Here is a 72,089-nt window from a genome sequence, read left to right on the forward strand (position 1 = left end):
ATATGCTCCACCCGAGAAGGGGACTACTGGTAGCCAGGTACTGGTTATGGCTTTAAGTGAAACCCATTCACACAAAACTTGCAATTCAAGGTATAGTTTATTGTCCAAGTTGTGGGTTGGTGTAGCTTGGAGTTCTAGGCGGAAGTTCAACTTAACAGTCTCTGCTGAAACACTAGTATATTAAACAGTAGTGAACAGTGGCAAAACTATAGATGGACATTTGAGACCTGGTGGGGGATTGTTGGATTTATGGGCTAAGCCCGATTAAGAAATTCAATTAAATCCTAGAAAATTCTTAAAATCCCATGTATGGGTATGGCTAGGGAATGGTGGAACATTAGTGCCATATTGCTAGTCCTAGTGGAGTGGAACTAGTTTAAATATGGAGGCCACACTCAATCACCAAGTCATGGATGAGAGGAGAGAGTGTGGAGAACCACACGCGCGTGCTCACTCGCCTCACCGGGGCGGGGCGGGGCGAAGGGCGCGGGCGCACGACATGCGCGTGAATGGTCCGCCGAAATCCGGCCCCTCGCCTTGCGGGGGCGCGGCTTCCTTTTGCCGTTTTATTTTTTGGTTGCTTGACTGTTAAGTTTAGAATCCTAACCGGTCGCTATAATATAAAGGCACCTGGAAGTCGGCGTTAAACCCATCCCAGCACGAGTTAGGTTTTCGCCTCTGCTCATAATTGCGCCGCCATCATAGTTCTCTTCATCCCGACCGCCGACGTGCATCTGCGCTCGAGAGAGCAGGTCTCCGGAACCCTTCGCCTTCGAAATCCTGCACCGGGAGAGGGCGAATAAGGATTTTGGGAAGCGTCCTCACGCGACTGCTCGCGATCTTGTCGTCGAATCCTGCTGCTTCGACTTCATCAGCCCCGCTGCTTCGACGTCGTCGACCCTGTTGCTTCCGGCCCACGTCATCTAACAGTATGTCTAATCAGTACGCATCATCTGATTTGACTTTATACTTCAGTTTTTCTGATTTGGTCATGATTTATATTCGGAATTTAATCTGGAAAATGTCTAATATTTCAACAGGGGATACAATATTCATCTATCGGTTTGTTGCACTTGCTGTTGTAGTGCACTTGCTATTACAGTGTTGTCCGTTGCTAACTTAACATGTATGCCTAATGTTTGTCCAATGCTAATCTGAATAATTGTTGATTACTCCTATACTTGAGTGATAATTGTAGACATATGTGCATATGCACAGCACACAACAACATAAGTTTGTTATTACATCTTATTTTTCAGATATTTTTCGAGTACCGTTCATTTTTGTTATATTTTCATTTGTTTTTATCGTTTTCGTATAACCGTACATCTCAATCCCGTTATCGATATCGGCTATCCTGCTAATGTTCTCGTTTCGGTAAAAAAATATGGTATCGAAAACGGTTCAGAGTATTTTCGACCGTTCCCGTTCGTTTTCATCCCTTGGGCTCCCCCTTCGTCCATACATACATGTTTCACACATTCCTTTGTGTCAGTTTCTCGTGGATGGAATCTTGACAATTATGTACTCCTATTATACATGATACGACTATGACTACAAAAGTTATGTTTCCTTCAAATACAGGTCTAGAACTCAACTGAAATCCTAATGCACCTTTTTCGATTTTCCAGGACAATACTGCAAACTGAGATGGAGCGATTGCAGCCCAAGTAGCTGCACTTATAGATGTCCAAACGGGCGGCACGGCCCGGCCCGTTTGAGCCTGGCACGGTTAAGCCCGACCACTTAACCGTGTCGTGTCGTGCCGCCGGACGGGCCCGTACCTCTTCCCGAGCACGGCACGGTGGAGTCCCGACCGTGTCGGGCCGGCCCGAATAGCACGGCCCATTTAGTAGCCTATGCCGGCCCGAGCCTGCAAAACACAAAACTGTATTTAGCAAAAAAACCTAAAACCGACAGCACAAAAAACCCTAAAACTTACAACACAAAAACCCTAAAACAAAGAACTATCCACATAATCAAATTTGCTCCACTCGGTAAGAAAATTTAGCAGAGAAGAATCGACTCACCTACAGGCGAGGTGCTCGCCCGGGCCGCCGGAACCGCACCAGCACGTCGCGCAGCGCCACATCGAGGGCGTACACCATCCGCGGGATCATCTCCACCACGCGCTACCGCACCCGTCGCTCGCTGAGCCCCTCCAGAACGTAGGAGGTGGGAGGAGGTGCTGGGTGCGCCGCACCGCCGCAGGGAGGAGGGAGCCAGGAGCGAGAGGGAGGAAGAGTGGGATAGTGGGTTAGGGTTTGTGTTAGGAGGGTTTGCGTTAGGAGCGGACGCGGCAGCCGTCGGTTTGGGGTGTTGGGCCATCGGGGGACTTGTGGACTGGCTGCGGGGGTGGGTGGGGAAATGGGGATTTAGATTTTAGGGTATTAGATCAAACGGGTCGGTTAAAAGGCCCGGCAGATACCGGGCCATGCTCGGGCCAGCCCAACGGGCTCAATTGTATGTCGGGCCCGACACGCTATCCGAGCCGGGTTGAGCCTGGGCCCGCTTCAATCCGTGCCATGCCGTGCTCGTGTCATGCTAAAATAACGTGCTTCGTGTCGGGCTAACGGGCCACGTGCTTTCTGGACATCTATAGCTGCACGGCAAGTCTGCAACTATATCAACGACGCTCTAGAGGTTAGGCCAATGACGTCGAGAAGCGAAGGAAATAAACAGCTGGGTTCTGTCCGTGGGATTGGGAAATCCGGCAATGCAAGCGGACAGACGGCTCACGTGCATGGTGTTCCCGGCTTGATACGAATCCATCATTCGCTACAACAATTCCATTACATGGTGTGCGCGAACATACGAACATGAAATTGTGCCATGTTGAGCAAAGAAAGAAGCAAATGGAATTAGATTCGTCGAATATTAGATCGAGATCAACGCAAGGGTGATAGTCTAGTCGTAATAAACGCAACGTATAGCATTAAGGATCAACGGATACAAGCTTAAGGCTGTCTTCGTAGATAGTGTAAAATAGAGAACGTGACACTGTAGAAGATACTATTTATACAGTGAAGTTTAAAATAGAGAATGTGATAGAGGGTGAGATAGCGGAGCTGTTGGAGACAACCTAAGAAGGTGGAGTCAATGCAGGGGTATCATGTAGTTTTGACTCTTAGGACGACACTAACCAATCACTTATCATGTTCCATGAGCGGTGAGAGAATTTCCAATAAGGTGATTCAAAATAGCACCCTAAAAATTAAAATACTACATCGTTCAAAGTGTTTAGAGCACTAAAAACAAGTTGCGTTCCAATAATTAAGCTCTAAATCATGTATTTTTTAAATGAATTATAATATTAATAAAGAAAATATTGAGAATAATGTAGAAAATGAAAATAAGGCATTAATGTGGATTGTAGTATATTTAGGTCATTTCATAGAGTGTCCTATATTTTTCTGTTGAAGTTGTTTTTTATGAGTGTTGCCATATATTTTAAGATAGTGTACTATTATAAAGCACAATTGGAATTGCTACGAGAAAGCCTTATTAGGATCAAGAAAAGCTATCAGCATATATAGCTCTTATTTTATCAATTGTGCATTGGGCAAAGAGGAAGCCGGGCCATCGTTTTTAGTGTCCACTCTGCCAGTGGAATTGGGGCAACATGAGAACCTTCGTTTTGTGGACTGCCAGCCTCAGAACCTCCATCTCATCGTGGACCTAGCTATCCATGGGTGTGTTTGGTTCGAGGTCAAATTGGGATAAGTTGGGGGCAACACCATCCCTTCAATTTTTTGGGATCACGCCGCCACCAAAAAATTACTCCGTTGTTTAATTCCCCCACTTGACTCTCATCCAAACATTACAAAAACTATGGTCGTTCCCTTCCATCCCTCCTTATACATCCAATCAGACACCACATAACGGAGTCTTTAGAAAGCTACTTTCTACATCCACCAGAACACAGAAGATGCGAGACTTCATTTGCTCCAACAACCACATGTACTACATCTCTATGTCCTACTAAGGACCTATTTGTTTCAGCTTATAGATTATATAATCTGGATTATAATCTAAATTATATAATCCAAATTATAATCTAGGTAAATTATAATCTACATGTAGTTGTTTGGTAGTCTAGATTATACAAATGTAGATTATTCATAAAGACAACAATACCCTTGTTTGTTTATTTGAGGTGAGGAAAGAAGGATAGCATATATTGTAATTTTTATTTACATAACCATGGGTAGTGGGTCTTTTACAAAAAATAATCTTAAATAAGCTACCCTTGAGGAGATTGTGTGATTATCATAATCTGGGCTTTAAATTATATAATCTGAACATATAATCTAGGTGTTTGTTTATCTGCTGAATTATTTACGCTAGATTATATAATCTAAAGAGATTATAATCCGAAATAAACATGACCTAATACTCGTGCCATTTCATGTCGTCGTTGCAGAGTTTTGACGTCAACACAAACAAGCTACACGGCGAGCTGCATGCCCGCAACCATCTCGTTGCTTAGGGTACGTAAACGCAGATGATGTTTCCGGCAACATGTTTATTTAGACAATTGTTGGAACATGCCTCTAATTCCTTTTATATATTTGGAATATGCCTTTAAATATTCCTTTTGTACGTCTATAAATATAGGCTCTCCAAGTAACTTGTACTCTGCGGTTGATAGTGGATCTGTTTCCTCGTGGTTGTTTGCTCCTCCATATTGGAGGAGATTTTCTACGTAAATCTTTGTGTCTATTTTATTTCCCTAACAAGTGGTATCAGAGCTAGGGTTAGACACATTGTTTTTATCCACATTGTGGCCGCCACTGCCGCTGGGTTTTGCCCTCGCTTTCGTTGACTTCGGAATTTTTTATCTCGTATTATGTCAACTAAATTTGATATTCCGAAGTTTGATGGCAAATTAGTTTTGCTATTTGGTAGATTCAGATGAAGGTTGTTCTTACCTAGTTGGTTATTCAAAAGGCGTTGCAGACACGACCTGCTGACATGACTGATGATAAGTGGCAAGATATTGATGAGAGAGCTTTGTCTGCCATACAACTCAGTTTATCTTTTGATGTTCTGCGTGAAGTAATGCATGAAAAATCCGCAGCAACATTGTGGAAGAAATTGGAGGAGCTATATATGACCAAGAGTATTGCAAACAAGCTACGTCTCAAGGAGCGACTTTACATTATTCGCATGTCAGAAGGTACATCTATGCAGTCGCATCTTAATGAATTTAATTCAATTATTGTGGACCTTGAGAGTCTTGATGTGAAGATAGATGATGAAGGTAAGACAATTTTGTTGGTAGTCTCATTGCCCCCTTCTTTTAATCATTTTAAGGAAATCATGCTTTATGGTAATCATACTTCACTGTCCTTTGAGAATGTTAAGTCAAATTTGTTGTCTAAGGAAAAATTTGATGTTGATTTTCATTCTGAATCCAAAGGTGAATATTTAATTGTTCGGGATCTGAAGATTATAAATCCAACCTTTATTGTCGTTATTGCAGAAAAATACTCATCATATTTCTCAGTGCCCCAAAGTGAGAAATAAAGAGGAGAGAAAGAAAAAGGAATTGGATAAGTCTTCTGCTGAAGCCAGTTTTGTTGAAACTTTGTATAGTGGAGAAGCTCTGTGTTGCCTCTGTTGAAAAGTGCTCTTCTTGGGTTCTCGATTCCACTTGCACTTTTCATATTTGTTCGCATAGAGATTGGTTTTATGTTTAGTCTCATGCTGGTGAGGTTGTTATTGGAGATGAATCCACATGTGAGATTATTGGAATCGGCTCTATTTATATCCAAGTTTATGATGGCAGTATTAAGAAACTTATTGATGTCAATTTTGCTGCTATTGATGGTGTTTTTAAGGTTTCTTGTGGCAATCGTATTATCTTGAAGGGCAACCGTTTGAATAATCTCTATTACTTGCAATGTTATACAGTTGATGCTGAAGTTGTTTCTATTGCGTTCTAGAAGAGAGGTTATTTTGGTGATACAAAGCCATGCTCCAGTTCCAAGTCTAATGATTCCTTAAACTTGGTTGATATTCAAATTTAGCATCCCAGTGGCGTTGATAACAGTTTTATGGATTTAGAGTTAAGGGGAGATTTGTTGGAATATGCCTCTAATTACTTTTATATATTTGGAATATGCCTTGGAATATTCTTTCTTGTACGCCTATAAATATAGGCTCTTCCTATAACTTGTACTCTGTGGCTGATAGTGGATCTGTTTCCTCGTGGTTGTTTACTCCTCCGTATTGGAGAAGATTTTTCCACGTAAATCTTTGTGTCTATTTTATTTCCTAATGACAATTAATACAATGTGGCAATTGGCAAGCTTGCTCCAGTAGCCCACCTTGATTTCAGCAAGAGCAACATTTTGTCACGGTAGATTTAGATACCAATCAAACCTGGCAATCTGGACATAAGCAGAAATATGTTATCTTCCTTAGGACATATCTGGTGCACATGGAAGTTTAGTGCACATGGTGCACATATTAAATCATCACTATCCATATTAGATATAACGTCTCTGGTTAATCATTACAATTTATAAATAACACATTTCACCACTACACCTCACTACATCAGAGGATGTTCTTAGCAAAATATATCAAACAATTAGAGACGTTAGATATAAGATGAGTGGTGATGATTTAATTTGTGCACCATGTGCACTAAACTTTCATATGCACGAGATATGTTCTTATTAAATCTTATATTTGGAAGGTGGTGAATCCACAAACACTGAATTTGTCAGCATGCGATCATTTGACGGATGTTATCTTATACCAGTTGGCTTCTCTAACGTGTTGAGCCAAAATTCAATCGATTCCTCTTATAATTAGTTAGCTCACTGCTGAGATACCTTCAGCAAAAAAAAAGCTTTCAACAACACATCGGTTGCACCTTACGTACCCGTCAAGTCCTCCTTTGGTTTGTAGGTGAAACAAAAGAAAAGTGTAGGATTTCAGTTTCTAAGGATATGATTTTTGTAGCACCCTTTGGTTCATAGAATGGGCTGCAGGAAACTTGGAGGAAATTTTCTTTCCCTTCAATTCCATAGGAAGAGTATGGGAAAACATAATCCACTCAAACCTCATTGTATTTTCCCTATGCACAAGGAATGAGGACAAGAAATGGTTGAGGGCTCCAACTAGTGGCTAATCAATGGTAGGGATGAAAACGGTTTCAGAATTTTTCGGTATTCCGAAAACCGATATCGAAATTTTTCGACCGGATTCATCGGTAACGGTATTTTTCGAAAATAGAATCGGTTTTCGGAATTTTCTATCGGAATCGGTATCGGAATCGGCGTGATGTTTTACCGACCGTTTACTTCGGTTACCGGTTTTTTGTCGGAAATTACCGGATTTGTGTCTCAGAATTTTCCGGAATTGTGTTTCGGAATTTTTCGGAATTGTGTCTCAGAATTTTTCAGCATGTGATTTTTCGCATCGCCTGTACGTCTCTAGATAAGTATTACTTATTTTTGTATTTTTTGGACGCCTTAAGATTTTTTTGGGATAGATGGTGTTGGAAGGCAGTTGAGATTAATGATTTGGTCTTTTCCACACACTAGGTTTTAGGGTTTTCCTGTGAGGTTGTGAAAAACTCTTTATGTGAGAAAAAAATATTTCATAAATAAGCATTTCATGTCAGCTAGATCGAATGGATATTGTGAACTTTGAGTCTGTGAACCTGTGATCTTTATGAACTTGTTATACTGTGAACTTGTTATATTGTGAACTTGTGATCTTTGTAAACTTTTTATATTATAAATTTGTGATCCTTGTGAACTTGTTATATTGTGAACTTGTTATATCATGAATTGTGAACTTGTGGTCTTTGTGGTCTTTTGTCAACTTTGTTGTATTATGAAGTTTGATATGTTTACCGATCGTATTTTAGATTTCGACCGTTACCGGTTATTTTCCGCACCAAACTTTCGTTTCCGATGTTTCCGAAATACCGATATCGTTTCCGTTTCCGGAGTTACCGTTTTCGATTTTGTTTCCGATAAAAAATATGAAAACGGTAATGGTTTTAGTGTTTACCGACCGTTTTCATCCCTAATCAATGGGTTGTTCTTTAATTTCCTAGATTGAATAAAAGCTAAAAACAATTAGCTTTTAAGATTCCTTTAAATTTTCCGAGTTCTATTGTGCATGTCAATTCCTTTCCTATCCCTACGTTTTTTCTATTCCAATATTTTATCCTTCCTGCTCCAAAGGGGCCTAAGTGATGTTACCACCGAATAGGACCAAATGATGATAACTTCAATTTTTTAAAAGGAAAAACAGGGACAATGATACAAACTTTTAAAAAGAAGGGTATATATGTGGTTAGATGCGAAACTAGAGACACCCAACAAGGAAATACTTGAACATTATGAGTTTTGAGAAAAGAAATACACCACAAATAAAGGCCAGCATGTGTAAAACCGGGCTATTTGGCCTGTAGGATTGGGTCCACGATCATCCCATGTGCATCTTGATGTGCATTTGAGCTTGTTTGTTTCAGATTAAAATTGGTTATTTACACTTCTACAACTATAATTTATAGAGATAAAATATTATAGAAATAGTAAAAGTCAGTATGGATTAAAACCAAATGAATAGACTAGCTCTTTTCGTTCATGTTTGGTTGCATACCACGGCGGCACGCCCGGCCGGATTTGGAGAAATTGGCATCCTGCAAGAGTTTAGTCGAACGGCATAAAAGTGTTCAGGTCTTGCTCGGTTGCAAAGGCAACTGCACAAGGGATCGAGAGAAGGTTAAGTCACAATACCTTATTCTCTATTTCAAACTTTACTTTAAAAATAGTATCTATCTACAGTTCCGTATTCATATTTTAGATCATCCACCGAACAGTCTTAAATTCCTTTCGGCGGCGACATGATGGCAAGCAGACAACGCTACAATGGGTTTGTCAAACGCCTGCTCGGCGTTGCATCGATACCCAGCAACCGCTGCACACTCGGTCGTCGCCGTCGGGTGTGGCACGACGTGTGTACGTGTACCTCGACGACGATGTCGACACGGAGGCGGTGGTCGCGCTCAGATGGTAGCCATGCATTCAAGCATGCCGGTGACTGCTCATGAGTTGGAGGAAGCTAATGGCCCAGGAGGATAGCATGCATTTATTAATTACTAGACATAATCAAAAAACAAATTCGGGGATGTAGCTCAGATGGTAGAGCGCTCGCTTAGCATGCGAGAGGCACGGGGATCGATACCCCGCATCTCCATAATTTATTTTCGATTTTTCTTTCCCTCCTTTTTTTTTCCTTTCCAAAAACGGAGCTCAAACTTCTGTATTTTTGTGATAAGAACAAATCTAATAGATAAAATCATAAACCTGAGAAAAACTAATCTGTATTCCGTACCCGCTCCATGTCTGATGTTTTTTGTCGGTTGATTAGAGTAATTATACGTATACATAAATTAAGAAATAAAAAAATCCCAAATGAGAAAGCGGTGAGAGACCATAAAAACTACGTATTAAAATGTTTCAAAATCCTAATTGAGAAAGCGGTAAGAGACAAAAAAAAAACTATTAAAAGTTTAGTTAGTTATAGGGTGTTTGGTTTGCTGAATGAGCTCTATCATCTTCTCAAGTCTCACTTTTTTGTTTGGTTTGTGGAATAGAATGGGTTGATACATCACCACCTCAATCCTCATAGTTAGTTAGTTAGTACTAATTTGAGAACCAGTTAGCACTAATATGAGGAATGTGGTCATTCCATCAAATTTGAAGAATGGGCCTATGATACACCACTTCATTTTGGATGGAGTGATTTCTCAAGCCAAACACCCCCTTAGAGTTTCTAATGCATCCGCTGCTTTTGGAGTCTGTGGGATGTAGTAAACATAGTATCAACCGCTTTACCGAGTGTAGATGCCATCAATGATGTGGTAACCTTATTTGTACTCATGAATATTCGCTATATATGAAGTTAACATTTGATGATTCCCACTTGAACATGTCAGTGAACAACAATGACTAGTTGAACACATTGACGTGCCAAATTCACAAGCCATACGAGGCAACCATCAACATGATAAAATTGACATCATACCATTCAAAGTTACTAATCATAAGGACATTATAGGACCAACAACACAATTTAAAAAAATCGGCAATCCCCTCTTTTAGGTATAATCCACATGTCCATAAGTATATAATAGATAGTAAATAGTTGACAAGTATGGTTTTTAGTTCATAAGATAGTTGACATTATTTTTTTAATGTCTCCCATGGACCCATCTATGTAAACGAGGACCTACGGTAGTTGCTACATTGTTCATCTTTGGTTAACTTTTGTTTCTACTAATTGTGTTCTTGTCAACATGGTTGGATTCACGACTTCGCTATTTTATATTGTTTTTTACAATTTTGCTAAATTCTGTTTGATATACCAGATAGTAAGGGAAACCCTAGAACCTAATGCTTTTGGCCTTTTGTAGATTTGCTTTGGGCTTGGCAGCTTGGGCACGTATCGGTAATGGGCCCGTAGCAGGTCATTTATTTACCTAAGTTTAGTCAACTAAATCAAAGAACTAATCTCACATACAAAAAGTTATATATAACCTCATATACAAAAAGTTATATATATATATACACACACATATACTATGTATCACCAAGGGTGAAACTTCACTCGGACCGTACCAATCATGTCAAACCTTACCGACCAAGCCCAACCACATCGATTCTGCGACAACTGACATACCATCACACAGATCGCTAGTGCATGGATCCAATTGTCTACCACCGAATGGGCCCACTAAATCTCATTTACACTTTCTACCTGCCTCCTCGCATCTTCGTTGTCGCTGGTTGTTTCGCTCATTCAAAATTTCGTTCCACCGCGTGTGAATTGTGATCGCTTTCAGTTGTTTCTAGGGTTTCCAAAAACCATCGGTCACAAATCGGTGTTCACGGGCGAACTGGTCCCCTTTTCGATAGGGTTCTGAGTTGTTCAAGCTAACAGATAGCGCTACGGTTAGCACATAATTCAATCGAGGAGAGCAGAAGAAGTGGATTTAGGGTTTTCGATCGACTTTTCATCCTAGATATGTTTTTTCGATCATCCTTTTTTTTGCCAAATCACGTGCTTGGATGTTTTCCGAACAAAATGGCTTTCAAATCGACCGGATTTTTTCGGAGAATTTGTTCGTTGCAGCAAAATCGATGAGTTTGTTCGGCATATTTTTTTTTTTACAGATTTCAGTTAGTGATTAACATCAGTAACAACAGCAAACCTGAGTAAGAATAAGTAAAAAATGTTCAATAATAACCATACCAATCAGTAATAATGTTCAGTAGTCAATAAGCAATGTGAACTTGAGTAACAACAATAAATAATATTCAGTAATAATATTCGGTAACAACCGTATCAATGAGTAGTAATGTGCAGTAGTCAATAAGCAAATTGTCATCATTAATTAATTTTTGTTTCTTTTTATATATAATTTTTTTATTTTTGCATTAGTTCTTAGTCCTTTTTGTTTGTATATAGTGGTAGCAATGAATTCAGTATATTTTTGTAATATAACACGTCCCTATGTATAAAGCGCATACGCTCAGTAATATATCCACTCAGTTATAAATGTGATCTTGCAATGTTAATCATTAATCAGTAATATTTCTTTGAGTTATTGGCACCAGCAATATATGCATTTTAGCAATAGGGTAATAATAATGGACAGTTAGTAAAACTTTCCTTTTTGACTATTTTCAAATTTGATAACAAGTATCTGACTATATGTAGGAGAATAGCTCTATGCAATTATTGCATATGATGAGTAATATATATTTTTCAGTTATAATGGCGATGAGTTCGTTATTATTATTTGGTAAGTATCCTTTTGATTTTATTATTATATAGGAATGACTAATGTTTAGTAATAATGTTCAGTAATTAGTATTGCAACTAGTAATAATGTTCAGTAGTCAATAAGCAACCGTCAATAATACATTCCTTTTTTTGTTTTTTTCACATTCGATAATTAATAGTTGACTATATGGAGGAGAATAGACATATGTAATTATTTATTCTGATCAGTAATATCTATTTTTTTCAGATATAATGGTGATCAATTAGTTATAAAAAATTGCTTAGTAGCTTTTGATTTATTATTATATAGAATGGCCAATAATTATTAGTAGTTAGTAATATATATATTTTCTCTACAATTTCTTTTATGTTATATGTTTGCAGATAAATGTCAACATCCAGTGAGCACATAAGTTCGGACATAGGGGTGAACGTTGGTAGAACAGACGCAGGGGATGTCTGAAAAGTCTAGAAGTCATATTCACAATATAGGATATTGATGCTTCTGAAAAGGTTATGTAATGGCTCTGAAAATGCTAGATGTCATATTCAGGGGCTCCTTCGATCACTGCTCCCTATGTAATGGGCCATTGGAAACTTGTATCCATTTGGCATTGCTTTGCCCTTTCGCCAAATCGGTTTGGAGACTCACCTTGGCTTGGGGGCATTTTGATGAAAATCTAGTCATTCCGTAAGAGAAGCCTACCAAGCTGGCGCAGTGGTGGGAGGTATCCCAAGCCAAGATTCTGAAAAGTGAAAGAAGGCGATTCAACAGAGTAGAGTGCAAGTTTCCTCTAGCAAAGGAGGACATCGAGCAACAAAGAAGGGCATTAACTTGGGAAGCATAGAGTCGTAGAGTCTCTTTTGTTCTTTTGCACCTTTGTGCTGTCCAGAACACTGTTAGGAGGGTGTTCCTTCATTTTTAGCATGTATATAACTTCTTCTCCATCTTAATTGAAAGGCATAGCTCCTACTAGTTTTTCAAAAAAAATCTTACAAAAATTGGGGCCACTATGATGTATTGTTCTTGTATCTTGTGGTAACCATCGTGTTGTTTGGTCCCTTCTGCAGGCTGAGCTATCTACACTCGAGAAAGATAGTGCATCGGGACGTTAAAACCGAAAACATGCTTCTCAATCCACATCAAAACCTTAAAATCACCGATTTTGGTGTCGCTCGTGTTGAGGGCTTTGAATCCGAAGGACATTACAGGTGCAAAAGGGACGTTTGGCTACATGGCCCCTGTTGACACCTTTTTCGGGCATCAATCACTCAACACGAACCGTGGCGGTGCTCTCTGCACAAGGGCAGACGGTCCGCGGCCAGGGGCCGGACGGTCCGTGACCTGGCGCAGGGCTAGGATTTCCTATCTATCGGCCGCACGGTCCACGCCCTGGGGCTGGACGGTCCGCGCGTGTGCAGGGGCGGCAAAAGGTCGCCGGCGGCGCCTGGATCTCGCTCTCGGGAGGGACCCCATCGGGGATGAGAGATCCTAGGAGTTGTCTAGGCTCGGGCAGACTGACCTAGACTCCTCTAATCAACATAGAGTCGAAGAGAAGCGGAGAATTTGGGGATTGAGAGGCTAAACTAGAACTAGACTAGAAATACTCCTAATTGTACAGGAAATAAATGCGAGATAAAAGTGTTATTGATTCGATTGATAAATTACAAATCGGTCGTATGCCTCTGCTTTTATAGAGGAAGGGGAGCTGCACCCGTTACAAACAAACTCCCCGAGCTAATTCCGTCAACAAACACAGCAAAAAACTCGGAACCCTAATTCGTTCTGCGCGCGTGGACCGTTCGGCCCACAGGTGCGGACCGTTCGGACCGCGGACCATCCGGCCACAGGGCCAGACCGTCCGGTCGGCTCAATTTGGTGCCCAACATATGCCCCCTGCCTTTTGGTGGAGCTGAGCAAACCAAAAGCAACTAACTCGATGTGATTACATCAGTTTTCTTAAGCATCTTGCCACATACTAGGATGGTACTGCTTGAGGAAACGCCCATTCAAAGCCTTGGGCAAATCTTTGCCTTGTAATGTTTGCAATAAATAGGTGTTACCAGATATTACCTGTTTTACTTTGTATGGACCCTCCCAGCTTGGCGACCATTTCCCAAACTTTCGGTCTTTGTTTCTTATAGGCAGGATGGACTTCCACACCAGGTCCCCTACCTGAAACGACTTAGCTTTGACCTTCTTATTGTAGGCCTTGGCTACCATGATTTTGTCCTTTCATATTTCTCCTAAGGTTGACACCCTCTTATTGGTTACTTCATCAATATTGTCCATCATTGAATTATAATAATAACCGACAGTTAGATCATTTTGCCTGGCGAACCTGACAGCATTTAAACTTATTTCCACAGGCAACACTACTTCCTGCCCATAGACAAGCTCAAAAGGAGATACTTTAGTAGCACTGTGTTTAGATATTCTGTGAGCCCACAAAGCTTCGGACAAAATCCTATGCCAATGCTTAGGATTATCAGATATCTTCTTTTTTATCAAGTTAATCAATGTTCTATTACTAGACTCGGTCTGTCCATTGGCCTGAGCATAATATGGAGATGAATTGAGCAACTTAATTCTATATAATTCAGCAAACTCACGTACCTCCTTTGACATAAAAGAAGTCCCTTGATCTGTGGTCAAGGTCTGGGGAATACCGAACCTATGAATAATATGTTCAGTTATCAACTCAATTACCTCCCTGTGTGTCATGTTCTTCAGAGCAACGACTTCAGTCCACTTGGTAAAGTAGTCGGTGGCGACTAACACGAACCGATGCCCTTTTGATAATGAAGGATGAATCTCTCCTATAAAGTCAAATCCCCATCCTATGAAAGGCCAAGACTTGATGATAGGGTGTAATTCGGCTGCAGGGACCAACTGTAAGTCGCCGAATTTTTGACATACTTGGCATCCTTTGCAGTACTTGAAACAATTAGCTATCATGTTAGGCCAATAGAAGTCAGACCTTCGCAACAACCACTTTATCTTTGGAGCTGATTGATGGGTACCACAAATCCCTTCATATACTTCGGCCATGGCTAATATAGCATCATATGGGCCCAACCACTTAAGCAGGACGTCATTGACTGTTCGGCGGTAGAGTTCATCACTCATTAAAACATACTTGAAAGTTGTACGTCGAATGTTCTTATCCATCCTAATATTGGGATTTCATAAATAATTAGTTATGGGCGTCCTCCAATCACTTGCATCGGCTTCATTATCAGCCGAATCAATTAGGAGAACTTTCCTGGCAACCCCAGACAGTCCGGAGTCTTTATTCGGACAGTCCGCGACCTAGGGAATTGGCCCTGCACCGGTTATCAGATTTTCAGTGTTGTGAAATCTCCCTCGCTTTATCCGATAATCTGATGCATCTTGTGCCAAATTGTTAGCTCTATGATTCTCAACTCTAGAGATATGCTAAATATTGAATTCGTCAAAAGAATGAATTATGCCCCAACACTTTTCGATATAACTATTTAGAGTACCATCAAAACATTAATATTCCTCTAATACATGTTGGACAACCAGCTGAGAATCACCAAATGCCTTCACATGCTTTACTCCCAAACAATTTAAAAGCTCCAAGCCGAACAAAAGGGCCTGTCGGGGACCATAATTAGGGGTACCCTCAAGACGCCTAATTCTCAGCTGGTAACCCCCATCAGCATAAAGCTGCAAAGGCCTGATGGGTACGATTAAGTCAGGGATCAGTCCACACGAGTGACTCGATCATGCTTCACCCGAGCCTAGCCTCGGCCAAGGGCAGCCGACCTCGAGAGACTTCCGTCTCGCCCGAGGCCCCCCTTTTTATGGCGGACACATCACCGGCTCGCCCGAGGCCTTGGCTTCGCTCAGAAGCAACCTTGACTAAATCGCCACACCGACTGACCAAATTGCAGGGGCATTTAACGCAAAGGTGGCCTGACACCTTTATCCTGACACGCGCCCCCCCGGCAGAGCCGAAGTGACCGCCGTCACTCCACCGCTCCACTGACCAGTCTGACAGAAGGACAGCGCCGCCTGCGCCACTCCGACTGCGGTGCCACTCGACAGAGTGAGCCTGACAGGCAGTCAGGCCTTGCCAAAGGCGCCACGACGAAACTCCGCTCCGCCCGACCCCAGGGCTCGGACTCGGGCTAAGACCCGGAAGACGACGAAACTCCGCTCCGCCCGACCCCAGGGCTCGGACTCGGGCTAAGACCCGGAAGACGGCGAACTCCGCTCCGCCCGACCCCAGGGCTCGGACTCGGGCTAAGACCCGGAAGACGGCGAACTCCGCTCCGCCCGACCCCAGGGCTCGGACTCGGGCTAAGACCCGGAAGACGGCGAAACTCCGCCTCGCCCGACCCCAGGGCTCGGACTCCGCCCCGGCCTCGGCCGAACGACTTCCGCCTCGCCCGACCCCCTGGCTCGGGCTCGGCCTCGGCAACAGAAGACAGACTCGGCTTCGGAGGAGCCCCCACGTCACCCTGCCTAGGGCACAGACCCGCCACGTCGACAGGAAGCGCCATCATCATCCTACCCCGAATCGACTCGGGTCACGGAGAACAAGACCGGCATCCCATCCGGCCAGCTCCGCCGGACGGGCAATGATGACGCTCCACAAGCTCTGTGACGACGGCAGCCCCCAGCTCTCTTACGGAAGCAGGACGACGTCAGCAGGGACTCGACCGCTCCAACAGTTGTCCCTCCACCAGGCTCCGTCGCACCTCCGACAGCCACGACATCACGCCAGCAAGGTGCCAAGATCTCTCCGGCTGCCACATTGGCATGTACCTAGGGCGCTAGCTCTCTCTCCGCTAGACACGTAGCACTCTGCTACACCCCCCATTGTACACCTGGATCCTCTCCTTACGACTATAAAAGGGAGGGCCAGGGCCTTCTTAGAGAAGGTTGGCCGCGCGGGACCGAGGACGGGACAGGCGCTCTCTTGGGGCCGCTCGCTTCCCTCACCCGCGTGGACGCTTGTAACCCCCCTACTGCAAGCGCACCTGACCTGGGCGCGAGACGAACACGAAGGCCGCGAGACTTCCACCTCTCTCACGCTCGACTCCGGCCACCTCGCCTCTCCCCCCTTCGCGCTCGCCCACGCGCTCGACCCATCTGGGCTGGGGCACGCAGCACACTCACTCGTCGACTTAGGGACCCCCCTGTCTCGAAACGCCGACAGTTGGCGCGCCAGGTAGGGGCCTGCTGCGTGCTGACGAACAGCTCCCCGTCAAGCTCCAGATGGGCAGTCTCCAGCAACCTCTCCGGCCCGGGACGATGCTTCGTTTCGGGACTCTTGAGTTCATGTCCTTCGACGGCAGCTACGACATGATACTTCTTCCACCGCCGCGCGAAAACGACAATGGCGGCCGACAACCCGCCCGCCGGCGGCGGAATCGACGACATCTTCCCCGCGTGGTGGAGGAGCAACATTCGAGCTCGCTCCGTTCTCTCCCCCGCCAACGGAGGAGGAGGCGGGGCCATCAAGGCCAGGCGGGAGGTCGCGCTTCGTTGGCCGTCGAGCGAATCGACGCCCCCGACGCCCCGACGGAAGGCACGCCGGACGTCGACCTCGCGTTCAAGACGGAGGCAAGCGCCGTCCCCCCGCGACACGCTGACCCCGAACAAGAAGACGACGCCAGCGCGCTCGCGGAAAGCCTGCAGGACGTCGCCCTCGTACCTGAGGTGACGGTGCAACCAGTCCCTGATGTGACTACGTCGCTCCTCGTCGACCAAAAGGTACCGACTAACTCCCATCTTGCGTCATTTCGACTCGGCCTCTACCCGCCAAACGACCTCGTTTTGGCGGGCGCTCTCATTGAGGCGAGTGCAACCCCACTGGGGTTTCGTATGCGGTCGCCTTGGGACCGACTGACGGACGTCTCGATCTATGGGCCCTCTGGGTCTGAGGAAGATGACGATCCCAGCATCTGTTGGGATTTCTCCGGACTTGGCAACCCCAGTGCCATGCGGGACTTCATGACCGCATGCGACTACTGCCTCTCCGACTGTTCCGACGGAAGCCGCAGCCTTGGCGACGAGAGCTGCGGCCCAAGCCGCGAATGTTTCCACATCGAGCTAGGGGATCCCTCCGAAGGCAACCATCTCGGCATGCCGGAGGATGGTGATCTTCCTAGGCCGGTGCCTCGCGCCGACATCCCACGGGAGCTAGCTGTGGTCCCCGCTCCGGCGGGGGGTTACGACCCACAACTCGAGCAAGTCCGCGAGGCGCAGGCCAGGCTCAACGAGGGAACAGGAGCGCTTGAGCCGATCCGTCGGGACGTCGGGCAGGTATGGGCGGACCAACCCTTGGCCGGAGAAATACGTCACCTGCCCCAAGGTCTCCAGCACCGCGTCGCCAACGATGCCAGGGTCAGGCCGCCGCCCGCATCCAGCGGGGTTGGTCAGAACCTGGCAGCCGCAGCGATGCTCCTCCGCGCGATGCCGGAGCCATCAACCACCGAGGGTCGGCGAATCCAGGGAGAGCTCAAGAATCTCCTGGAAGGCGCTGCGGCCCGACGGGCCGAGAGCACTGCCTCCCGAAGGCAAGGATATCCCTCGGAACCTCATGTCGCGACTTCCCGATTCATGCGGGAAGCCTCGGTCTACACCGGACGCACGCGCAACACCGCGCCTGCGGCCCCGGGCCACCTCGGCAACGAGCACCATCGGCGCGACCGTCGGGCCCACCTCGACGAAAGGGTGCGCCGAGGCTACCACCCCAGGCGTGGGGGGCGCTACGACAGCGGGGAGGATCGGAGTCCCTCGCCTGAACCACCCGGTCCGCAGGCCTTCAGTCGGGCCATCCGACGGGCGCCATTCCCGACCCGGTTCCGACCCCCAACTACTATCACGAAGTACTCGGGGGAAACGAAACCGGAACTGTGGCTCGCGGACTACCGCCTTGCCTGCCAACTGGGTGGGACGGACGACGACAACCTCATCATCCGTAACCTCCCCCTGTTCCTCTCCGACACTGCTCGCGCCTGGTTGGAGCACCTGCCTCCGGGGCAGATCTCCAACTGGGACGACTTAGTCCAAGCCTTCGCTGGCAATTTCCAGGGCACATACGTGCGCCCCGGGAATTCCTGGGACCTTCGAAGTTGCCGGCAACAGCCGGGAGAGTCGCTCCGGGACTACATCCGGCGATTCTCGAAGCAGCGCACCGAGCTGCCCAACATCACCGACTCGGATGTCATCGGCGCATTCCTCGCCGGCACCACTTGCCGCGACCTGGTGAGCAAGCTGGGTCGCAAGACCCCCACCAGGGCGAGCGAGCTGATGGACATCGCCACCAAGTTCGCCTCTGGCCAGGAGGCGGTTGAGGCTATCTTCCGAAAGGACAAGCAGCCCCAGGGCCGCCCATCGGAAGAGGCTCCCGAGGCGTCTGCTCCGCGCGGCGCCAAGAAAAGAGGCAAGAAGAAGTCGCAACCGAAACGCGACGCCGCTGACGCGGACCTTGTCGCCGCCGCCGAGTACAAGAACCCTCGGAAGCCCCCCGGAGGTGCAAACCTCTTCGACAAGATGCTCAAGGAGCCGTGCCCCTATCATCAGGGGCCCGTCAAGCACACCCTCGAGGAGTGCGTTATGCTTCGGCGTCACTTCCACAGGGCCGGGCCACCCGCCGAGGGTGGCAGGGCCCGCGACGACGACAAGAATGAAGATCACCCAGCAGGAGAGTTCCCCGAGGTCCGCGACTGCTTCATGATCTATGGAGGGCATGCGGCGAATGCCTCGGCTCGGCACCGCAAGCAAGAGCGCCGGGAGGTCTGCTCGGTGAAGGTGGCGGCGCCAGTCTACCTAGACTGGTCCGACAAGCCCATCACCTTCGACCAGGCCGACCACCCCGACCATGTGCCGAGCCCGAGGAAATACCCGCTCGTCGTCGACCCCGTTGTCGGCAATGTCAGGCTCACCAAGGTCCTGATGGATGGGGGCAGCTGCCTCAACATCATCTACGCCGAGACCCTCAAGCTCCTGCGCGTCGATCTGTCCTCCATCCGAGCAGGCGCTGCGCCCTTCCACGGGATCATCCCTGGGAAGCGCGTCCAGCCCCTCGGGCGACTCGACCTCCCCGTCTGCTTCGGGACGCCCTCCAACTTCCGAAGGGAGACCCTGACGTTCGAGGTGGTCGGGTTCCGAGGAACCTACCACGCCGTACTAGGGAGGCCATGCTACGCGAAGTTCATGGCCATCCCCAACTACACCTACCTGAAGCTCAAGATGCCGGGCCCCAACGGGGTCATCACCGTCGGCCCCACGTACAAACACGCGTTCGAATGCGACGTGGAGTGCGTGGAGTACGCCGAGGCCCTCGCCGAGTCTGAGGCCCTCATCGCCGACTTGGAGAACCTCTCCAAGGAGGTGCCAGACGTGAAGCGCCATGCCGGCAACTTCGAGCCAGCGGAGACGGTTAAGGCCGTCCCTCTCGACCCCAGTGGCGACACCACCAAGCAAGTCCGGATCGGTTCTGGGCTCGACCCCAAATAGGAAGCAGTGCTCGTCGACTTTCTCCGCGCAAACGCCGACGTCTTTGCGTGGAGTCCCTCGGGCATGCCCGCCATACCGAGGGATGTCGCCGAGCACTCGCTGGATATTCGGGCCGGAGCCCGACCCGTCGGGCAGCCTCTGCGCCGATTCGACGAGGAGAAGCGCAGAGTGATTGGCGAAGAGGTCCACAAGCTAATGGCAGCAGGGTTCATCAAAGAGGTATTCCATCCCGAATGGCTTGCCAACCCTGTGCTTGTGAGGAAGAAAGGGGGGAAATGGCGGATGTGTGTAGACTACACTGGTCTCAACAAAGCATGTCCGAAGGTTCCCTACCCTCTGCCTCGCATCGACCAAATCGTGGATTCCACCGCTGAGTGCGAAACCCTGTCCTTCCTCGATGCCTACTCAGGGTATCACCAGATCCGGATGAAAGAGTCCGACCAGCTCGCGACTTCTTTCATCACACCGTTCGGCATGTACTGTTACGTCACCATGCCGTTCGGTTTGAGGAATGCGGGCGCGACGTACCAGCGGTGCATGAACCATGTGTTCGGCGAACACATCGGTCGCACAGTCGAGGCCTACGTCGATGACATCGTAGTCAAGACAAGGAAGGCTTCCGACCTCCTCTCCGACCTTGAAGTGACATTCCGATGTCTCAAGGCGAAAGGTGTCAAGCTCAATCCTGAGAAGTGTGTCTTCGGGGTGCCCCGAGGCATGCTCCTAGGGTTCATCGTCTCCGAGCGAGGCATTGAAGCCAACCCGGAGAAGATCGCGGCCATCACCAGCATGGGACCCATCAAGGACTTAAAAGGTGTACAGAGGGTCATGGGATGCCTCGCGGCCCTGAGCCGCTTCATCTCACGCCTCGGCGAAAGAGGTCTGCCTCTGTACCGCCTCTTAAGGAAGGCCGAGTGTTTCGCTTGGACCCTAGAGGCCGAGGAAGCCCTCGGCAACCTGAAGGCACTCCTTACAAAGGCGCCTGTCTTGGTGCCCCCGGCGGATGGAGAAGCCCTCTTGGTCTACGTCGCCGCGACCACTCAGGTGGTTAGCGCCGCGATTGTGGTCGAGAGGCAAGAGGAAGGGCATGCATTGCCCGTTCAGAGGCCGGTCTACTTCTTCAGCGAAGTGCTGTCCGAGACCAAGATTCGCTACCCACAAGTTCAAAAGCTGCTGTATGCTGTGATCCTGACAAGGCGGAAGCTGCGACACTACTTCGAGTCTCATCCGGTAACTGTGGTGTCATCCTTCCCCCTGGGGGAGATCATCCAGTGCCGAGAGGCCTCGGGCAGGATCGCGAAGTGGGCGGTGGAAATCATGGGTGAAACGATCTCGTTCGCCCCTCGGAAGGCCATCAAGTCCCAGGTGTTGGCGGACTTCGTGGCCGAATGGGTCGACACCCAGTTGCCGACGGCTCCGATCCAACCGGAGCTCTGGACCATGTTTTTCGACGGGTCACTGACGAAGACAGGAGCCGGCGCGGGCCTGCTCTTCATCTCGCCCCTCGGAAAGCACTTGCGCTACGTGTTGCGCCTCCATTTCCCGGCGTCCAACAATGTGGCCGAGTACGAAGCTCTGGTCAATGGGTTGCGGATCGCCATCGAGCTAGGGGTCAGACGCCTCGACGCCCGCGGTGATTCGCAGCTCGTCATCGACCAAGTCATGAAGAACTCCCACTGCCGCGACCCGAAGATGGAGGCCTACTGCGACGAGGTTCGGCGCCTGGAAGACAAGTTCTTCGGGCTCGAGCTCAACCACATCGCTCGGCGCTACAACGAAACCGCAGACGAGCTGGCTAAAATAGCCTCGGGGCGAACGACGGTCCCCCCGGACGTCTTCTCCCGGGATCTGCATCAACCCTCTGTCAAGCTCGACGACGCGCCCGAGCCCGAGGTACCCTCGGCTCCGCCCGAGGCACCCTCGGCACAGCCCGAGGTACCCTCGGCCCCCGAGGGCGAGGCACTGGTCGTCGAGGAAGAGCAGAGCGGGGCCACGCCAGATCGAGATTGGCAGGCCCCGTACCTGCAATATCTCCGTCGAGGAGAGCTACCCCTCGACCAAGTCGAGGCTCGGCGGGTAGCGCGACGCGCCAAGTCATTCGTCTTGCTGGGCGATGAAGAGGAGCTCTACCATCGCAGCCCCTCGGGCATCCTCCAGCGATGCATCTCCATCGCCGAAGGTCGGGAATTGCTGCAAGAAATACACTCGGGGGCTTGCGGCCACCACGCAGCGCCCCGAGCCCTCGTCGGAAATGCTTTCCGGCAAGGCTTCTACTGGCCAACGGCGGTGGCCGACGCCACTAGAATTGTCCGCACCTGCGAAGGGTGCCAATTCTATGCGAAGCGGACCCACCTGCCCGCTCAGGCTCTGCAGACAATACCCATCACCTGGCCCTTCGCTGTATGGGGTCTGGACCTCGTCGGTCCCTTGCAGAAGGCGCCCGGGGGCTACACGCACCTGCTGGTCGCCATCGACAAATTCTCCAAGTGGATCGAGGTCCGACCTCTGAACAGCATCAGGTCCGAGCAGGCGGTGGCGTTCTTCACCAACATCATCCATCGCTTCGGGGTCCCGAACTCCATCATCACCGACAACGGCACCCAGTTCACCGGCAAAAAATTCTTGGATTTTTGCGAGGATCACCATATCCGGGTGGACTGGGCCGCGTGGCTCATCCCATGTCGAATGGGCAAGTAGAGCGTGCCAACAGCATGATTCTACAGGGGCTCAAGCCTCGGATCTACAACGACCTCAACAAGTTCGGCAAGCGATGGATGAAGGAACTCCCCTCGGTGGTCTGGAGCCTAAGGACGACGCCGAGTCGTGCCACGGGTTTCACGCCGTTTTTCCTGGTCTACGGGGCCGAAGCTATCTTGCCCACTGACCTGGAATACGGCTCCCCGAGGACGAGGGCCTACACCGATCAAAGCAACCAAGCTAGCCGAGAGGAATCGCTGGACCAGTTGGAGGAGGCTCGGGACAGGGCCTTACTACACTCGGCGCGGTACCAGCAGTCCCTGCGACGCTACCACGCCCGAGGGGTCCGGTCCCGAGAACTCCAGATGGGCGATCTGGTGCTTCGGCTGCGGCAAGACGCCCGAGGGAGGCACAAGCTCACGCCCCCCTGGGAAGGGCCATTCGTCATCGCCAAAGTTCTGAAGCCCGGAACATACAAGCTGGCCAACAATCAAGGCGAGGTCTACATCAACGCTTGGAACATCAAACAGCTACGTCGCTTCTACCCTTAAGATGTTTTCAAGTTGTTCATATACCTCGCACCTACGCAAAGTTTAGTCGTCAAGGAAGGGTCGGCCTAGCCTCGGCAAAGCCCGACCCTCCCTCGGGGGCTAAAAGGGGGGAGACCCCCTCTGCGTCGAATTTTTCCTCGAAAAAGGATCTCTTTTTAGCAGGATTTCTTTCGTGCTTCTTGACTACTTCGGAAAGCGGATCCTGGAAACGACGGAGTACACGTAAGCAGCCAAGGCTGACCGAGCCGAGGGACTCCTACGCCTCCGGGATACGGATACCTCACTCATCACCTTCTGCGATAAGTAACTCGCGCTCGGATAAAGCGACTCCGTGGACCGAACAAGTCTTCACGTTCGGAAGCTCTCCTGCTGAAGCAGTCCTTCAAGCTTTCTCGACTAAGTCGGGGATAGGGCCTCATGAACGGGTGAAAGTACGCGTAAACGGCAATGCCGACCGAGCCGAGGGATTCCCACGCCTCTGGGATACGGATACCTCACTCGTCCCTTCCGCGAGAAGCAGTCCTTCAAGCTTTCTCGACTAAGTCGGGGACAGGGCCTCATGAACGGGTGAAAGTACGCGTAAACGGCAAGGCCGACCGAGCCGAGGGATTCCCACGCCTCTGGGATACGGATACCTCACTCGTCCCTTCCGCGAGAAGCAACTCTCGCTCGCACAAACATCCCTGTTACCGACAGGGTCCAGATGCTCGAAACAAGAGGAAAAAAGACGCAGCTTCGCAAGCGCGGCGAGGGTGTGTTTTTCTGGCCTCGGCGGCCGCAGAAGGAACACGCTACAAGACGATCTGATCCTGCAGGCTCGGGTCTTCACGCCGAAGGGAGCTATAGCACCCTCGGCATCGACGACGTCTTCAGCAAAGTCCGACCCAGCCTCGGACGGCAACGCGGTCCAGGGACTCCTCCAGGAATCCGGCCCGAGCAGGCGGCTCGGCCGGTTACCCCTGGGGCCTCGGTCAACCGGCTTCCAAGGGCGCCAGCCCGACCCGAGGCCTCGGCTGATCGACTTTGGCGTCGGCTCCACTGACAGACAACACGACTAGGCTCCGGCCAACCGGGTTCCCATTCTCGAGCCAACTCCGCCTCTGTTCATACTGATATCGCTACCCCTGGCCTCGGCCCATCGAAGGGCGGCCGAAGGGTCTCTTTAACTAAGCTAGAGGAGCCCCAGACAACAAGGCCGATCGGGCCGAGGGATTCCTACGCCTCCGAGATACGGATACCTCACTCGTCACCTTGACACGGGGCGACTCATGCTTGGTAAAGCGGTTCAGATAATCAACAGGCGAGACTTAGTGCTCGAAAATGAGGAAAAAACATGGCTCCGTGCCGAAGTTACATACATGTTCAGGCCCCGACAGCCACAATGAACAAAGAACACCGGCATTCGGAGTGCCATTACGAACGGAACTCCGGTTCCCCCTCCGCAAGTACGAACGACCCCACTCCGAGGGGGAAGGCCTGCGGAGCAACGGAAGGCCGACGAACGGCGCGCCGTCACCTGCTCCAGCAGCGGCGACGACGACGACTTCTGCTCCGGGGGGTCGAACAACGGCAGCACTGACCTCAGGGCGGATGCTGCTGCCAGGAGGCCCCCGTCCATGCCAAAACTTATGAGGCAAGGACGGGCAGAAGGCCGAGAAGTTGGAGGTCAGCCCGTGGCCGGCCCCGGCTATCGCGCCGGCGGAAGAACCTCTTCCAGCTGCCGTGGCGGACGCCGGCGCCGCGAGCGGCCCCGAAGCCACTCGCATCTGAAGACCGGGCACGCTGCAGCCGCCAGCGCCACGGGCAATACCCGCTCCTCCCCCCATCACTGAGTGGAAGGAGCAGGCCACCGCCTGCGCGGGGGCCGACCCCAACTCGGCACTCTCCCCTCCCCAGCCTTGGTGATGAAAATCCTTGAGGCTGAGGGAGGGGCAGAGGCCGCAGCCCGGCTCGCTTTCCCCCACCATCAAGCCGGAGGTTGCCATCTCAGGTGACCGACGGTGGAGGGGTGCGGCCGGGCTGCGTGATGAAAATCCTTGAAGCCGAACGATGGCTGAGAGGTACCAACTCCCATGGAGTTGCGTTCCTCCAACGAGGAGGCGGAAAGGCGGCGGATACCCCCCATCCGGGGGCCTGGAAGATGGAAAGACACGACGCATAAGGGAGGAAGAAGGCATGGTTGCCTTCCGAAAGGAGTCACCCTCCTTTTAAAGGCAACTCTCCCTACGTGCGCCCCCAGACGCCGCGGGCTGAGTCTTATCCAACACGCTCCAAGGCCCTCCCCTGCAACTCGGGGGCTGGGTCCCGCATGTCATGCAAACCGGCTCGGGGCAGAAGAAGCCAAACCGCCGCGCGTGGCGCGCACGACCGTCCAGCGGTTACAGGCGACCCCCCACCTTTGCCCAGACCAACGGGCGGAAGGGGCGGGCAGCCATACAGGCAGCATGCAACCGCACCAGGTGGACGCGCTTCTCCGACTTCTGACACACCAGCCTGGAAGCCCAGGCCCACGCGTCAAGCAACCGGCACGCCAGTTGCTGCATGCAAGCAACCGCACCGCCACTTGTGCCACCATCGCGCCTCTTCGGTTGTGGAGCCTATGCCGCGACTTGAGGCGACCCAGCACACGACCCAACGGCGCCAGCCTGGCGCGTCGGTCAAAGCGACCGAAAGTGGGCCGGCAGTAATGGCGGTGGCAGGCGGGCGGGCGCAGCAGTCACGTCATCAGCCAGGCTCACGTCCCATCCTGGGACAGCAAGAGAGCCTCCTCTCACGGCGTGAAGACGGTGCACCCGTGACCCGTTCCTTGAACGGATCACGCGCGCGCAACGGCCGCCCCGCCAACCACTCGCCCCGTCGCATTAACTCCGCGGCGGGACAGGCGGCGCCTCTGACGAGAGGAGCGCGCGACGCTTCGCTTTCGCCGTAATAGCCACGTCAGAAAAGGTACGCCACATCGTTCGATTTCGTATCCTTTTCCTTTTTCCTCTTTCTCTATCTCTTGCAACAGGGACCGGGAAAGGGGGATACCCCGAAAAGGATCCTTCTCCGCGAAGGAACCGGGCTCCGAGCCCCCCTACTGATCAGGGGTTCGAAGGCTGGCCCTCCGAAGGGTTCAACAGTCGCCTCAGATCGCGTGGGCCCGACACCCACTACTGGTCAGGGGTTCGAAGGCCAGCCCCCCGAAGGGTTCCATGGCCGCCTCAGGCTACTCGGGCTCCGCGCCCATTACTGATCAGGGGTTCGAAGGCTGGCCCCCGAAGGGTTCACAGTCGCCTCAGACACCGAGCGAGGGATGACCAGGGGTACGTTCGATACATAACCGAGGCTCGGGCTGCGCTCCCGAGGTACCCTAGGACATTTCCGAGACCAGCGGGAACGATCTTGTAACGGAATCCCATCGGAGGGAGGCATCGAGCCCTCGGACCCCGTCGCCAGGGGACCGGGTCCGGCAAATCACCCGCAGGTACTTTTGGGCGTGCCTCTGGGCCCCTAGCCGACCCCCAACGAACGGGGCACGGACGTCCACTCGGATTACCCGCTTGCAGCTCACCGGAGACACCATGTTCGGTGCCCATCGAGGGTAACATGGCGCACTCCCCCCCTCCTCCTTGCGGAAAGGCGACGTAGGGGCGTATGTAAAAAGTCGAGTCTGTCCCTGATCGTCCTCTCGCCCTGTGCAGAGGCTCGGGGGCTGCTCTCGCAAAAATCGGCTCCGGCCAAACCGTTGACAGCGTCAACATACCAGCCCGAGAGCTTGGGCCCCGACCGTGCACCCGGGCTACGGCCAGTTCGCATGAGGGAACGACCAGACCAGCCGAAGCGTTACGCGAGGTATTAAGACCTCGAAGGAGTGTAACCACTCCTCCGAGGCCTCGGGGGCTACACCCGGTGGGTGCGCTCGCGCGCACCCACCGGAACGAAATGCAACCGAGAAAGGCTGGTCCCCTTGCAAAAAAGTGCGACGAAAGCCTCCAAGCGAGTGCTAACACTCCCTTCGAGGCTCGGGGGCTACTGTCGGGGACCATAATTAGGGGTACCCTCAAGACGCCTAATTCTCAGCTGGTAACCCCCATCAGCATAAAGCTGCAAAGGCCTGATGGGTACGATTAAGTCAGGGATCAGTCCACACGAGTGACTCGATCACGCTTCACCCGAGCCTAGCCTCGGCCAAGGGCAGCCGACCTCGAGAGACTTCCGTCTCGCCCGAGGCCCCCCTTTTTATGGCGGACACATCACCGGCTCGCCCGAGGCCTTGGCTTCGCTCAGAAGCAACCTTGACTAAATCGCCACACCGACTGACCAAATTGCAGGGGCATTTAACGCAAAGGTGGCCTGACACCTTTATCCTGACACGCGCCCCCCCAGCAGAGCCGAAGTGACCGCCGTCACTCCACCGCTCCACTGACCAGTCTGACAGAAGGACAGCGCCGCCTGCGCCACTCCGACTGCGGTGCCACTCGACAGAGTGAGCCTGACAGGCAGTCAGGCCTTGCCAAAGGCGCCACGGCGAACTCCGCTCCGCCCGACCCCAGGGCTCGGACTCGGGCTAAGACCCGGAAGACGACGAAACTCCGCTCCGCCCGACCCCAGGGCTCGGACTCGGGCTAAGACCCGGAAGACGATGAAACTCCGCTCCGCCCGACCCCAGGGCTCGGACTCGGGCTAAGACCCGGAAGACGGCGAACTCCGCTCCGCCCGACCCCAGGGCTCGGACTCGGGCTAAGACCCGGAAGACGGCGAACTCCGCTCCGCCCGACCCCAGGGCTCGGACTCGGGCTAAGACCCGGAAGACGGCGAAACTCCGCCTCGCCCGACCCCAGGGCTCGGACTCCGCCCCGGCCTCGGCCGAACGACTTCCGCCTCGCCCGACCCCCTGGCTCGGGCTCGGCCTCGGCAACAGAAGACAGACTCGGCTTCGGAGGAGCCCCCACGTCACCCTGCCTAGGGCACAGACCCGCCACGTCGACAGGAAGCGCCATCATCATCCTACCCCGAATCGACTCGGGTCACGGAGAACAAGACCGGCATCCCATCCGGCCAGCTCCGCCGGACGGGCAATGATGACGCTCCACAAGCTCTGTGACGACGGCAGCCCCCAGCTCTCTTACGGAAGCAGGACGACGTCAGCAGGGACTCGACCGCTCCAACAGCTGTCCCTCCGCCAGGCTCCGTCGCACCTCCGACAGCCACGACATCACGCCAGCAAGGTGCCAAGATCTCTCCGGCTGCCACATTGGCATGTACCTAGGGCGCTAGCTCTCTCTCCGCTAGACACGTAGCACTCTGCTACACCCCCATTGTACACCTGGATCCTCTCCTTACGACTATAAAAGGGAGGGCCAGGGCCTTCTTAGAGAAGGTTGGCCGCGCGGGACCGAGGACGGGACAGGCGCTCTCTTGGGGCCGCTCGCTTCCCTCACCCGCGTGGACGCTTGTAACCCCCCTACTGCAAGCGCACCTGACCTGGGCGCGAGACGAACACGAAGGCCGCGGGACTTCCACCTCTCTCACGCTCGACTCCGGCCACCTCGCCTCTCCCCCCTTCGCGCTCGCCCACGCGCTCGAACCATCTGGGCTGGGGCACGCAGCACACTCACTCGTCGGCTTAGGGACCCCCTGTCTCGAAACGCCAACAGGGCCTCATATTCGGCTTGATTGTTAGTGCAATAAGTTTTCAATCGGCTAGAGAAGTCGAAGGGGACATTACTTGGTGAAACAAGCACGATGCCAATTCCTTGCCCTTCATTGCAAACCGATCCGTCAAAATATAAAGTCCACGGAGTAACAGTGAGGTATGATATGTCTAGTTTATGAGCATCATTAATCTGATGTTCCACAATAAAATCCGCTACGACCTGGCCTCTCATAGATTTCAATGGTTCATAGGCCAAGTTATATTCTATGAGTGCATAAGCCCACTTACCAATACCACTCATAATTGGGTTATGCAACATGTATTTGATCACATCGGCTTGACCAGAAACAGTGCAACGACTAGACAGTAAATAACATCTACACTTGGTGCATGCATAAAACAAGCATAAGCATAATTTCTCAATGAAAGTGTACCTCGTTTCAGCATCCACCAACCTCCGACTTAGATAGGTCACCACATGCTCCTTTCCTCCGGTCTCTTGTGTCAAAACAGCCCCAATAACCTTGTCTTCGGCTGCAATGTATAATCTGAATGGTACTCCTACTTGAGGTGCTTTTAATACGGGAGACGAAGACAAATATTTTCTAATGAGATTAAATGCTTCCTGCTGTTCTGCCCCCCAAGTGAATTCGACATCATTCTTAAGTCAAAAAATAGGGGTGAAGGCATCAATCTTCTCGACCAGGTTAGAAATAAACCTCCGCAAATAATTTACCTTGCCCAGAAACTTCTGCATTTCGACCTTATAGGTCGGAGGTCCCACGTTCCGAATAGATTTGATTCGGCCAGGGTCTATCTCTATACCATGTTCATGTATGATGAATCCTAAAAACTTACCAGCCAACACTCCAAAAGCACATTTACGTGGGTTCATTTTCAAACCATACCGACGCATTTTATCAAAGGCTTTGCGCAAATCAGCTACATGAGAACTAAACTCAGCCGATTTGACTACAATATCATCAATGTAGACTTCCACAGTGTTTCCCAACAGCTCATGAAAAAACAAATTCATAGCCCTCTGATAAGTAGCACCAGCATTTTTCAGACCAAATGTCATGACAACCCATTCAAATAAACCAATGAAGCCTGGACATATAAAGGCTGTTTTAGACGCATCTTCTTCGGCCATGAAAATCTAATTATATTCGGCATTGCCATCAAGAAAGCTAATAATTCTATTCACTGATGCATTATTGATTAATGTGTCGGCTCTGGGCATGGGATATTTATATTTAGGAGTTGCTCTATTTAAATAGCGAAAATCAATGCATAATCTAAGCTTACCTGACTCCTTCTTCTCCATCAGCACAATATTGGAGACCCACTCTGCGTATCTATAAGGTCTAATAAAAATAGCTTCTAGCAGCCGGTGGATTTTGTCCTTGATTCGTGGGAGAAGGTCTGGACGAATTGTTCTAGCTTTCTGCTTGAAAGGTCTGAAACAAGACTTAATGGGCAGCCGATGCTCTACGATCTCTCGGCTTAATCCCGACATCTCAGTGTAATTCCAAGCAAAGCAATCTGAATATTCCTTCAATAGACCGATCATTTCATTTCTAGGATCGGTCTCTAGGGTTTTGTTCACAAAAGTTGGCCTTGGAGTTTTACCATCTCCTATGTCGATCTCCTCTAAATGATCGGCCGATGTAAACCCCTATCCTAATTTATCGAGATCTCTAAATTCCTCTATCATGTCCCCCACAGAGGAACCAGATGATCTTTGTGTGATGGCGGACTCTCCGGTCTCGGGGGCCGGATCATCCATGATACTGTCCTTACGCTGTGGTAGATGTTCGGTCTTAAAGACCGAACTGTTTTGTGAAAGACCGGACCATCTAGCCTTAGAAGCCAAACTATCCATGACCAGGGACTCATGTATTCTATGTGTACTCATCATTTAAACTTTATTTAGGATTTAGCCGATTCTCTATCGGCTCTAGCATTACAGGAATGAAACCCTTCTTAGCTATACTTATGAACTGATAATCAGAAAAATCTACTCTTGTGAGACACGTAGCAGTCTCATAAGTCCAAAGTATAGGGGCATCGACCATAGCGATACAGGTCGATACATCAGCATGTACTTGTTCTACATCGTCGCCTACCCATTGTAGTAACATTTGATGTAATGTAGAAGGTACACATTGGTTAGCATGAATCCAATCCCTGCCTAGGATTAGACTATAATTTTCTTCTACGTTAGCGACGAAGAATGCAGCAGCAAGGGTCTTAGTCCTGATGGTTAATTCAACGGACGTGACTCCCCTAGCTTTGATCGAACTATCAGTTCCAACACCGCTGAGGGTCATGTGATCTTGACAAGTTTGTCATCTTGTTTACCTAATTTTCTGTACAATGAATAAGGCATTAGATTTACAGCCGCCCCTCCATCTACCAACATTTTAGCAATCGGTATCCCATCAATGTGACCGCGCACGAAGAGAGGCTTCAAATGATTTACCGATTCCTTTGGTTTAGTGAAGTTGGCTTCTTTAGGACCAAAATCAAACTAGGCAACAACAGGTTCATCGTCGCCGATAATAGTACAATCGGCGGAAAATGTAATAACATTTACATCTATACCTGGGCGCTATGGAGAAGCTTCATAGTCGACCAGGTCTTCTCCCAGTAGATCGTCCTCCTCCATTAATGTCGGCACATCGTCGGAGGCGTCCTGGTGTGGTGCGGACGGTCCGGACTCAGGGGTCGGACAGTCCGCGCCTTGTGTAGATAGTCCGGTCCTTTTAGTCGGGCTGTCTGCCATACTCGCACGGTGCTGCACAAGTGTTGTTTTATTTTCTATTTTTGTGGTCGTTTGCTTTTCCTCAACGGCCTTTGGTCTCCATTTCTTTTGCGGTGGCGGGTACTATGGATGTGTGTCATTGAATATCTTTTTTGTCTCCTTCTCCTGGCTCTCCTTCGCTCTTAGGCGCTGTAATTTTCGTTTTTGGGATCGTGTCAATCCTGACGGGCACCATCGAGGCATGGAGTATTTTGGATCGGCTGGTTGGATGGCAGCCGTATCCTCTTTTTTGGTTGTGTTGGCCGATTCACCAAAAATCATCGGCCCTTCATTATTTTCCTGTATGATGACATCTGCAGTACCTATTTTGATGATGTCCTTTTTGTTGTTCTTTCGGTCACTGCAGGTATATGCCCTCCTGCCGGATTGGTCAGCCTTTGAGGCCGAGTAGTCCGACAATCTTGTTGGGCCTGTGGCTGGTGACCAGATTGAGCGGCGCTCAATCGGTCTTGTACTGGAGGTGCCAACCTATTGAATACAGATGTTTGGGGTTCCCCCCAAGCGGGGTACTGTGGCATCCCAAATAGATATGGTGGCATGCCCCACATTTGATTTGGGACATATGGTGGAGGTATGTTTGTGTATGGATATGGCATAGGTGGATATGGGGGTGGAGGTGTCCATGTAGGTATGTTAGGTCTCAATTGGACAGTATGACCTTCCATTTCTTCCGATTGGTGAGGTGGTCCAATCGGTCTTACCTGATGTTGCTCACGAATGGGCGAGCGAGGTCGCTTTGCTGGGCGGTCACTGGGGTCGGCCTTCTTTTTCACATATTTGGACAATAATTGATCGAAAGTCAGGCCGGATTTGACCAGCCGACCAGCTGCTTTAAACATATTAGTTTTCCACGTACCTATCTCTGGTCGTCGTGGTTTGAAGGTACGCGGTCGTTGCGGGTCTTGAGTATAACTGGACCGTTCGCTGGAATTCTTCGGACCGTCCGGCGTGGTCCCGGACCATCTGCGTCTGTGGGTCGCCCCATCCAAGATGCGCAGCACGGGCTCCTGCTCCTGCCCCTGCCCCTTGGTAAGCGGTTGCCCCACAGTGCCGGAGGTTGTGATGGTCACCTTAAGAGTCTCCCCTCCATCAGGAGTCTTCTCTGCCACCACTTTCCTGCAAGAAATCTTATGATTCCCATCGGCCTCTCTTACGTTGATGATTATTTCTTTGTCTTTGCCTTTATCGGCTGTGCTTGGCCGAATCAGGACCCTCTTGCCCTCGAAGTCGATCATGTTCATCGGAAGGGCTCCTGTCTACCTGCATTTCCTGAAATTTCAATCGTCCTTCATTAATGGCCGATTGAATCTGTCGACGAAATACATTACAATCATTAGTGGCATGAGAAAATGAGTTATGCCACTTGCAGTATGCACGACGTTTTAGTTCGTTGGCGGATGGAACAGTATGATTTTTTTAATGTTGCCATTTTTGAGTAATTCATCAAATATTTTATCACATTTGCCAACATTAAATGTAAACTTAACTTCCTCTTGCCGTTTCTTCTGAACCGGTTGTAAGGAGGAACAAGCCGAAGATTTGGTCTGTTTTGGCCAAACCATTTCAGTCGTGTATACCTCTGTTGATTCGTCATCTGAGCTGCTTTGGTTGCACTCTACTATATGCACATTGTGACGAATTATTTTAGTAGTTTCTTTGCTTCGGCTCTCACAAGCTAAAGCTCTTTGATGTAATTGTGCTAGCGTAAAGAACTGGATAACTTCTAATCTTTCTTTTAAATAATATCGTAGTCCATTGAAGGTTAATCATGCTAGCTATTTTTCCGCTAATTGTATTTGGAAGTGTAGGTTTCTTGTATCCCGGAACCTCCAGATGTATTCATTAACCGATTCGTCCTTCCCTTGTCGCAGGGCCACTAGGTCTACCAAATCTAATTCATAATCACCGGAAAAGAAATGATCGTGGAATTTTTATTCTAACTCACCCCATGACAAAATAGAATTAGAAGGTAAAGTGGCGTACCATGCGAACACGGTTCCTGTTAAAGACAATGAAAATAAACGCACGCGGAATGCTTATGTGTCGGCCAATTCTCCTAATTGTGCTAGAAACTGGCCTATGTGTTCACGCGTGCTTTTTCCTTGATCACCCAAAAATTTTGCAAATTTGGGTATCCTGGTTCCCTGTGGGTATGGGTGGTGATCAAATCGGCTGTCATAAGGTTTCCGATATGATTGCCCCCCCAGGGACCATGCTTACTCCGAGCTTATCTCGGAACACCCCGGCTATTTCTTCCCTCACTATATCGATGGCAGCCGGTGCGAGACCACCGGCTCTCTGGTCAAACATAGGTGGAGTTGGCTGGATATTAGCATGTTGTCTTCTCTCCCATTGGTTTGAGCTATGTGGTTAATTGCTATTTGCCCTATATGGCTCATAGGATTGATCGTTCCTTTCCGGCCTTCTAGGCGGGCCAGAAAGCTTTCCTGGGCTTGGGATTCTGTATTAATGGGCTGATGCATTGCATAGTATGATGGAAAGTGTTGCTGGGACGGGTGAGGATTTAGGTAACACTCCTCCTCAAAAAACTCTGCGTCGGACCGTCCGGTTGTATACGCGGACCGTCCGACGGTATGCGCAGACTATCCGGATATGTGCCCGGATCGTCCGTGATTATATGCGAACCGTCTGTCGCTGTATGCGGACGGTCCGATTGGGTAGTTTAGATTCTGCGCAGTACGTTGTGGCTTAGGCGCATGTCTGGGTAACTCATTAAAAATGGGTCCGTCCGTTGCTGGCCTGGACGGTCCGCGCTCACGTGCGGACGGTCCTGACATGTGCAGATCGGCTGATTTACTGCCGATTTGTAGTTGCTCAGGGTATGTGTCCATCGGCATCCCATAAAGGGGCTGTGACTGGCCGTGACAACCTATAGCCGATGTATTACACGTGTTTCCCCCTAATCCAACCTCGTGCGAAGGAAAATTTGCAATAGTAGATTTATCAAATGCACGTACTAGTCTCCTATAATCATTTTGCATACCCCCTATGATATTTTGCATTTTTTCTCGCTGTTCATCTACATAATTCTTAAGAGATTATAGCTCGTTTGTGTTACTTACATTGGGGATATCTGGTGTGGGTCGGAGCGAAGCCGGATCCGTCGCCCGTTGCCGGACGAATTTATTGTTTCTGTCCACCTTGAAGTTGGCCAGAAACTTCACCTCTGCCTCTTGAATCAGCTGCTCCTTGTGCTCCTCGAACTGGAGCTGTTCGTCAGCCGACAAGGTTTCCCAAGTCGGCTCTATAATGTTGCTGGGGAGACTTCGGAGCTGTCCCTTGAACCGGCCATTAAGAGCCGATTTGATGGATCTATATATGTTTTCCCCAGGGGAGTCGCCAAAATATGTTGACACCTTTTTCGGGCGTCAATCACTCAACACAAACTGTGGCGGTGCTCTCTGCACAGGGGCGGACGGTCTGTGACCAGGGGCCGGACGGTCCGCGACCTGGCGCAGGGCTAGGGTTTCCTGCCTGTCGGCCGGACGGTCCGCGCATGTGCGGGGGCGGCGAAAGGTCGCCGGCGGCGCCTGGATCTCGCTCCCGAGAGGGACCCCGTCGGGGAGGAGAGATCCTAGGAGTTGTCTAGGCTCGGGCAGACCCACCTAGACTCCTCTAATCGACGTAGAGTCGAAGAGAAGCGGAGAATTTGGGGATTGAGAGGCTAAACTAGAACTAGACTAGAACTACTCCTAATTGTACAGGAAATAAATACGAGATAAAAATGTTATTGATTCGATTGATAAATTACAAATCGGTTGTATGCCTCTACTTTTATAGAGGAGGGGGCTGGACCCATTACAAACAAACTCCCCGAGCTAATTCCGTGAATTCCGTCAACAAACACAGCAAAAAACTCGGAACCCTAACCCGTTCTGCGTGCGCGGACCGTCCGGACCACGGATCGTCCGGCCACAGGGCCGGACCATCCGGTCGGCTCAATTTGGTCCCTAACAGCCCCAAAGGTATACTAGGATACTGTTCTAGATTTGTTAAAAAACGATTACTATTGTTTTGAGCAACGGTTTGGTCCTTTCCTGTTGGTGACTGCAGGTTATTGAAGGCAAGCGGTTCAATATAAATTGTGGTGTCTATAGATTTGGCATATGCTTGTGGGAAATCTGCTGCTGTGACATGCCATATCCAGACCTCAGTTTTGCAGACGTCTCATCCGCCGTTGTTTATCAGGTTTGCTTTCAGAATCTGGACTCACTGCTCGTAATCATTTAAAAAAAACTCGACCTGCATGGTAAGACAGCCTCCGAGTATTGTATTAAGAACAATACCTTCTCACACAGGTCGAGAAAACCCCTGCCCACCCATATACAGCGGCATCGAAGTCTATGTGTGAACAACTGCGACCGGGGCTGAGCCTTAGACCTGTGCTTTGGCGTGGGATAGACAAGAGGATTTTTTAATTACAGCCTAAAATTCGCTCCCACGAAGAGTCGAACCAGGACCTAAAGAATGCTATTCAGACCACCTAACTAACTTGGCTAGAGATCTTTTCGTGGTAATCATTTACATTTACATACTGAACATGTATTGGGAAGAACAGATCAACAATGCTTTGTGTGCATGGAGTTTATTGGATCCCGTGTATCCCCATTACCTAGCTTCGTAAAAATGGTACCCTAATCCTTGCCACTGCGATTCTAGTATTAAAACAAGAGAGATTTTTATATTTAACACATAATTCGTAAGACTTTCAAGATTTGACACCCATATCACAATGACATGTGGGGCCACTATGAGTCATTAACATGTGGGCCAGGGTGTCAAATCTTGAAATCTTGAAATGTGCGAATTGGGTGTGAAATCTTGAAATTTCTCATTAAAACAACTGCAACATTGGTGTTTTGTTATCCTCGCGTGTTTTAGCTCCTGAAGCCTGTCTTTTAACTATTGATTCTCGTGGGCAGGTGCAGGGTGGATGGATTCATTTGACCCCGTTGTGCAAAACGAATCGGCCTCGAGTACACCATTTCTCTTCCTCAGTTCCTCTGCGCTCGCTCGCTTTTCGGTCTCCTCGGCTTAGCTAGGTCTCTAGCGGAGCTCTGCTCATGCCGCCACCGACGCCTTTCCCTTTTGCCCGCATGTCATGGAGAAGGCTTCGATTGCCGCAGATAGAGCTGTCGCTGTTGCTAGACGTGCTGAACTGGTCATTGTGCCTAGACTAGCTTTAGTAATATGCCTAGAACATGCCATTGAGGCACCGGACAACGACCAAGAACGAGGTTATTGTTGCGTGTCTCCAAGCCACAGCAGGGACTGATCCAGAATTTTTCTATGACCCAGGCCAAATCTACTAAATTTCTTTCTCTTCATTTTATCTTAACTATTTTATACCATATAAATAGAGACTTATATAGAGTTACATATATCAAGCCCCAGGCCACGGACCAGATGGCCCGGGGTGTAGTCCGCCCCTAGCAGCACAACACACCACCTCGACTTCAGCTATGTCACCGTCTAAGGGCTATCATCTACATGGAGTACACATTGGTTTCTACTTTAGTCGCAACACTCACACTACATCTAAGGGCTATCATCTACATGGAGTACACATTGGTTTCTACTTTAGTCGCAACACTCACACCTAGATTTCAAGCTAGTCGGCTCCTTCGGCTTCTTCTCCAGTTCCATCGTTTGCGGTGCTCCTATTGCGACTACGGGGATGTGGGGTGATTTTTGCATGGTCTGAACAGAAGCTTGTGTCTTCCTGAGTTTTGTCATCGCCTAGAAATTTTGTGGCTGGTGTATAGAACTGAGATAACCGTTTGCGTGCACTTTTTTCTCGGCTACTGGGTAGATAATGACTTCGTGTGCCTCTCTTTTCTCGGCTGAGACAAACAGCAAATTCAAAGATGACACTGCAATAAATAAGACCACTTAACAGCCATAGTTTCTGCATCATAATCAGTACAACATATGACGTTACGGCGTATCAGACATAATCTCTACTAACTATTAAGGGTCATGTGTAGACCGCCCCCGCCCCCGAAAACCACGCGCCTGCTCCATGGCAGCCCGACCCCGGCCGCCGCAAACCCCGCTGCGCCGCAAACCGCCCGCTCGACCCCGGCCGCTGCAAACCCCGCCCGACTCCGGCCGCCGCAAACCACGCGCCTGCTCCACGGCAGCCCGACCCCGACCGCCGCAAACCCCGCTGCGCCGCAAACCGCCCGCTCGACCCCGGCCGCTGCAAACCCCGCCCGACTCCGGCCGCCGCAAACCCTGCCGCACCGCAAACCGCCGCGCCCGCAAACCCACCGCACAAAGTCTGCGCCCGATGCCCTGCAAACCCCGCAAACCAAGCCGCGAGTTCCCGTGCCCAAGGAGGGTCTTGCGATGGTGAACAGCACGGCCGTGGGCTCCGGTCTCGCCTCCACTGTGCTCTTCGAGGCTAACATCCTTGCCATCCTCGCTGAGGTCCTGTCCGCTGTGTTCTGCGAGGTCATGAACGGCAAGCCGGAGTACATCGACCACCTGACCCACAAGCTCAAGCACCACCCGGGACATATCGAGGCTGCTGCCATCATGGAGCACATCTTGGAGGGCAACTCCTTCATGAAGCTTGCCAAGAAGCTCGGCGAGCTCGACCCCTTGATGAAGCCCAAGCAGGACCAAAGTGAGCGCTCTACTCTGCCCCCTCCTTCCCCTATCTCAATCTGAAGTTTTCTTTGCCTAGATGCTTGAGGATACAGAGGCGGGTCAATGTGTAGTGGTTGGTGAATTTCGAGTAGAATGATGATTATTTGGGAGCTGGACAGATTTCAAGAAAAATAAAATATTACCTTGTCCAGCCTACATGTTTATTGGAAATTAAACAAAAGAAACCATTACGTTCTGCCTTGATAGAATGATAGTTGATACGAGAAATTATCACGAGCACTGGGTGCAATCTTAAGCCATCAGAATACAATAATAGCTTTTGATAATTGTGATGCTGTTTCCTGACACCAGGCAAGACCAACTTACAGGTGACCATATATGGCGTGGACGGCAAAGAAAAATAGACAATCCGATAACAGCTAACACAGTCAAAACCTCACTATCAATACAAGAGTTTGGTCATTCTTATTTCTTGTTGCAGCAAATAGGTCTCAAGGGAAAAGCAAAATCACCGAAACAACCATATAACTCTTTTAAGCATGCACCAGCTCCTGAAGGTGTGCTAATCAGGGCTCAGTGGTGGTCCTTCGTCTCAAACAAGCCATCAGGGCCTGCATTACACAATTGTATGATGCATCAGAAATGGAAAAGCAAAATTCATAATCGATAGCCTGAAGTCTGAAATCACAATGAAGTTGTTCGGCAGCAAGAAAAGGTTGCTGCAGACTCCATAGTGTTTCACTAAGAGAAAAAAGTCCATCTGCTACAGCAGCAGCCGCCGCAAGCTCTGAGCGAACGGCTTCAATAATGTTTATCGTTTGCACCTAAATTAGATGATACAAAAGAACATTGTAGCTAACATGACTGATATTGTATCAAAGTACTGTATTTACAGTTTACTTTAGCTAAAGGTGTTTTCATCAATTGAAGAGATGTTCTGCGTTGAAATTGTACTATTTTTCCACTAACAGTAACTAGCTTGGTATCTGTTTTGCAGTCGTTGATGAGTGCAGCAATTCCAAACGTCATTGGTTGGATTGCGATCTCCTTTGCAAAAGTATGATTCTTTTTAAAATTTTAGACGTCATTGGTTGGATTGTGATCTCATTTGCAAAATTATGGTTCTTTTTTAAATTTCAGCATACTACTTCCATCTTGAACTAGAATTTTGCATGGTCTGAAATTGCATATGGAGAACTTGGATTTTAATGCTTGAGCTAGAAATTTGCTTGGGCTGAAATTGCATATGGGTAACTTTGGTTTTAATGCATACATATGAGACAGCTGGTGTGCAAATGCTACCAATTAATGAATGGAAAAAGTTAATTGGTCAGATGCCATTTGTCTCCTTTGCTAACTGCCCAATGGTTAAGCTGATCTATCTAGGTTAATTTGCTCATATTATCAACAGAGTTGATGAAGGTTCCAAAGATATGATTTTCTTTTTTTGCGCTTTGCAGGGAACAAAAATGGTCTACAAGCATTTGGCCACACTATACTTTGTTTTTGTCTTTGATAGCTCTGAGAATGAGCTTGCCATGCTCGACCTCGTACAAGGTAACCCAATGGCTTATTGATGAAAGAGGAAAGCTTTCTCACTTTTCTAAGAGAACGCATTATATTCATGCCATTCACCTGTTCGGCCTGTCTTACTACATAAATATTAGCTATTTATTGTGCTTATTTCAGTATTCAATCACCCTTGTATTTAACATTTTTATTCTGTATTTGATGCATTATTTTTTCTGTTATGAAGTACCTACGAATTTTGATGTAACTACACTAGCACGTTCTCAACTTTCTTCTCTGTCCATCAATTCTTATAGCTACTAAAAATTTTCACTTTGGACTTCACTATAACTGAAGACTTATTTTGTCTTCCTTTTGTCTAAAAGGACTTATCAGCTCTGGTTCTAGGAGATTGATTCCTCTATACTAACTTTGTCTCGTACACAGTGTTTGTTGAAACATTGGACAGATGCTTCAAGAATGTATGCGAGCTTGACATCATATTTAACTTCAACAAGGTACCATATGTCCATATGATCCTACCTTTTTTATCCTTTTATAATAGAATAGTGTGCCTATCGAGGATGCAGGGTTTCTATCCTGCTGAAAATTCCATTTATGATTCTTCAATTGCATGTTGCATGTTTTAGGCAGCAAAAAAGGTGGGACACAGAAGCTGCATCACCATTTTTGACAGCAGTTGGGTTATCTATTTCAAATTACGCCTTTTTATGCACATGCCATATGCAATACTGTGCAAATCTGAAAGTTTGAGTATAACAAATGCCTGAATCCAAGAATCCCTGTTATGCAGAATAGCTATACCATTATCTATCCATCTAATTAATTATTGTGGTTGTAATAGGCAATATAGATAGGCTTCAAATGGATAATTTTCTTAGGAGCTGGGTGGAGTTTGGATGGCAGCTGCATTAAATGATGGAGGGCACTGGGCACCCCTGGGAGAGAGGCTTTGGCTAAGCAGGGAGATAGAGTTAAGAACTTGAGATACATAGGACTTCTATTTTTAAATTACATTGTCTGCTTTGGCTCTACACTGCGCACATCGTTATGTGGAAGATAATCCTCACTCTTCAGAAATCTAAGTTGACATAGACAGAAACAATCTAAACAATAAAGATGGAATCATGTATATATTACACAGTACTTCAAATAGGGAATCTGCACTATCCTTCCTGCTGCCTACCCATTGTGGCTGTTGTCCGCGTTAGTTTGCCACCACCTCCCAGTGGTGTAGAAATTTGTTAGTATGCTGGAGCATATTTTCATGTTGTGGCAATAGAATTTTGTTGTATGCAGGTAGTTGTAGCTCTACGCCAAACTTTGGCCCCTTAGCACTGAACCTGTGGATGCATATGGTGCTGGTTTTCCCTTGTTCTTTGAATTCTCAACTTAAGTGTTGGCAATGAAATGCTCAATCTTAAGACAAAATGCCCTGATGAACCATGGCACGTCGTTGGCACCAGCGTCCAACTCATCCTAGGCAACCCTATGCGAAGATGTCGCCATAGTTGTGTTCGGGCTCATTTCCTTCTCAGCAAGTTTTCGTTTTTGCCTCCTCTGTTGTTTTGTTCCAATGTCACCCTTGACCTTGAGATCTGATCCTGTGTGTATGCAGAGATGGAGGAGTCTGGATTCGCCATCACCAGCATCAATGGAAGGATCAACATGGCTGTTTGGGGGCCACTAAACAGGACCATCGTCACTGCTAGGGTGGATGCTACCATTCGCATATGGGACTCAGAGGTTAGGATAACATGGTATTATGTCCCTACAAATAGTATTGATGGCCGCTATAATTTGGTTATCTAGCCCTAAAAATGCCCCATCAGTTTCTTGTTGTAATGTGGGCTATGGGCATCTGATGGTGATACAATTTGCCTTTACTGTATAATATGCAATGTTTTTGCACTATTAAAAATTTTAATTGTTTCTCCATAACAATGGAGAGGAGGCCCAGGAGGATGAGGAGCGAGAACGGGTGTGCCAGAAGCAAGGCCACCAGCGCGAAGGCAACCATGGTGGCGTAGTTGACGCAGAAGTAAGGGTAACACGTCTTCTTCAATCACTGATGCCCTCCTCTCTTCGCATCGGACTTTTGCAGTTTCACATGCAGTGAGTAGTTCCACCTTTATTCATTACATCCTTGTCTACAAACCTAGAGTATCGTTTATAGATGTATTCGTTCCCGAGTCTCATTCTCTTATTTTTTTGGCTTACCAAGTGCTGAACAGCAACCGACCAGCTCCTCTTAAAAATTATTGATTCCCTTTCTTCGACGCCGACCATGATCGAAGTTGTTCCCCGTTGATTTCTCAACAATGTTGTTTAGTGAACTGCTTGTTTGGTGAACAATGTTGTAAGGACAAATGTTGTTGTCACTGACTAACTATTTGTTTGGTGAACAACTTGTTGTCAGCCATACAAATAGGTTGCTGTCAACAATTCTTCAGTGCAAAACCAGCCAACTAACTGTTTTGCATGAACTGACCATTTTTCAATTTTGACAGCAACATGTGTTCAGTAATAGGCAACATCATTTTAACATAGATTCACAGATTGCTGTTTTTTTAGTTTTGACAGCAAAATATCAACTTACCAACAGGTAGCTTGCACAGATTTACTTGTACACAGATTTAAAACAGCAACATACCAACAGGTTCATACATCCAGTTCAACATAATAATGTTGTCAGTTTGATTGGTCGTTCTCTGCTATGAATTGGTTGCTGTCAGGATTTGAAGTTTGAACTACATTTTCATCCAACTGACACAATTATTGGGTGCTACTTTGAACTCCATTGTCACCAAAAAAAGATAGCAGACCACTCAGGTTTCGGTCTCATCAGAAGCAGTAGCACTCGGTAGTATTCTTCCTAGCCGATCGATTGAGCAAACTAGGTTCCCTATAATCAAGCATCGCAGTCCACTTGTTGCATGTTGTTGAATAGTCTTATTTTTCTTCCTTGGTTGCTCTTCATTCTGTATAAATTACTAATTATGGATGGATGAGTATTGACTGCATGGTCTCTATTTTCTCGATGACTAAATCTATTGCCTTTGCTTTTCTAAACAAAAATAAGAACAATTAATCTAGCAGTCTGCTTATATATTTTTCTAAGTTGCTTGAAAAAAGTCGAGATTCTATACAATTGCTCCCTTTTTAATATTCCGTATCAGAATTCCATGTCTATGTTTCTTACCTTTGGTGCTACTATTATAGCCATGATGATTTTAGCATGTTTTCATTCTATTAAATTATGTGTTCACAGTTGGATTTTGGGAAAAAGCTTCCATCATTCTTCTTCATTCAAAAGAGGATGGCTTTTTCAGATGATGGAAAGATGAAGGTATGAGTTGGTGTGCCCATTATTTCACTTTTGTTCATATTATGGTCATAATATTTCTGACGTTTCTATCCTTGTTTCTCCTCCCTTTGTTTTTTTAAATAAATCTTGCATGTGTTCTGCTTTGTACTATGGGGTTGTCAGCCAAACCTTTTAGGGACAAGGGGTAACAGGCGTATTGCCATGACCAACAATGGTGCAGAGAAGAAAAACAAGAGGAGCAGCAACGGGCGATGCGCTAAGGTGGGGGCAATTGAACAATCTGAATGAAGCAGGTGAGCTTCTGAAGGAGATCATGCCACACAACGGCTAGCTCAGTGTTTCACATGTCTGGAGGCGCGGCTTGCAGGTCATCATTCGGAGTTGGTCATGGCCTCATGGCAGAGCGCCCCTCGTTTGTGGAGTTCCTCGAGGCATATTTATAATAATGTTATATATTTATATCGTTAATATAATATTAGTGTTACGGCGATATTTTGTCACATGGATTTTACATATTATATTAATATTTGTCATTTTGTATATATGTTTCATCAATACAAAACATAGAGGAAAATGTGAAAACAAGAACTAATTTTGATTCTTTTTCAGGCTCATTTTTATTGACCAGAAGTATCCAGCCTTTTTGAACACAAATTGCATGAGCTCTTACTTTCAATTAGAGTATAAAGCAGGTATTGCGGGCAATTGAGCTTTCTAAAGAGATAAAATAGCATGGGAAAACCCTTAATTCATAGTAAATATTTTTTTATTTACTTTCATCTCATATTGTCTGCCTTTTCTACTCCTTGTGAAAATGGAGTTTGAACTTAAAATTTTGCAGAAGGCTGAATGAATTTCGTACCACCTGTACACAACTTTTCTGAAACTTATGTTAAGGTAAGATGAATTGAGCAATGAGCACTGATTACCTGAGCAAAGTAGCAAATAGTTACTGTATTTGTAGCCAATATCTGATAATTTCCTATTATTTAAGCTGCCCAAGAATTGCCATAACGCTTTTGTGAAGTGTCTAGCATGGTCTAACTTGGTACTAACCTAGCAAGATCAACCACCCAAGTTCTCATCCCCTGTTACTCCCAATGATCAATGAATAACTAACTACCCCTCCACCTCCAGTCAAACAACTTATGAATTAACGATGACAAGCATCAAGCAAACAGTACCTTTCTTGATGGAATGGCCAAAGTAAAGTTGCTGAGCACTTGGATGTCTGGGCGGGATGGGTATTTGAAGCTTACATGCCTGAAATCTATGTTGCCGTCAACTTTTTCTATAATCACGCCTGAAAGTTATTTGTTGCCACTTTCAGTTTTTCATATGAAATGAACCTTGTGCTGGTGGGGCAAAGAAGAGACTCTACTGCAGAAACTGCATCTGGTGTCCTTTGTTTGTTTGGATGTATAAAGAATTATGAGGTTAAATGTGCGATAATGTGTTTTTAAAAATACCAGAGATGTATCAAAATATTTCTTATATTTTGCTCGTCTACTATATTTGTTTCATGGGCTTAATTTTGTTGTTGTAGTATGACTACCACAAAGTTCTAGAGATTGCTAAATTTTGATTAACGGCACAACATGTGGACATATGTTATCGTGGTATTATATGTTCCCGTTGCAACGCACGGGCACTCACGTAGTTAAAATAGATGAAGATAGAGCGCGACACAAAACCGCGTTACCAGGATGTCCATGTCGTCGTCTTTAATATCAGACGTCACGTCAGAGCGGTCATATGAAGCGGTCATGTGAAGCTAAAGAAAGCGCTCATGAGAGTGTCCTTCGTGTTCTCTATCAGCCGCCAGAATCTTCGAGAGGAAAATAAATATACATCGAGAAATTCACCTCCACACGAGATATTTCCAGAGAGTCGAGCAGACACAGACCAAAAAGGGAATTACGGATGCGGTGTTCTCTTCTCCGTCAATGGCGACGACCTTAGCCATCCGCACCCGTCACCCCTACTTCTCTGTGTCCCTGGTCCTTCCCAAGCCACAGTAACCTTCTATTAACAGGGCACGCCGTGGAACTCCTTACGCCGCCCCCACACCGCCGCTGTCGTATGCTCCTCTCCGTCACTACAGCTCGCGCGCTCCGCCTCGGCATGCCGGTGGTACCGGATGAAGAAGCAGTCACGACCGTGGGAAAGACATTGGACTGGATGACAAGGTTGATGTCAGCCTACCGCCTGAGTGCGTTGACGACAGCGGAGAGGAAGATGGTGGAGGGCCGGAGGAGTGAGGACGGTGGTCGCCGCGAGCGGGAGGAGGATGGTGCGGCTGTAGGGTGCCCTATGGCAGCGCCGATCATGGCTAGACTGGAGGCGACAACGGCTGTAGGGTGTTCTATGGCAGCGCCGATCATGGCTAGACTGGAGGCGACGACGAAGGGAGGAGCATGGCTGGGTGAGCGGTGGATCGATGTTTCACGCTAAATTTTTACTCCCGTGGCAACGCACGGGTACAGACCTAGTTAGATTAGAAGAGTACAATAGCAACATCTGTTGCTTAACAGATACAATAAGCAACTGCAACTGGAACACCGCTCAAATCAGCCTGACTTGGCATTCATCTTCTTCTTCAGAGTAATCTTTTTGACAAGTCTCTTGATTGTCCTGGGTGGGGTGCTAAAGAAACAGCATCTGTTGTAGGAGGCATGGCTGGCAGCAGATGTGATGATGCAACAACTGCAAATGAAGGAGGCATCGGTGTAATCTGTTGTGATGAATCCTTGAGTAAAAGTTGTTGCGATGAAGACTTAACAACTTGAAGTGACAGCATGGGTGCCGGCGGATCCATGTCAAGGACGAGACCTTCAAACGAGAAATCAGAACAGAGGACGAGACCTCCTTGCCTACTACTGGCTACCTATTCCCAGCAGCAATAGCAAGTAACACATCATCCCACTTTCTACTCTTCTCCTGGATTCACTGCTGGTAATCGTCCACATACTGATGTGTGACATTCTGTGTGTGCAGAACCTGCGGCCTCTCGCTGCTGCCCAAGCCTGCCCGATGGCGAACATCATGCACAAGTGCTGGGACGCGAGCCCGGAGAAGCGCCCTGACATGGACGAGGTGGTGCGGTTCTTGGAGGCCCTCGACACAAGCAAGGGCGGCGGTAGCCCAGGCGGGCGGGTGCCTGTGCTTCTTCAGAGCCCAACGCTTTCCAGCAGTCCTCTGCTTCTTGCCTACTAGTGGCCACCTATTCCCAGCAGCAATAGCAAGTAACACATCATCCCCTTTCTATTCTTCTCACTGATTTCGTTAATCTGAGATAATAGAGGTGTGCAAGGTTCATGAGTTTAAACATACTAGGACAGTAGCTACCAAGAAAGGATGGTACACAATGAAGAACATGTGCATACCTTTTGTGTTCAGATTCTTGTGTCTTGTTGTTTGGAATAGAAACTGCGATAGTCAAGAGACTTGCGATAATTTTTTGAATATACTTCAGCCCAAACTTTATTAAAATCTGACTGGCACATTGACCACTCCTCCTGCTTTTGTTTCAGCCTGGTTAAAATAACTGGTAATGTCACACCAGCATTTTTTTGAAGAACATCCACAACATCAAGTCCATGGTCACCATATAGCCACTCAATGCACCTCATATTCAAACCTATGAAGAGAAGCAAGGAGTTCAATGATATGCATGCTGTTCAACTAAAGGACAGGAGACAACCACCAACGCACGGTGAATTGCACATATGCAGATGCTTACTAGTCAAATGTTCATTGAGGTGGATAGAGCTATCAGGTTTCAGTGAGTTGCCTTCCATACTTTCCACCAACTCCCCAACACGCTTAATTGTAACACTAACAGATTCCAACAGCACGTCCAGCTCAAACCTGAAATCATCCAATTCACAAGTTTTGATAAAAATGCCTTACAAACACGGTGATTGTGAACATATTAAGTGCTGCAATGTAGCAACAATTAGGCAATAGTCAAACAGAGAACAAAAACACCATACATGTCATCTTCACATATAAACAAGATTTCTTCATACTGATTTTTGCGCATATGCTTAAACGCTCCACTTCCTGAGGTCACCAATACACAGAAATCATTCAGCACTGAAGCTTCAATGTCAGTCTGTCATGTACGGTAATACATTCACTAGGCGCAGGCGCGCGCGTGATGTCCGGCGAGCAACCGAGCGCGCGGCCGCAGAGCAGGCAGCAGCGCATGCTGCAAATCAGCCACCAATGGCAAGTGGCTGAGATTAGGAAAGAGGGCTAAAATCAGGTGCTGCAAATCAGCCACAGATAGCAGGGGCTGAGATTAGGAAAGAGGGATAAGAATAGGAAAGAAGCAATCAATCAGGCTAGAGAAAATCAAGGAGACTTGCTCCATTTGTAGGTGGCCGACGGCCATATATACCCAGCTATGCTGCACGGTTATAGCAATAAGGAATTTGTCTCTTCTTCCACCTCCAGCCTCACAAGCCTGCGGTTAGGGGGGCATAACCCCAACCGGAGAGGACGGCCGACGGCTACGAGCTACGTAGCCGTGGTCCGGCAAGTCGGGGATTCCAGGTCCTTGACAGCTTGGTATCACGAGTCCGGCGATCTTCGTCCAGCAATTCCCAGTCCACCGAACCCCCCACCAGCCGCACAACACCACCATCTCCCACCCGCTCCTCTGCCCCCAGCACCATGTCGGAGTACACCCTTGCCGACGTCGTGAAGATGATGCAGGAGATGCAGGCCGACATCTCCGGCCTCAAAGAGAAGTCCGCGTCGTCGTCCGCCGGCGGCACCATGCAGGAACGCCCTCGCGACACCGACCGCCTGCCTAAGTTCCAGAAATGGGACTTCCCTCGGTTTGATGGCAAGACCGATCCTCTCCTCTTCATCAACAAGTGTGAGTCATACTTTCGCCAACATCGTTCCTCGCCAGAGGAGCAAGTGTGGATGGCCTCATACAGTCTCGAAGGCACCGCGCAACTATGGTACATGCAGCTGCAAGAGGATGACGGCACCCCGTCCTGGCGCCGGTTCAAGGAGCAGCTCAACCTGCGCTTCGGGCCGACCAGCCGGTCCGCGCCTTTCTTCGAGCTCACCGAATGCCGCCGCACCGGCTCGGTCGAAGAGTACTCCAACCGTTTCCAGGAACTCCTACCCCACGCCGGTCCGATGGAGGAGGCGCAGCGCGTCCAGCTCTACACGGGGGGGTTGCTGCCGCCGCTCAGTCACTCGGTGCGCATCCTACACCCCGACACTCTCAGCGCCGCGATGAGCCTGGCGCGGGAGGTGGAACAGCTGGAGATCGCCCGCGTCCAGGCGGCGACAAGACCGGCAGCGCGGGGTATTCTGCCGGCGCCCCCTCCACGACCAGCCGCTCCGACACTACCGGCGCCACCTCCTCCCTTGGCCCTGCCAGCGCCGCCGGTGGGTGCAGCACACGCGCGCGGCGAGGGCGCTCGCCGCCTGTCACCCGAGGAGATGGCGGATCGTCGTCGGCAAGGCTTATGTTTCAATTGTAACGAGAAGTACTCTCGGGGCCACAATCGTTTTTGCAGGCGTCTCTTTTTTGTGGATGGGGTGGAGATCGATGACACCGGGGTCGACGGGGACACGGGCGCGGCCGAGCCCAACGCCCCGCTCTTCTCCCTGCAGGCGGTGGCCGGGGTGGCGCCGACTGACACCATGCAGATCGCGGTCACCCTCGGTCCGGCCTCCCTGGTGGCGCTGCTCGACTCGGGCAGTACACACAACTTCATCTCCGCGACGGCAGCACACCGGTCGGGCCTCCCCATCCAGCGCCGTCCACGTCTCACGGCCATGGTGGCTAACGGCGAGCGGATCTCCTGTGCCGGCGTCCTCCGCAACGCGCCGCTCCTCGTCGAGGGCGAACCATACCCGGCCGATCTCTTCGTCATGCCGTTGGCCGGGTACGACGTCGTCCTCGGCACGCGTTGGCTGGGGGCCCTGGGACCGATCGTGTGGGACCTCGCCACCCGCCGCATGACGTTTCAGCGCCCAGGGCGCTCGGTCTCCTGGACGGGTACCCCACGCGCAGCGCAGCCGGCGGTGCGCACCATGACAGGGGGGGATGCGTTGATGGAGGCTCTCCTGGACTCGTTTGGGGGGCTCTTCGCCGCTCCTTCGGGCTTGCCTCCCAAGCGCGCCCACGACCATCGCATCCTCCTCAAGCCCGACGCATCGCCGGTGGCTGTCCGCCCGTACCGCTACCCGGCTGCCCACAAGGACGAGCTGGAGCGTCAGTGCGCCGCGATGATCGAGCAAGGGATCGTGCGCCGCAGCGACTCCCCGTTTTCGTCACCGGTTCTCTTGGTCAAGAAGCCCGATGGCTCCTGGCGTTTCTGCGTCGACTACAGAGCCCTGAACGCCCTCACCATCAAAGACGCGTTCCCGATCCCGGTGGTAGAGGAGCTGCTCGACGAGCTCCACGGCGCCAAGTTCTTCACTAAGCTCGACCTTCGGTCCGGCTACCATCAGGTGCGGATGCGGCCGGAGGATGTGCACAAGACCGCCTTCCGCACGCACGATGGCCTGTACGAGTTCCTCGTGATGGCGTTCGGACTCTGCAACGCTCCGGCTACGTTCCAGGCGCTGATGAACGACGTGCTCCGACCATTCCTCCGCCGTTTCGTCCTGGTATTCTTTGACGACATTCTAATTTACAGCAAAACCTGGGCCGATCACCTCCGCCATCTCCGGGCGGTTCTCGACGAGCTGCAGCGCCACCGGCTCTTCGTCAAGCGCTCGAAGTGCTCTTTCGGCGCGCCGGCCGTCTCCTACCTCGGCCACATTATCTCGGCAGCCGGGGTGGCTATGGATCCGGCCAAGGTGGCCGCCATCCGCGACTGGCCGCCACCTCGCTCGGTCCGGGCAGTTCGCGGTTTCCTCGGCCTTGCCGGGTACTACCGCCGCTTCGTCCACAACTACGGCACCGTGGCTGCCCCGTTGACGGCCCTCCTCAAGAAGGATGGCTTCGTCTGGGACGACGCGGCTATGACAGCGTTCGCAGCACTCAAGGCAGCCGTGTCCTCCGCCCCGGTGCTCGCCATGCCGGACTTCAGCAAGCCGTTCGTGGTGGAGTGCGACGCGTCCGCCACAGGGTTCGGCGGGGTGCTTGTCCAGGAGGGACACCCGGTCGCGTTCTTCAGCCGGCCAATCGCTCCCCGGCATCGCGCCCTCGCCGCCTATGAGCGCGAACTTATCGGCTTGGTCCAGGCCGTTCGCCATTGGCGGCCATACTTGTGGGGTCGGCACTTCACCGTCAAGACTGACCATTTCAGTCTCAAGTACCTCCTCGACCAGCGGCTGGCCACCATCCCTCAACACCATTGGGTGGGAAAGCTCCTGGGCTTCGACTTCGAGGTGGAGTACCGCTCGGGTGCCACGAACACCGTCGCCGACGCCCTGTCCCGAAAAGACACCGAGGAGGGCGCGCTGATGGCTATATCCGCACCCCGCTTCGACTTCATCACGCGGCTACGCCAAGCCCAAGCTACGGACCCGGCCCTCGTCGCCATCTGCGAGGAAATTCGCGCGGGCACACGTACGGCGCCGTGGTCCATCATGGGCGGGATGGTCGCCATGCATGGGCGCCTCTACATCCCGGCATCGTCCCCTCTCCTGCAGGAAATAGTGGCTGCCATACACGACGATGGCCACGAAGGCGTCCTACGCACCCTACATCGGCTGAAGCGCGACTTCCATTTTCCAAACATGCGCCGTGTTGTGCAGGATTTCGTCAAGGCATGCGGCACGTGCCAAAAATACAAGTCTGATCACTTGCGGCCGGCCGGTCTTCTACAGCCCTTGCCGATCCCCTCGGCGGTGTGGGCCGACATCGGCATCGATTTCATCGAGGCGCTGCCCAGCGCCCAAGGCAAGACGGTCATCCTCACCGTCGTCGACCGCTTCAGCAAGTACTGCCATTTCATCCCGCTGGCGCACCCGTACACGGCAGAATCGGTGGCGCAGGCGTTCTTCGCCGAAGTGGTGCGGCTGCACGGCGTTCCGCAGTCCATCGTCTCGGACCGCGACGCCGTGTTCACTTCGGCCTTCTGGACAGAGCTGATGGAGCTCACGGGCACCAAGCTCTTCATGTCCTCCGCCTTCCACCCCCAGACAGACGGCCAGTCGGAGGCAGCCAACCGCGTCATCGCCATGTACCTTCGCTGCTTCACCGGCGACCGCCCTCGACAGTGGCTCCGGTGGCTTCCGTGGGCGGAGTACACCTACAACACTGCCTTCCAGTCATCACTCCGCGACACGCCATTCCGGGTGGTGTACGGCCGCGACCCGCCAACCATCCGATCCTATGAGCCGGGCGATGCACGCATTCCCGCGGTGGCGCAAGAGATGGAGGAGCGCGCTGCTTTCCTCGACGACGTCCGCTACCGTCTCCACCAGGCTCAAGAGTCCCAGCGCCGCGCCTACGATCAACACCACCGGCGAGTCATCTACCAGGTGGGCGACTGGGCCCTTCTTCGCTTACGGCAGCGGCCGTCCGCGACACTGCCACGCTCGGCAGCAGGCAAGCTCAAGCCGCGCTATGTCGGGCCCTACCGCGTCAAGGAAGTCATCAACGACGTGGCAGTCCGCCTACAGCTTCCGGCCGGCGCCAGACTCCACGACGTCTTCCACGTGGGGGTTCTCAGAAAGTTTGTGGGATCGCCACCATCCGAACCGCCGGCGCTGCCAGCCACGCTCAACGGCGCCGCCGTGTCTGCACCTGCACGGGTCTTGGCTGGCCGCCTAGCTCGCGGCGTTAAACAGGTCCTGGTTCAGTGGCAGGGTGAACCAGCGACGGCAGCGACTTGGGAGGAGCTTGAAGACTTCACGGCCAGCTTTCCACAGTTCCAGCTCGAGGACGAGCTGGTTTTCGAGGCCGGGAGAGATGTCATGTACGGTAATACATTCACTAGGCGCAGGCGCGCGCGTGATGTCCGGCGAGCAACCGAGCGCGCGGCCGCAGAGCAGGCAGCAGCGCATGCTGCAAATCAGCCACCAATGGCAAGTGGCTGAGATTAGGAAAGAGGGCTAAAATCAGGTGCTGCAAATCAGCCACAGATAGCAGGGGCTGAGATTAGGAAAGAGGGATAAGAATAGGAAAGAAGCAATCAATCAGGCTAGAGAAAATCAAGGAGACTTGCTCCATTTGTAGGTGGCCGACGGCCATATATACCCAGCTATGCTGCACGGTTATAGCAATAAGGAATTTGTCTCTTCTTCCACCTCCAGCCTCACAAGCCTGCGGTTAGGGGGGCATAACCCCAACCGGAGAGGACGGCCGACGGCTACGAGCTACGTAGCCGTGGTCCGGCAAGTCGGGGATTCCAGGTCCTTGACACAGTCCTTTTGCTTGCAGAAGGTACTGGATACTGTAAAGGACAAGCAAAAATATGTGATGACATGGAAGCCATTATTACTATAAAATACAAAGAGTTAGATCAGCTCACGTTTTTAGGCAAAAGTCGGTAACTTGGAGTGCACCACTGACAATTTGACAGATCAAGCTCTGATATTGGTTTGCATAAGTTATACTTCTCTTTGCTAGGGAATGTACTAGCTTCATGAGCTGCTCCTTCCTTAGAATTGAAGGTCAATACTCTTTCAAATTTTTCCCTTTCATTATATCTCTCTTTCTCAGGATCGCTGTCCCCCTCGTTACAATTGAATGAGGACATGGCAGCAATCCCCGGTGAATCATCACCAGTACCCTCCACCTTTCTTTGAGATTTGGGACCAGATCGTTCTGCATCCAAATCTTCATTTTCATATTCGTCATTCTTCCTATTTCTTTTATAATCCCTTCTATGCTGACCGTGGCAGGCATTACGGACTTTGTCCTTCTCAATACACCCTTTTTGAATATCATGCTCAAGATCAAGGCGATCAACACTGGAGTCTGAATCAGCAGCTGATGGAAGAGCTCTATCCCTCTGGAGATATAGAGAAGATAAGAACATAGCATCTTTAAGTTTAAAGGTAAATGCAGGAACAAATCACTCTGTTCGCAAAACTAACAAATATTTTATTTGAATAATTCAAAGTATGTAACATTTGAACAACAATTTGCTAACCTATTTACCAGTTCAGTGTACAAAAAGAAGTGCCATCAATAGATTCACATACAAAGGGAATTTAAGATTATCTTAGTGTTATCGCAATTGTGGAGACTGTCCTAAAAAGGATATGGCCTACATTGTTGGAGGAGAGTATAATATATAGCAATTGAAGAAGCAACTAGAATTGAAAATTCTATAATTTGTTGATTCACCTGAACTGTCTGAGCTCTCATGGCAGAATGCATTATAGCATTCTTGTCATCATTCCTAACTTTAGACTCTTTCTCAGGATCGCTGTCCCCCTCGTTACAATTGAATGACGACATGGTAGCAACCCCTGGTGTATCATCACCGGTACCCTCCACCTTTCTTTGAGATTTGGGAACAGATTGTTCTGCATCCAAATCTTCGTTTTCATATTTGTCATTCTTCCTATTCCTTTTATAATATCTTCTATGCTGACCATGGCAGGCATTACGGACTTTGTCCTTCTCAATACACCCTTTTTGAATATCATGCTCAAGATCAAGGCGATCAACACTGGAGTCCGAATCAGCAGCTGATGGAAGAGCTCTCTCCCTCTGGAGATATAGAGAAGATAAGAACATAGCATCTTGAAATTTAAAGGTAAATGCAGGAACAAATCACTCTGTTCACAAAAGTAACAAATATTTGATTTGAATAAGTCAAAGTATGTAACATTTGAACAACAATTTGCCAACCTATTTACCAGTTCAGTGTACAAAAAAAGTGCCATCAATAGATTCACATACAAAGGAAATTTAAGATTATCTTAGTGTTATCGCAATTGTGGAGACTGTCCTAAAAAGGATATGGCCTACATTGTTGGAGGAGAGTAAAAATATAGCAATTGAAGAAGCAACTAGAATTGAAAATTCTATAATTTGTTGATTCACCTGAACTGTCTGAGCTCTCATGGCAGAATGCATTATAGCATTCTTGTCATCATTCCTAACTTTAGACTCTTCCTCAGGATCGTTGTCCCCCTCATTACAATTGAATGAGGACATGGTAGCAATCCCTGGTGTATCATCACCAGTACCCTCCACCTTTCTTTGAGATTTGAGACCAGATTGTTCTGAATCCAAATCTTCGTTTTCATATTCGTCATTCTTCCTGTTCCTTTTATAATCTCCTCTATGCTGATCATGGCAGGCATTATGGACTTTGTCCTTCTCAATACACTCTTTTTGAATATCATGCTCAAGATCAAGGCAATCAACACTGGAGTCCGAATCAGCAGCTGATGGAAGAGCTCTCTCCCTCTGGAGATATAGAGAAGATAAGAACATAGCATCTTGAAGTTTAAAGGTAAATGCAGGAACAAATCACTCTGTTCAAAAAAGTAACAAATATTTTATTTGAATAAGTCAAAGTATGTAACATTTGAACAACAATTTGCCAACCTATTTACCAGTTCAGTGTACAAAAGTGTCATCAATAGATTCACATACAAAGGAAATTTAAGATTAACTTAGTGTTATCGCAATTGTGGAGACTGTCCTAAAAATGATATGGCCTACATTGTTGGAGGAGAGTATAAATTATAGCAATTGAAGAATCAACTAGAATTGAAAATTCTATAATTTGTTGATTCACCTGAACTGTCTGAGCTCTCATGGCAGAATGCGTTATAGCATTCTTGTCATCATTCCTAACTTTAGAGGTAGTGCCTGCCTCCGGAGGAGGTATGGGCGTATCAGGCAAGAAATGAGTGAACTCCTCGAGTAAATCTGGATGGCCGTGGAACAGCAAGGTGACCTGCAGGTAGGAGACAAAAGGTCATTCAAAGCAAAGCAGAAGAGAATTACGCATTGGCAATGTCATAGCACAAAAAGGACGTGTGGAGAGAGCATGATATTGGTACCTCGTCGTAAACATCTTGAATGGGTTTGTTATCCATGCGGTACATACTGAGGATTCCCAGGAATGACTTGTAGACATGTTCCTCCTGCTGGAATCGTATCTGAGAGAGAGAGGGATAGGTAAGGTAATGAGAAGGAAGGATGCATGATTGAGGCAATAGGGAGGGAGGGAGAGACAGCAGACCTTAATCCTGTTGACAAGGTTGATGGCCCTGGGATAATCGACGGGCTCCTTGTCCTCGCTGAGGTCCTGAGGCCTGATGGCATGCCCCTTGGGCAGGAAGGCGCTGATGCCGAGGACTAGGTCCGGGTAGCCGTGGAAGAGGGTCTTGACACGGGCGATCACGCCGGCGCTGTCGAGCCTGTTGCTCTTAAAATCACGCATGACCTGGAGGAACTGTTCGTACATGTGCCGCTTATCCTGGAAGTTGTCCTTGATGGCCTTGATGTAGGCGAGGGCGTCTCTGGCGGTGAGGCTCCCGCTCCCACTCCCGTTCCCGTTCCCTTGCGCCGGGGAAGGGGGTGGCGGCGGCGGGGAACGAGCCATGTGGAAGGAATCTGAGGGGAGCCGCCCACCCAAGGAAGGAATCGAAGAATGGAGAATTGGTTCGGATCGGATCGGATCGCCTAATCCTTGATCGCCTTCGTCCACCGTCGCCGGCGGCGCCGGCGTCTCGCAGGTCGCAGCCGACGAAGCGACGCCCAGACGTGGGGAGATATGAAGGATCTATCTAACAAATGGGAGAGCCGATTCCAGACGAAGCGACGCCCACACCTCGAGTCTCTCAAACCAACACACCACACCAGACGGAGATGGAGACGATGGATCACGTATTCACGAACGCCCTAGCGACGGGAGAAGCAATGGAAACCGCGGCGGCAGCAAACACGAAAACCGCGTGGGAAGTGAACTCAGGCTGAGCAGCGTTTATTTATAATAACTAACGGTGGCGCCGGGCTAGAAGAGTTTCCGTTGCTGGTCCTCATCTTGTGCGCGCGACTGAGTCCAGATTCCAGAAGCACTGGGAAGCTGCGCATCTATCGGACGGCTAGATTTTCCACGGTTAAACGATCCAACGGACAGTGTATTTCTAGTGATGTGGATAGCGTGATTGGTTAGTTAGGTTATCTTCAACAGCTTACCCATCTCTATACCTATATTCAAACTTCACTATGTAAATAGTGAAGTTTTAAATGACCATATAACTGAACTGTTGGACACGATCTTAGATACATATAATTCCAATGAAATTAGTAACCGACGCATACCTTGTTAATTTTGATTGGTTATACTGGATGTTTCATAAGATTTTACAACATAAAAATAAAGTTATTAAATTTATCATGACTTAAACTACCATACTATGTAATTCTTTTAGTTTAAAATAACTTAATCTTATATATATTGTTGATCAAAGCTAAAATAGTTTGACTTAGGACAAACCTAAAACGACTAAATCATGTGCCCTAGACACTAGATATTAAACCATAAAACAATACCCTTGGTGTTGGGGATCATGGGTGTGGTGTTCACGACCATCTCGTTCATTACTGGAGTTTTGTGCTAGTATAGCAACGGTTGGAGAAGTGACGTTAGTGACAGTGAAGATCGGTAGTGGCTTCTCATCATTGGTTGCACACCCTCGTGGAATAGTGTTAGTCGCCGGCCCCATCCTTTACTTATAATTGAATGTGATGGGATCCACCAACTATGTAGTGTTGGACGTCCAATCATTGGGGTGATGAACGAGATGGCTGTGAATACCACACCCGCGATCCCCAGGTATTATTTTATGGTTTAATATCTAGTGGCTAGGGCACACGAATTACCCAAACGAACAGAGATCACCCCAATGATTTAACAATGGGAGTGTGTATCTTAGTACAAGCATTGAAAAAACAATGAATCTTCCATGATGGACCGTCATGTGATTTCCACAAAGCAAACTATTATGAGAACGCAACCATGAATTGGTCGAAACGCTCTGTATTATGTACTCATTGGTATTCACATGACCACAAAATTTAGAACGAGTGTCAATGAATCACAAACAAGTCATCTGCAGCTAGCACAGCGAAGAGAAAATTAGTATACACTACTTCCTCCGTCCACATGATTTAGTCATTTTAGGTATGTTCTAAGTCAAACTATTTTAACTTTAACCAACAATATATATAAGATTAAATTATTTTAAACTAAAAGAATTATATAGTATGATAGTTTAAGTTATGATAAATCTAATAACTTTATTTTTACGTTGTAAAAACTTATGAAACATTTAGAAGTTCTGTGTTAGTGCACCGACGGTCGAGAAAGCGATGTGGATAGTCTGAGAGATTAGTTAGGCTATCTTCAGCAGCTTACTCATCCATATATCTATATTCAAACTTCACTATGTGAATATTGCAGTCTGCAATACAAGACAATGTTTTAGATGACCATATAACTGAATTGTTGGACAGACAAATAAATCCATTGAAACTAGTAACCGACGCATACCTTGCGCGCGTGGAAAAAAAGGTAATGTAAGTGATAACATTTTGAGCAAGATATACATATACTTCTAAATATAAGTGGTAATTCATGTTGAATTAATATGGGCATGACCCAAATTAATATTCAATAATAGTCAATGCTAAAGCCTACTTTAATGCTACGGTGTACTATTACTTTAGTATCATACCGGAAGTTAAAGGGACAATTTAATCAACTTAAATAGGTGGAACTTTGGTGTATCTATTGAGAAGCTGAGAGAAGGATGAAGGACTGTCACACGCGCGCGCCGCCGGCCGGGCTGGGCCGTGGTAGATCGGACATTGGTCCGAATATTCCTTCATAGCGTTTGCGCATTTTGCGTGGAGTGATGATCGTCCATTACTATCGTCTATTACTGGTCGTTTCCTGTGTTATGGCTAGTAACAGACGAGCTGTAATGACTATTAGCTATTAACGGACGTCACTGATGGTGTCAGTTTTTGGCTGGATGTAACGGTAGCTCTGATGGCGACCGTTACTGTCCATTGGCCTCCCTCTGCGTGTGTATATATATGGAGAAGGTAAGGCTGCTTCTGGTTACGAGAGAACACACGTACAAACATTCTCAGACTCATTGTGTACAACCCATCCCCGTCCTACCTTCTTCAAGCATAGAGAGTGTGGGAGAGCAGGCCTCCAAAATCTCCGTCCACAGAGCGACACTTGCACGGGTGTGCGGGCGATCAGGTTTTGGGGAGCGTACTCGCGACTGCTTGCTCTGTCCACTCGACCAGCGCTGATCCAATTTTTCGTCGTCGGCGCCGTTCATGGGACTTCACTACGTACATCTGCCTGCATCGACTACGTACGACTACATCGAACATACACACGAGATGTCTCGTGTGAATGGAGCCACTGATGCCTTAAGCATCGGTCCCTCTGCAGGGTACATTCTGTTTTTAGTAATTGTGCATTTACTGTTGTTTACTGCTTATGTAAGTAGTGATACATACATGCACATACATGTCATCACATAAATCACTGTGATTTTCTAGATTAAATTAAAACTGAAAATGCCTATTTTTCTAACAATCCAAAACCTGATGTTAGGCATTTTTTGTTAGTGGTTTTGCTACTGCGTTAAAACCAAGTGAACCTTTTGATGGGACATTTTACAGGAGGTGGCGTAGTAAGATGATACTATGGTTGACTGCAATGAACTGCTATCACGCCGCATAGGGGAAACCCGAACAGTTCACTCCTAAAGAGGAGAGAATGTTTGACGTTGCCGATAACCTGTTTTGAGGCGCCGTGATTGGCGCTCTTGCCAACAAGTATGTTGATTCTTACCTAACGTGCACATCTGCAAAAGAGTTATGGGATGCATTAGATGGGAAGTTCGGTGTTTCTGATGTTGGTAGTGAGCTGTACATCATGGAGCAGCTGTTTGACTACAAGATGATTGAGAACCGTCCTGTAGTTGAACAGGCTCATGAAATACAGGCACTGACTAAGGAACTCGAACAGTTCCCATGTGTCTTGCCTAACAAGTTTGTGGCTGGCGATATTATCGCTAAGTTGTCACCTTCTTGGACAGATTTTGCTACCACTCTAAAACATAAGAGACAAGAGTTTAGCGTGGCTAAGCTTATTGGTTCTCTTGATGTTGAGGAGAGGGCGAGAGCAAAAGACACTTGAAGAAAAGGAGTTGAGACTTCTAGTGCCAATATGGTACAAAGGAAGAACTCCAATGCATCACATAATAATAAAAGGAAGAACAAGCAACAGAATGCCATGAAGCCCAAGCATGCAGCCTCGTTTAAAAAGAAGAATAAAGGAGATGGTTGCTTTGTTTGCGGGAGTACTGTTCACTGGGCAAGCGCTTGTCCAGACCACAAATTTAAGCAAGAGAAAAAACCAGCTCAAGAGAAGATAACAACAAACATGGTTGTTAGCGAGACCACAGAAGGAACATCGGGCTATGGTAATCTTTTACCTACTGTTCTTTCAGTGTGTCAATCCCCTGAGTGGTGGGTTGACAGTGGTGCTAACATTCATATGTGTGCTGATTGTTGGTCACTTGTTCTCAAATGCTATATATCAAGAACAAGACAACACAATCGTTAGTCATTATGGACCTTCGTCCAACCGAAGCATTATTTCCTCGTGGGTATAAAGCTTCGCCAGACGAAGGTTAAGAAGGACATACCTTCATCATTTAATGAGCGATTATGAATGCACAAAGGATAAATCTGATAACTGCATCTCATTAATTGATTTATTCTTGTATTCCGTAAAATAGAAATGAATATAAACAATGTTAACATTACATTGATACCTTTGGCTTGCTCGAAGGTGTGGATGCGAGAAAGTGACTACCATTCAACATGAACAGTATGGGGTTAGTGTTCATCTATTTATAGGCTCAGGACGCAGCCCGGGTGAGATTACATCCATACCCTTGAATGTTTATTTACAAGCGACTAAAGCTAAAAAGGTCTATTTAGTCTTTTACTTTTTTGCTTGGTCTGAGCCGAAGCTATTGAGCTTCGGCGTTCCGCAATGCTGCTTACACACAAGGCCTTCGTCTTGAGAAACCGAGCCAAGGTTGATGTTAGCTTCAGTGAGCTTTTGTATTATCTTGTCGAAGGTGTTTTTGTCTTGAGGACCTTCGGTGGAGAAGAAGGCCCCGAACAGTAGCCCCTTCGCGGTGCTAGATCGTTTTTCGTAACGAGCTTGATTCGCGAAAAACATAGAGGCTTCAGAATGCTGAAGGTCCGAAAAACACCTTCCCTGAGCTTGTTGTCAAAAAACGATTAAAATATTCTGAGCATCGGCCGGTCCACCACTCAGTCAGTGTAGATAGTCTGGCGGTCCGCCTTCTTCCCCTGCAGCACTATATAAGCAGCCATGTTGGTGGAAGTTACCACATCATTCATTGCCATCGCACCGTTGTGCTGTTAAAAATTTTAACCGAAGCCGAAGCTTTTTGGATTGTGCTTTCCAAACACGCTCTTCGTCACTCGAAGTTAGCTTCCTCTTAAGGAACCACAACACTTGAAATGGCCTGAGTAAGGTCCACTGCTAGGGTGTCCCGTGAGGGAGATGATGCTGAAGTGACAGAAACAACGCCAATATCGGAAGTGATGAGGCGGTCGGGTCTAGTTGTGTCGGAAGGAGGTGTTGCCGAAGGTGAAACTGCCGAAGCTAAGCAGACTATAGTTGAGGACAGGAGTGATGATGAAAACAAAGAAGACACCAGTATTCTGAGCCCATCAAAGCCGAGCTATATTGAATTTGGAAAATCTACCGTGTTAGTGGAGGACCTGGTTATGCTGAAGAAGCTAGGCTATTTTGGGGAAGATGAGAGTAAACTTATTCGCTTTGCTGGCGAGGAAGTGATTCCAGAGCCGAAGGAGGATGAAGTTGTTGTATTTAAAAGTTTCTTCAGGGCAGGGCTTCGATTTCCTCTATATGATATAATATGAGAGGTTTTGAAGAGGTTTGAAATATATCTGCATCAGTTATCACCGAATGCCATTGTCAGGCTGAGTGTTTACATATGGGCTCTCCGAAGCCAGGGCAAAAGTGCTAATGCCGAAGGTTTCTGCCTAGTGCACTAGTTGCACTATCAGATGAAGGCCAGAGAGATGGTCTTCACAAAAAATTTGGATGTTATAATTTTCCATACCGAAAAGACACTAAGGCCCCTGTGATTGGCTACCACACTAAGTGGCCGACCGGGTGGACAAGCGAATGGTTCTACATGAAAGCTGATAAGAAGAGAAAAAAAACTCATGACTATGGTTATGAGTCCTCTAAGGTTGAGCTTCGGGATGACAAGGCCATTATGCAATATGCAACTCAGCTCCCCATGCCAGCTGACCGAAGTCAAATTTAGAGTGGTGGCTGCTGAAATTAGCAATAGAGACTTAGTGCAGGAATATCTGGCAAATAAAACCTTTCCAACCTCTAGCAGCTAGGGCATGCCGAAGAAGAAGGAAGGAGTAAAGAAATATGAACTTGTTTGTCTTCCCTTCCGCTTCAAGTTTGAAAAGCAATTCAAGAAATCATGTACCGAATTGCTAGAAATGGTAGAAACTATGTGTAATGAAATTCTTGGAAATTACACTAAGAAAGAAGATCAGTTAATGTGATATCCTGGCCCCTGGGATGGGATGTCCTGGCCCAAGGCTTAATAGAATTAATAGTGTAATCATACCAACAAGGTGCATCTTCTTTTTCGGAAGCCTATCTCGAAAGAACCTCCAAGTTAAGCATGCTTGGCTTGGAGCAATTTGGGATGGGTGACCGACCGGGAAGTTTTCTCGGGTGCGCATGAGTGAGGACAAAGTGCACACAAAAGACTCGTGTTGGTCTGTGGGGACAATATATGATTCTAGAGAGCTGCCAGGAGTAAGTACCTCCGGTCCAGGGATTGGATGGGGTGTTATAAGTGGTATCAGAGCCGACCCTCGAGGTTTCACGGGCGTGTGTGGGCTAGGGGGTTCGAGTATATGGCACATGGCGCATGTGGGCCCAGAGTGGTCACATGGCATGGCATATGACGACACTAGACACACAGACGTGGCCAAGAGGGGAGGTTCCTGGATTGGGGTTGACCGACGAGGACGTCTGTCTTCTAAGGGGGTGGATTGTGATATCCTGGCCCCTGGGATGGGATGTCCTGGCCCAAGGCTTAATAGAATTAATAGTGTAATCATACCAACAAGGTGCATCTTCTTTTTCGGAAGCCTATCTCGAAAGAACCTCCAAGTTAAGCGTGCTTGGCTTGGAGCAATTTGGGATGGGTGACCGACCGGGAAGTTTTCTCGGATGCGCATGAGTGAGGACAAAGTGCGCACAAAAGACTCGTGTTGGTCTGTGGGGACAGTATATGATCCTAGAGAGCTGCCAGGAGTAAGTACCTCCGGTCCAGGGATTGGACGGGGTGTTACAAGTGGTATCAGAACCGACCCTCGAGGTTTCACGGGCGTGTGTGGGCTAGGGGGTTCGAGTATATGGCACATGGCGCATGTGGGCCCAGAGTGGTCACATGGCATGGCATATGACGACACTAGACACACAGACGTGGCCAAGAGGGGAGGTTCCTGGATTGGGGTTGACCGACGAGGACGTCGGTCTTCTAAGGGGGGTGGATTGTGATATCTTGGCCCCTGGGATGGGATGTCCTGGCCCAAGGCTTAATAGAATTAATAGTGTAATCATACCAACAAGGTGCATCTTCTTTTTCGGAAGCCTATCTCGAAAGAACCTCCAAGTTAAGCGTGCTTGGCTTGGAGCAATTTGGGATGGGTGACCGACCGGGAAGTTTTCTCGGGTGTGCATGAGTGAGGACAAAGTGCGCACAAAAGACTTGTGTTGGTCTGTGGGGACAATATATGATCCTAGAGAGCTGCAAGGAGTAAGTACCTCCGGTCCAGGGATTGGACGGGGTGTTACATTTGATGACCGCTGCCTTCGGCACCCGGCCGAAATGAAGGCTAAATCGAGTGATGCATGCCCTGAACTTCGAGTACCCAGATTATGACAGACTCGACGAAGGGGCTGGGAAAGCGAAGAGAAAAAGAGTTGTCAACATTCTGAGCAGGCAAGCTGCCCAGTCTATGAAGAAAGACGAAGAGGCCTTGAAGAAGATGAAAACAACATCGGAGCCGAAGGCACCAGTTCCTAAGAAACGAAAACTTGACAAGATACCTTCTGCTGAACCGAAGGTACACGATGCACCAGAAACAACCTTGAGCCCTCCGTCACCTTCTGCTGCCGAAGCATCAGAAATTTTGAAGGTAATGACTGAATCTCCACCATTCAAGCTGCTAAGTCCTCTGGGATTGGAACTGACCAACCTTTTACAGAAAAAGGAAATTCCTTTGGCTACCAACGGAAGAGACAGGAAACAAAAAAAGCGACGTATGATGAACATACTCCATGCAATTGAGCAAACCCCGCATCTAGCTTTGGCAGACAAGACTGTCAAATCTACTGATGTCGAAGTTGCCGTTGCGACTGGAGGCGAAGATCTCACAACCACCATGCCCGAAATTGACAAGATTATATCAGACGTGGCTGTAGAAAAGGAGGGAGGTGGCCTCAGAAGTGTTAGACAAAGGGAAGAAATTTAAAGAAAACTCTTCGGAAGAAGCAGACTTCGACCTACGGCACCTAGGTGGCCAGCAGCTTTCCGAAGAAGATATGGCAGAGTTGAAGGATTTTGCTATCAATTGTGGCTACCAGCCAGGGTCCATGCTCTTTGGTGGGGTGGACGAAGAAGTTATAGGATGCATCCACGATCGTGCCGGTGCAAAAATTATAGGCACCCTGTCAAAGAGCATTAGATTCCCGAAGCTTGAAAGGGATATCAGTTGTTACAGGTGCCAGCATATCATAGGGAGCCTATTTTATTCCAGCTTTAAAGTAAGTACTCTCTTTTAGGTTACCCCTGATGTGTGTGCATTAGCTTAAATATTCTAAGTTTGGACCTGCTTTTACAGAGTTTACTACTGAGCAAAGCTTTAAAGATGCAACAAGACGACGAAGACAGGAAAAACGAAATCATTATCAAGGGCTTAGAGGATAAGGTCAAAGAACTCGAGAACTCTTTGAAGGAGAAAGACAAAATGCTATGTTCAGCCAAAGGGTCCCTTGCCGAAGCGCAAACTCAGAACAAGAAGTTAGGCAAAGACCTGTCAAGCGCTTAAGCACTTTTGGAGGAAAACTTTAATCAGTTCAAACAGGAAAATGAAGCTCTGAAGGCAAGACTTAAGGTTGAATCTTAGAAAAATACGAAGCTTGGTGAGGCGCTGAAGGCTCTGAAAGGGAGATGCTTGGAGTTTGCAAGCCAATGCACTGCTCGATTGAGAAGTATTTACAATTCAGTTGGAGCTGCATCTGAAGAAACCAGCCTCTCTGCCGAAGATATACTCGGGGCACTCGAATGTATTGAAAAGGAGGTTGATGTCCTTGACGAAGTCATAACCGGCCATGGAGACTTCTATGCGCTGGTAGCTTCTCGTGGTACAACTGCCGCCTTCATAAAAGCTGGATGTAATCAAGCGAGAGCTGTCAACAAGCCGAATTTCAATCTTTCATCATTGGATCTGGTTGACATTCCAACTGAAGCCCGAAGCATAGGGAATAGATTTATTACTCAAATTTGGGCTATGGGCGGGCGTGAATTGGTTGGAAACGAAGCCCGAAAGCTGCTTAACACAGTATGTAATTTTACCTTTGTTTTTTACCTTGATCTTCCCTTGTCAAATTTCTTACTACCTTGTACTTTGCTACTCTGCAGAATAATGGCGCCGAAGGTCGATAAGCCGAAGCTAATTTTGAAATGCCGAAGAAGACCTTAGGATATGCTTTTGTAGTCATCTGTAGGAACACTTGAAAATCCTTTGTACCATATGACAAAAGGTTGCGATTGACACTGAAAAAATTATTGTAATCATTTGTAAATATCTTGTAATACCATTTTACCTTTTGCTTCATGTATGAACTGCTTTGCTGTGGACAAAACAATTGCTGGTAACCTTTTGAGCTGAAGGCGAAAAACACCTTCCCTTCTTTTCGTTCACGTCGAAGCATTTTCATATGCAACCAGATTTCGTTTGAGACGGAGCATCTTCGTATACAACGAAGCTTCATTTGATACGAAGCATCTTCGAAAAAATTTCTCATCGAAGACAGGCATCTCCTGTTTTCCCCGTTAATGCTTATGCTTTATGCCATGATGATGAGCCTACGAATGTCTAATGTATGTCTTTATAAATGCAAAAGATGATGTGATGAAATATGCAAATGTATGCCAAAAACACATCCAGACTCTGCATCCCCTTAGGAACGACTTTTGAGTCTCCTCACCTTTTACTTAGGTGGTATTTAAGCTCTGCATTCCCTTGGGAACGACTTTAGAGCTTCTTCACCTTTTACTTAGGTGGCATTTAAGCTCTGCATCCCCATAGGAATAACTTTGGAGCTTCTTCACCTTTGATTTATGTGGTATTTTAGCTCTGCATTCCCTTAGGAACCACTTTGGAGCTTCGTTACTTACTCTGCGTCCCTTTAGGAATGACTTTGGAGCTTCTTCACGGCTTTTACACTCGACGGTGTAGTCCCAGGTTTTACATTTTACATGTGGGGGAATTTGACCCTTGTATTGCACAAGGCTACACAAAAAAATGAAATTACAACCTATGGCCCCATTAAAAACCTTTCCCCCCTCTTGAAAGGAAAAGGGTGCCATAGGAAAAAAATAAGAAAATTACATAGTTTACATGTAATATCTTCGAAGCTCATCCGCATTCCAAGACCTTGGTATGTCATTGCCATCCATGTCTTTCAGCCTGTAAGATCCAGGTCTCGACGAAGATACCACCAAAAGGGCCCTTCCCACTTGAGCTGAAGCTTCCCCACTGTATCTGGGTTGGCCACTCTACAAAGCACCAAATGTCCTAACTTGATATTCTTCAATTTTACCTTGCGGTCACGCCATTTGATTGTTTCAGCCTGGTACTTATTGATGTGGTCTACTACTTGGAGCCTGGTCCCTTCTATGGTGTCTTTTGTTATTTTGCAACCCTCTTCATCTTCTGTCGAAGCCAAGGTCCTTATTGAGCCCCTTCTTGCTTCTTCCAGTGTTATTGCTTCGTCACCAAACAGAAGCTTGAATGGAGTAAATCCTGTTGACCTTGAAACGGCAATGTTGTGGTTCCACACCACCTTTATTAGTTCCTCTGGTCACTTTCCTTTGGGCTGGTTGAAAATTGACTTCATTATTCTTGTTATTATGATTCCATTTGCTCTTTTCTACCAATCCATTTGACTCCGAATGTCTCACTGATGCAAAGTGTATTTTTGTTCCAATCTGGTCACAAAAGATTTTGAATGTTTCAGCATCGAATTGAGTTCTGTTGTCAACCGTGATAGCCTTCGGCACACCGAAGCGGCAAACAATATTTTGCCAAAAGAATTTCTGTACTGTGGCCGAAGTTATTGTAGCTAAGGACTTTGCTTCGATCCACTTAGAGAAGTACTCCACTGCCACTACAACATATTTCAAATTGCCTTGTGCTGGTGGAAGTGGACCTAACAAATCTAAGCCCCACCTTTGTAGTGGCCTTGTAGGCTGCATCAGCTGGGTTAAAGATGAAGGTTGTTTCTGGTCTCTGGCGCATCTTTGGCAATTTTCACATTTTTGAACCAATTCTGCTGCATTCGAAGCTACCTTCGGCCAGTAAAATCCTTGTCTAAAAACCTTCCCCAGCAGAGGTCTAGACCCAATATGAGCTCCACACAATCCTGCGTGTATCTCCTTTATCAATTCTTGACCTTCGACTCTGGACCAGCATTTGAGCAATGGAGAGAAGACTCCTTATTTGTGTAATTCCCCCTCTATAATTACATAAGGTCGTGCTCTTGCTTCCATTTTTTATTGTAAACGTCGTCATCCGAAAGGCAATTGCCCTGGAGGAAAGATATGATCTCAGTCCTCCAATCTTCACTGTGCACGAGTGAGATTGTGAGCACTGCCTTTTTCATAAGCTCGACCGAAGGTGCTTTTATTGTTTCAAAGAACACCTCCGAAGGTAACGGAAGCCCCTGTGCTGCTGATTTGGCTAACAAATCTGCGTGCTCGTTTTCTCCTCTCGGGATGTTTTTGTAGCATCCCAAAAATTCAAATCTTGGAATTTTTCAAACTCGCTCTAAATTCAAAATGAATTTCAAATTTCATTTCAAAATGTTTGTTTGCGAGTTTATATCAGCAAATAAAATATAGTGGTCTATATTCTCTCCAAAATCCTCCTCAAATATCCTACAATTGTTTCTCTAGGGATCCCCCTCAAATTTTTTCCAGAAATACTGCCCAGATATTTCCCGAGTAATCCCCTTCAAGTTCTTTCCAGAAATATTTCCCAAATATTCCACCAATATATCTCCAAGTATTTTCCTCTTGAGAAATACCTTCAAAATCATTTTTCAAGTCCCTATAAATATTTTCTTCATAACTTTCCTCATGCTCATACGTATATGTATGCCTCCAGTGTCATACGGTGAGCTCTACAAGCTAATCTCACTTATACAAGACAAATACATGCTAATCTCCCACTAATCCTCTCATCCTCCTACTAATCCTCTCATCCCTCCCCCTAATCCCCCACCATGGCTATAAATAGAGGGGCAAGGGCCTCCTCTCATCCCACCCCAAGCCATTTCATGGCAACTCTCTTCCCCCCCCCCACACACCCACTCCACTTCCCACACAAGCACACACTAGCACAAGGATCGTTCGGTCGTTCTTCGATTGTTCGTCCCCCTGTTCTTAGTTTGTTCGTTCGTTCGTCCGATCGTTCGTCCGATCGTTCATGGTTCGTTCATCCGTTCGTCCGATCGTTCGATCGTTCGTCCGTCCGTTCGTCCAAATAATCTTTTTCCTACCGTTATCCTGTCGAAATTCTGATCGTTCGTTCGTTCGATCATTCGATCATTCATCGTTCGTTCATAGTTCCTATTCATCGTTCGTTCATAGTACCTATTCATCGTTCTTCCAGATAATCTTTGTCCTACCGTTATGCTGCCGAAATTCCGATCGTTCGTTCGTCCGGTCATTCGATCGTTCGTCCGTTCGTTCATAGTTCCTATTCATCGTTCATCGTTCGTTCATCGTCACTAGGGCTGGGCAAAAAACCCGTAACCCGAAACCCGAACCTGGAATACCCGAACCCGAAATACCCGATATCCGAATTTTGTTCGGGAATTTCGGGTAGCAACCTGCAAAACCCGAAATTATTTCGGGTAATTCGGGTACCACAATCGGGTACCCGAAATACCCGAATTACCCGAACTTTCATGTGTCATGTACTCATGTCATGGTTAATTATTAATTTGTACATCTATAATTATGTGTAAGTGTGCATAACTTGTGATTGTAGATTGCTTGTGTTTTATATGTCCATGTATATCATTATTCAAACTATATTTTTATACTAATTTAATAAGGTGTATGTGTTTTTATGAAGCCGACACAATAGTTCGGGTAGTTCGGGAATACCCGAACCCGAAATTCCGGGTACCCGAATTTTTGGGTATTGAAAAACCCATTGTAATTTCGGGTATCAATTCTCAAAACCCAAAATTTTAAAAACCCGAATTACCCGACCCGAAAAATTCGGGTGACCCGAACGCCCACCCCTAATCATCACTATTCATCGTGCGTTCATACGAACTATTCACATCACTATTTACCATTACTATTCACCATTACTATTCAACATCACTATTTATCGTTACTATTCACTGTTACTATTCATCATCATTACTATTCATCGTTCATCCGATCACCCCCAAATTTCAACTACTCATCCATCATGCAGTCCAGTCCACCTAAGACCAGTCAGACCCAAATTCCAGTCATACGAACTCCGGTGACTCTGATTTTCCTTCCAGTAGGGAACTTCCCATTTGGTCACCCATCCCAGGTTTCTCCAAGTTGAGCACGCTTAACTTTGAGATTCCTTCGAACCAGGCTTCCAAACTCAGATTCCAATAATTATCGTTTCTAAATTCTTATCAAACTATTTCCTATCCAACCATGTCATCCCTTAAGCATGGTCCATATTCTAGAAAACTCCCAAAATACTCTTGTCCCATATTCTGCCTATAACTCTCCTATTCATACTAAGTCAGACGATTCATTCGTCACAATTCTCACCAACAGTGAACTTCACTGTGCTACACCACATACACCCAGCTACCCTCTCCCTCTCCACACATAATCAACACCCTCAGCCAAGGCAAACACCCCACCCACTCAGTTACTCTGCTCTGCCGGCTACACGCATAGTGTCGCTTCACCTCCAATCCACCCTCCTGGTAAGCACCTCTGCTCCACCACCAGTAATATCACAACACCACATGACACAGATTCTACTCAAGACTCTACCCATCCATATATCACTATTCTGACCACTATACTAAATATTTGTTGGTATACTTGCTTGTTTGTATGTTTGCTTATTCATGTTGCATAGTTAACAGAGCGTTCGTGCCGTCTCGTGGAGGCCAGATCTGCAAGTCTACGCCAGGCAGTGGAGCTAGAAGCCAGTTCTGCGAGCTCCCCTTCCCCCTTCACCGAATAAGCATGGCAAGCTCACTGGATCCCTTTGATGCATAAATTACCTATGATTTTTCAACCACAACCCTCAGCCTGTTATTTTATGCATGATATGATTTTGAGACAAGTTATTATGGCCACCCAAGCTGCTTGCCGCAATCAATCCTTGATATATTTGTTACAAATGATTTGAGAAAAGGTGTGAGTTTTCAAAAGAAAATGCTTTTCAAAATGTGTATGATGAAGGGTTTTCACCCTTATCACCTTGTGAGTGGGATAATCAGGGACTCCTTGGTTTAGGGGAGGGCCTAAGGTGATGGCTCAGCTAGTTTAGGCGTGAGCAGAAGGATTGTCCCCTCGTATAAGGACCAGTTTGTCATCTTTCACTACATGTACTCATGATAAGTACAACCACTCGAGACTGTGTGGGCAGTCACTCAATCTGAACTCGTACGGTCCATCCCCAGGGTTATGAAGGCTGGGGAGCACCGGGAGGATAAGGAGGGGGAATGTTTTGTCCGGTTTGGACATGGCGGTGGTCTGACTCCTTCCGGTATAACCGTTAAGGTTAGGACGTGCGAGGAAAGAAAGAGATTCAGATTCGGATCTCATTGGCCATGAGATCGCAGAGCCAGACTAGTGGGTAAAGTGTACCCCTCTGCGTAGAGTTCAAACCTATTCGAATAGTCTGTGTCCACTGGAATGGACGAGTCTGGTGGGGTATGGCAATTAGTGTTTTGTTTTTAAAAAAAGAGGTGCGTTTGAGAAAAGTGGTTTTTAAAAGGTCCGGCGGTTGAGCCGTGAGCTATGGTGGACGGGAAGTCCAGTAGCTATTTTTGAAAATGAAAACCAGTGGGAAACTGCTGAGATACCTGGATGGTTTAGTCCAGGGGATTTTGTTCTAATATTGAAAAACTTCCTGCTCCTTTGGGAGAGGATGCGCTTTGCAAAATACAAAATGTTTTACAAAACAACCCTGCATAAAATATTGTTGTTTCTGCAAAATACCCTGAGCTCCACATATTCCATGCATTATATCATATTTCCTCATTCTGCGGGTGAAGGTGGGCTGTTGAGTACGTTTGTACTCACCCTTGCTTATTTGTTGTTTTTCAGAAAAAGGAGATCGGGTAAGAGTTACGACTGTTCCCAACCTTGCCTATGGCTGTTGGACAGCTGATTTGCTTCGCTCCGTATATCAGGCTGCTTCAGCCCCACTCTGATGATATGTCCCGAGTTGTGGACCAACTCTTAAAGTTGTTTGCCACCTTTATAGGTTTGTCTCGTTTAAACAGATCTGGAACTATCTGATGTATAAATGTGTTTACTAGCCTCCTGGGACTAGTAATTGTATCACATTTGAGTCCCAGAGGACCGGGGCGCTTCAAGTGGTATCAGAGCTGTTAGGTTGGCCGCAGGACATAACCCTTAGCCTGATCCAAAAGTTTTTGAGTCCAAACTATTTTCTTAAAAAAATTCTTGCTCTCATCCCTTCATTTCAAAAATGCTTCCCCCTTTCCTTCTCTCAGAAGTCAGATGGAGGTCCACTGCCAAACCAGCTTGTGCCAGAATGAAGATGGTTTCCCCAAGTTACTGAGAGCATGCACAGTTCGCCTTGGAATCAAGAGTCAGCCAGAGTACGATGGTCATGAATTCGTCGAGCATGGCACAGAGAAGTGTGTCGTGACTGTATACATTGGATCCAGTCCGCACCATGTGGAATGGAGTGTCACTGCTGCTGGGCACAGATTCAAAGACACCTGCCAAGTCGTCGCCCTCAAGGCATTGATGGCTCTGTGTCAGATCTATGAAGAAGAAATGGCCAACACACCGCTCAGATTCTTTCCGCCCTTTTAGAGAGACCGTCCAGTTTGGATGGCCAGGATGCGTGCATTGGAAGGGAAGCAGCTGCTTGAGGATGACCCCACAGTCGTGCACCTCACTGCATACCTGCTCACCCTGGATGCACAGTATGATTTCTTGGCTCGGCACCACCGTCA

At 48.2% G+C, this 72,089-nt stretch overlaps 1 protein-coding gene, 1 non-coding gene and 1 pseudogene across 2 annotated transcripts; 2 read left to right on the top strand and 1 right to left on the bottom strand.

Moving 5' to 3' along the window:
* Positions 1–4,974: 4,974 nt before the first annotated feature.
* LOC109945082 (dual specificity protein kinase shkE-like) lies at positions 4,975–46,765 on the top strand (annotated as a pseudogene).
* On the top strand, positions 9,156–9,228 carry TRNAA-AGC (transfer RNA alanine (anticodon AGC)). The gene has a single exon. It is a non-coding gene; the product is annotated as a tRNA-Ala (tRNA).
* LOC103652148 (uncharacterized) lies at positions 45,967–56,401 on the bottom strand. Its single transcript, XM_035966577.1, has 17 exons — positions 55,668–56,401; positions 55,486–55,584; positions 55,218–55,379; positions 54,515–54,883; positions 53,810–54,178; positions 52,989–53,471; positions 52,879–52,910; positions 52,294–52,522; positions 51,432–51,641; positions 50,200–50,940; positions 49,838–50,067; positions 48,848–49,019; positions 48,110–48,401; positions 47,523–47,649; positions 47,270–47,397; positions 46,914–47,167; positions 45,967–46,817 (listed from the first exon to the last, which is right to left on the bottom strand). The coding sequence occupies exons 1-16, from the start codon at positions 56,028–56,030 to the stop codon at positions 46,923–46,925; spliced, it is 4,251 nt and encodes a 1,416-aa protein (XP_035822470.1). The 5' UTR covers positions 56,031–56,401; the 3' UTR covers positions 45,967–46,817; positions 46,914–46,922.
* Positions 56,402–72,089: the final 15,688 nt, after the last annotated feature.

Source organism: Zea mays, chromosome 3 (assembly GCF_902167145.1).
Source record: "Zea mays cultivar B73 chromosome 3, Zm-B73-REFERENCE-NAM-5.0, whole genome shotgun sequence".
Classification (NCBI taxonomy): domain Eukaryota; kingdom Viridiplantae; phylum Streptophyta; class Magnoliopsida; order Poales; family Poaceae; genus Zea; species Zea mays.

What these genes read in the sequence shown, in the direction of transcription:
- LOC103652148 (XM_035966577.1), bottom strand. Translation starts at nt 56,030, where the DNA reads ATGGCTCGTTCCCCGCCGCCGCCACCCCCTTCCCCGGCGCAAGGGAAC. An exon ending in ACCGACTTTTGCCTAAAAAC is followed by an intron (nt 52,911 to 52,988) that starts GTGAGCTGATCT and finishes TGTCCTTTACAG; the next exon opens with TATCCAGTACCTTCTGCAAG. An exon ending in TGCTGAAGCGGTCGACGACG is followed by an intron (nt 50,941 to 51,431) that starts GTGAGGATGACC and finishes TTTTCGGGACAG; the next exon opens with GGCGTCGGCGACGGTGTTCG.